At 35.0% G+C, this 72,089-nt stretch overlaps 2 protein-coding genes and 1 long non-coding RNA gene across 8 annotated transcripts; 2 read left to right on the forward strand and 1 right to left on the reverse strand.

Moving 5' to 3' along the window:
• Positions 1–3,746: 3,746 nt before the first annotated feature.
• On the forward strand, positions 3,747–20,077 carry LOC147400285 (BTB/POZ and MATH domain-containing protein 4-like). 4 transcript variants are annotated; one of them, XM_086445921.1, is made up of 5 exons: positions 3,747–4,453; positions 7,439–7,784; positions 7,893–8,172; positions 19,378–19,426; positions 19,564–19,756. In XM_086445921.1, exons 1-4 carry the CDS (start codon positions 4,056–4,058, stop codon positions 19,395–19,397), a joined length of 1,044 nt encoding a protein of 347 aa, XP_086302047.1. In that variant the 5' UTR covers positions 3,747–4,055; the 3' UTR covers positions 19,398–19,426; positions 19,564–19,756. The 4 variants fall into 4 exon arrangements, with proteins under 4 accessions (XP_086302047.1, XP_086302046.1, XP_086302048.1 ...); XM_086445920.1 differs by having other exon boundaries at positions 3,748–4,453; positions 19,508–19,647; XM_086445922.1 differs by lacking the exon at positions 19,378–19,426 and having other exon boundaries at positions 3,748–4,453.
• Positions 20,078–20,827: 750 nt separating this feature from the next.
• Positions 20,828–27,345, reverse strand: LOC147400286 (uncharacterized). 3 transcript variants are annotated; one of them, XM_086445924.1, is made up of 6 exons: positions 27,157–27,345; positions 26,502–26,727; positions 26,329–26,399; positions 24,836–25,231; positions 24,434–24,748; positions 20,828–21,118 (listed from the first exon to the last, which is right to left on the reverse strand). In XM_086445924.1, the coding sequence occupies exons 1-5, from the start codon at positions 27,196–27,198 to the stop codon at positions 24,437–24,439; spliced, it is 1,047 nt and encodes a 348-aa protein (XP_086302050.1). In that variant the 5' UTR covers positions 27,199–27,345; the 3' UTR covers positions 20,828–21,118; positions 24,434–24,436. The 3 variants fall into 3 exon arrangements, with proteins under 3 accessions (XP_086302050.1, XP_086302049.1, XP_086302051.1); XM_086445923.1 differs by lacking the exon at positions 20,828–21,118 and adding an exon at positions 21,295–21,790 and having other exon boundaries at positions 27,157–27,343; XM_086445925.1 differs by lacking the exon at positions 20,828–21,118 and adding an exon at positions 21,295–21,790 and having other exon boundaries at positions 26,329–26,396; positions 27,157–27,342.
• LOC147400287 (uncharacterized) lies at positions 26,121–52,964 on the forward strand. Its single transcript, XR_015179287.1, has 2 exons — positions 26,121–26,283; positions 52,633–52,964. It is a non-coding gene; the product is annotated as an uncharacterized LOC147400287 (long non-coding RNA).
• Positions 52,965–72,089: the final 19,125 nt, after the last annotated feature.

Consider the following 72,089-nt stretch of genomic DNA (forward strand, 5'->3'; position numbering starts at 1 on the left):
GTCATTTTTCAATGTTCCAAGATGTTTTCAAATCGATTTTTCGTAAGAAATTCAATGAGAATATTAGTTTGTGTCATTTATGAAATTTTTTGTTCGAAATGGTCATGAACTTTATGAGGGGTATTTTCATAATTTTGTCGAATTTGATGAAAATTGACGAAATGGTTTATTTGATTTCGATTTGTTGTTTTATGTGTTTGAAATGATTTTTCTAAGTGTAATTTAGGCTTTAGGGATGTTTTGAGGTTAGGGGTATTTTGGTAATTTGGACATTTTTTAGTGATTTTTATTGTAAAATTTCTTTTTGTCTGCAAGATGATGATTTTTATGTTTTTGGAGTTATATTTTCCTAGCGTAATGTGATTTCTACAGTTTTGTTAGTTCGAGATACCTTGTCCAAATTTCTGAAATACATCTGGTAACCAAATAGAGCATTGAAATAACCATCCATCATTGGGAACCGTCGAAATCGGGTTGACGAGTTGATTAATCAAGCGAGTGCAAAAATGGGGTGTCTACATTAACGAACTGACCATTCAAATTTATTTAAGGCCTTGAAATTGTGAAGCGCTATTGGATTATCAAGTTTATGCAGCCCACAATAATCCGGAAACTCTCAAGATTAATGGTATCATCCGTTAACTTAAAATTATCGCATTCACTCGGCATTATATTTTGTTCTTCTAAACAACAAGTGATTATACAATCAGAGTTATCATTACCACACCATTTTAGGTCTATACATCTTTCAAATGAATGGGAAAAGTACCACGCATGCTATGTTCTACTTGGAACCCAGCTCTGCTTGGGATAATTTGTTTGGGCATAATGTAAAGGTATAAAATAAGATTGCAGGAAAAATACTCAACAAATCGAGCTTATTGAGAAAATTTGATCCACATTATAAGAGGATCCCAATAGATTAAGTTTTTACCCTAGGTGACAAAGCTGCCTTGAGTGGTGATGGGTCTAGATTGACCAAGTTTCTATCTTGAGTGGATAAGGGCCATGAGTGGTCAAGATATCTTGAGTGAAAGGGTATCCCTGAGTGACTTAAGGGTCTTAAATGATTAATGTCCCAAGTGACAGCTCTATTATGAGAAGATGAGGGCTATGAATAACCAATGTCCTGAGTGACTAAAGAGGCCCTAAGTGACCACAGGGTCCCAAGAGACCATCACCTTGTCAAAGGAAGATAATGGGATAATATTTTCATAAAATAAAGTGGAGACACAAGAGTAGTGTAGTATTCTCATAGGTGAATCTCGATCTCACAATTTTCACCTACGAGAAGAGGCTAATTGTGTGGGTAAAAAGTGGGACAAGACACGTGGCTTAAATAAAGCAAATATTGATCCTATGACATGTTTAATGCATATTTTAAGGTATCGATTGATATATTTTGAATTATATTTTATTTGGTTAAGAATACAATCTTATCCATAAATAGAAAGTCTCCTAATTGACTAGAGAATATCTATTTCGAGATAATGATATATTTAGTAGCAAATCATGAATTGTTTTTCTTTCCTTTTAGGATTTGGCTTTTGTATCTATATAAGGAGAACTACTAGGTAAGATCAGAGGGAGGAAAAAGAAAAATGAGGCTAGGTTTTATAAATCTTGTAATGACTTTTAACAATATTATAATGACTCTTTGGAGCCCGGGACATAGTTTAGATTTGAGACAAACTCCCGTGAATAAATCTGCTGTTTTGTCTTTTTTTTTTTCCTTTACTTTGATTATTTTTCTGTGTATTTTTTATCATTCGTGTGCATCAACAATAATAAACATTGATCGCTAGGAGAAAATCTTGAGAAATCGACGACATCCAAGATTTTACCTCCATAGTTATGTATTAAATTAAATTTCAATTTTGAATCATATAGATAATTTCGTCATAACAACTTGGAAACTTTCTAAAATATTAAAAAAATGGGGCTAGGTTTTATAAATCTTGTAATGACTTTTAACAATATTATAATGGCTCTTTGGAGCCCGCGAGCATAGTTTAGATTTGAGACAAACTCCCGTGAATAAATTTGTTATTTTGTCTTTTTTTTTCCCCTTTACTTTGATTATTTTTCTGTGTATTTTTTATCATTCGTGTGCATCAACAATAATAAACATCGATCGCTAGGAGAAAATCTCGAGAAATCGACAACATCCAAGATTTTACCTCCATAGTTATGTATTAAATTAAATTTCGGTTTTGAATTATATAAATAATTTCGTCATAACAACTTGGAAACTTTCTAAAATATTTAAAAAATAACTTTTCTAGTTTATCTATAATATAAAAACAACTTTCTAAACTTAATATAACTCAATTTAGATACTTTTATGCACTTTTTATTATAACTTAAAGAATAAAAATGAATTTAGATAAAAATAAAAATTAAACATGGAATAATACTCTTAGAGTAACAATAAAATAAAAATCCTATTAGAATTAGAAAATTGAATCTGAATAAAACTAGAAAATAAAATCCAACTAAAACTAAAAAAAAATAAAAATAAATCCTATTAGTGTTAGGAAACTACTTAAGACTTTCTAACTAGAATTATAGAAGCCCTACATTAGATCAACAAAAAGAAACTGGTTCTTTTCTGTTCAGAAGGAAAGACTAGTTTATTTTTCATAAGAAGGAGAATGATTGGTTTAAGTAGTATCTTGATAAAAATATGCTTATCTTGGTAATTGATTAAGATTACAACACCTTACCAATGAATTCTTTCATTGGAAATTCTATTTCAACAAAAATTTATTTGCAAACATCAATTTCGAGATTTTTTTATTTTTTATTTTTCAATCGTAGGGCTGATAAGTAATTAATGTAACCCTCTCAACAACATTTGAACCATTTGTTTTATTAAAAAAAGGATTTTTAGGATGAAAATAAATTTGTCGTGTTGCATTCCTTTTTTGTTACAAGGGTATAAATATTTAATATAATTTTTAAATTTTATCTGAATAAGTCCTTGTCAAATTGGGACATGCTCAAGTCAAATCCTATCCAATAGTATATTAGATCAAACTTTATTGAAATCTAAGTCATTGATCCAGACTCGAAGTTATTAGATCAGAATGGATCGGATTTCGGGTCTGATCCAATCCATCAACAAACCTACTTTTGACTTTGATTTTTTTTTATAGCTTAATATAAATACCTAAAAAATCATTGATTTTTCTTTTTAAGTATATAGTTTTGCTTCTTAATATCAGTCATCTTCAACCTCTGACGATAAGCGTATTGAAGTCATTTTTCATTAAGGGCTTGTCATTACTTTGAAAATATAGAGAAATACCTTACTCACCAAACTTGGAGAGATATAAATGCATGATATCACTTTTAAAAAATGAAAAATTATTTAGCTATGTGGTTCTAAATGCACCCGGATCTTTTAGGTCATATGATTAATGATTTCAATTATTGATCTCGATAATTCATGATCCAATGTTGAGATTGACATTTTATATTCAATGATCCCAATAATTAAAACAACATTGATCTCAATGATTTTAATGGTTGATATCCACAATTTTAATCATCGATCAGAATGAGGGGGTGGAACAAATTGATAACACGTGTCGTGAAGGAGAGGGTTTCTCCAAATTTTGAAGCGGTGGAGTGCTTCGTTGCGTATAGTTTTTACTGCAGACCAAAGTCAACTTGTTTGACCACCATACTCAGCAGCCTCTATAAACCAAACAAGGCCATCACTTATTGGTTAAATTTTAAAATCCCCATTTTATTTTCCCCTCGCAGATTGAGAGAAACCCTAACTCCCATCCAACAGGTTTTTTTTATTTATTATCTCTTCACCCATTTATTACAAACGCAGAAAACTACTCAATTCAATTCGAATTCCTCCTAAACTCGTCAGCAATTTTCGTTTCTGAATCATTTCAGATAATCTTCTGCCCTGAAATTACCATTAACGACCTCGATTCATCTTAACTGTTGCAGATTCTCCAGAAGGGACGATCCGTTTAGGGTTGGATCTGAGATGCTCGAAGATCTTCCAAGAAATTGAAGAATTCTCAAGCTGAATGATGCCAGAAAGCGCGATAACCGAAAAAAGCACCTTGATTTCTCCATCAAGTTCTCGATCTGTGACTGAAACCGTAAATGGTTCGCACAAGTTCGTAATTCAAGGTTACTCTTTGGCTAAAGGGATGGGGATTGGGAAACACATTGCTAGCGAGAATTTCACCGTTGGAGGGTATCAATGGGCGATCTATTTCTATCCAGATGGGAAGAATCCTGAAGATAATTCGACTTATGTTTCTGTGTTTATTGCTTTAGCCAGTGAGGGTACTGATGTTCGAGCGCTCTTTGAGCTGACGCTTGTCGATCAGAGCGGGAAGGGTAAGCATAAGGTTCATAGCCATTTCGATCGATCATTGGAGAGCGGACCTTATACCTTGAAGTATCGTGGGAGTATGTGGTAAGCGTCATCATTTCTCCTTTAATGTTAAAGATTGAATCTTTAAGATTTCAAAAATTGGGTATTTACAATTCTCCACCCTAAATTAGAGGCCGGACTTAAGTTTTCATCTGTACACAATCATCTTTGTCTTCCATAGAGGAAGGTCAGAGAATGTTTCCCTGTTCTAGTTATCTAAGAGCTCAACACAATAGAAATGTTTCCAAAATTTCACAGTAGTGCTTTCAAAGTCCTTACTCAACTTACACAAAATAAGAGCAAACCTAAAATTACTTCATAGGATGAATTCTCCACTACCTGGAAGATCCTTTTGTTTCTCATTTCAAAACCACCAATAAATTGCAAATGGGAGAATGGATGAAAGATACCTCTTTGGGCTCTTCCTGCTAGAATACACATTAAAGCTCCAATCCATGAACAAGGAAAGGACATAATTTGGAAGGACATACTCTACTTGGAAAAGGCAAAGAAAGTGAGTGCACAATTTCGTACTAATGGCACAATGAAGCAAAATGTAATTCCCCGACTCACCATTTGTCCTGCACAGATGACAAAAGTTTGGCATAGGCACACCCCTTTTGATTAAGTTATCCAGGGTTAAAATTTTACCAAGCAAAGCCAGCCAAATGAAAAAAACAACTTTGGATGGAATGAGATTAGACCAAATGGTTGCCTTTGTGAGAACAAAATCGAATGGAGGCAAAAGGGCTTTATAAAAGGAATTCACGGAGAACATTCTTTCCTTATTTGCACTCTACTCTCTTATATCTTCCTCGGTTCTCACAAAAGGGTTGGAATTGATTTCTTCAAGAAGGGGCGCCACCTCGTTTACTTCGCAATCGTTGAAGTTCCTCCTAAACCCCAAATATTAAATATGAGCACTCCCGTTGCTTGTCAGACAGTCTTCTACAGTTATGTCCTTGTTCAAGGACAAAGCATAAAGGGAAGGGAATTGAGTTGATAAAGATGAGTCTCCACACCACCAGTCCACCCAAAAGCGAACCTTGTCATCTTTCCCTACCTTGAAATTGATCAACCTGTTAAACTAATGAGACCCTTTCAAATTCCTCTCCAAACACTACATCCGTAAGAATCCCTACTTTTCCACCCAAATCTTTTCTCCCTGTACTTCACTTCTATTATACCTCCCCTTTCTTTCCCGAAACGCCATAAACACTTTCCTAACAAGGCCTTGTTTGTTCTTTTTAATGCCCTAATTCCTTTTTGGTACACTAACGATCTTTCACTTGACCAAATGATACTTTTGTTTTGCCATCCTTATCATGCCACAAAAAAGTCCCTTATTAGTCTCTCAATGTATCCTTTACACTCTTGGTTATGGAGAATAATGAAAGGACATAAATTGAGATGCTTTCAAGAGTGCTCTTAATCAAGGTTAACTTCCCCCCTTTGGAAAGATAACGAGATTTCCAAGCACTCAATCTTCTCCCTGTTTTTTTTATCACCTGATCCCAAATTCTTTTGCTTCTATAGAGAGCCCCAAGGAGAAGGCCTAAATACGAAGACAAAAGAGTTTCCAATTGAAAATCTAGCATAACTGCCATAGCAGGGAGATCGTGAACCTCATTGATGTAGGACATCTACAATTCTAGTTAGACCCTTAACTAGTTTCCTAATCCTAGTAGGATTTTTTTCTATTTTCTAGTTCTAGTAGGATTTCTATTTCATAATTACTTTATTCATTGTTAATTTCTAATTTGTTTTAAAGTTTCGTTTTTTTTTTTGTGTGTCTAAATTCGTTTTTATTCTTTAGGCTATAATTAGAAGTGTTAGAAGTGTCCAAATTGAGTTATAATAGGATTACAAAGTTTCTATTATGCTATAGATAGATTAAAAAGTTACTTTTAGTATTTTAGAAGGATTTTAAGTTGTTATGATGAAGTTAGCTGTATGAGGGGCATCAAAAAGGAAATTCTAAACATACCAATTCAATTATCTTTTCCTCTTAGTTACTTTCTATCTTTTTTGCTTTATTTTCTTTCAAACTATTGCTTGTTTGTCAATTGAATCTATTGATTCACATGTTTCCGCTACATCAATATCAAATCCAAATAATTTGTTTTTCTGGAGATTGATGTGTAATTCGGAGATGTTCTCAAAATAACAAAGTAAAGCCCTCAAAAACTCCATCCGATCCTTTGAGTTATCTAAAAACACAATCGTATCATTTGTGAATTGTAGATGGGTAATCAAAGGATTGTTCTCACTTGCCTTGAACCCTGACAAAGCTCCAATGTTGTGATCGCCCTAGATAATAGTCTACGCAGAGCCTAGGCACATTTATTTTGTTAGCCAGTCCCATATAATTGAGAACTTAGGTAAAAGGCTTTAATGATGATTTTGTCAATTTTTCTAAGGCGCATTTATTTTGGAAAGTTTGATTGCTATCGTATTGCATTTTTCTATTGCACATGGCCAGTGATTTTGTTCATTTATGGAACATGTAGGTCTACGAGATGAATGTTTTTGCATAATATTTGTAGGATATACTAATGTACCAAGACTTCAATGGGACATAAGGCAATTCCTTAAACCAGGTTTTCCAAAAGTTTCCCCTGACAAGCAATGATGTTTTGTCTTTTAGTGCAAAAAAGTAAGTGTTTATTGAACTCTTGAGATGGATGCCACTCAATTCCAAATTCATTTTGTAATGATGCCACTCAAAATGAACCACTTGCGTTGATCTGGAGTCTGGAAATCAATGAAATTGGGAGATGGCCCTTTTCTATGGATTTGATGTCTTGTTAAAAGTGAACTGCAGATTTCTTGTTACTTTTATGTCAACTCATTTGACCAATCTTTTCCTCTTCAAGATAATGGTTTTGGAATTGTAGAAGCCACAACATTTTTTTTTAAATTCTTATCTTATGAAAGCCACAACCTTGTGATGCATAAGTAACTATGTTTCTTACTGAACTTGCACCCTTTTTTGAGGTCGATATGTTCATCCGTCTTTTTATTCAGGGGTTACAAGCGATTTTTCAGACGAGCTATGCTTGAAACATCAGATTTCCTCAAGGATGATTGCTTGAAAATTAATTGCACTGTTGGGGTTGTGGTTTCGACAATAGATTGCTCCAGATTACACTCAATACAGGTCCCTGACTCTGATATTGGAAACCATTTTGGTATGCTACTGGAGAATCAGGAAGGTTCAGATACTGTTTTTGATGTGGCTGGGGAAAAATTTCATGCTCATAAGTTGGTGTTGGCTGCTCGATCCCCTATATTCCGAGCTGAATATTTTGATGGGTTAGAGGAAGATAAGCATGAGATTGTTGTTACGGATCTGGAACCCAAGGTTTTTAAGGTGAAAATTTCATTAACATTTTGTTTGATTCTTGTTATTCATTATAGCATAACCCCATCCATGTTTATTCCTTTATACCTGAAATTCCTCGTCCTATGATGTGGGCAGGCCATGCTGCACTTCATATATAGAGATACTCTGGTGGAAGATGAGGAGTTGGTAGCATCAAGTTCACCTTGTGTATCCTCTGAGTCTGACTCATTAGCTGTGAAGCTGTTAGCTGCGGCAGACAAGTATGGTTTGGGAAGACTTAGACTGATGTGTGAGTCTTATCTCTGCAAGGATATATCTGTTAATTCTGTTGCCAAAACACTTGCCTTGGCTGACCGTTATCATGCCATGGAGCTAAAAGCTGTTTGCCTAAAATTTGCTGCTGAAAACCTGGCAGGTATGCCTTTTGGCTTCAATAGATCTTTTTTTTTTCCCTTATCAATGCCGGCTGATTCTTCTATAGGTGTCATGAAGCTAATATTCTGTGTATCTCCATACTGAAAATTTTCTTGTCTACATTTATATGTTATGCTGGGTTTTGTCGTTTTGTGTTGTTTTTTGTCTCCATTTATATGTTATGTTGGGTTTCGTCGTTTTGTGTTGTCCAGTTGTATGGTTTTAAGCACTGTTATTTTATGTTATTGACATTATGCCTTCACTTTATTAGGATTAGTGCATTGAAAAAATTAAAAAGGGAAAGTTCAAGTCACTATTTTGTTGTTCGAAAGGCCCTCATCCTTAAAGTATTTTATTCATATCTATGATTTAAACGTATAAGAGTTTGTTTTTATTCCTTGCTATTCTTTGCATGATGATCTAAGTAATATATATATATATATATATATACATTTAAGTAATTCTAATCATCTATATACACATTCGTGGCTTGTATGGAAATCAATCTTCTTGGCTGCTTAAATTTGGCACAGGACCACTTGCTTGTCATTTGTCACTCATCGCCTAGTGTCATGTAGGCATGTCAAGTCGCATGTGGGGTAGTTCACTTTTCACCCAAAGGTACAACTACCAGCAAGGAGATACACGCCTTATCTTGAAGGCTTGGCTGCCTAGAATCCCACTCAGAAATGGGGACAAGATTTTGGTTTTCTAATGGGAAGTTCAATGTGACAAAGGCTTGGAGGCTATGAGGAAGATCAGCAAGATCCCATCCCAATTGCCACCAGACAATGCCTACATCACGGTGTGCCAACTGTGGAGTGCCTTGTCAAATCACCCAAGGTCTTACGGACTCTTTTCTCGTCAGAGCTTAAGTCTATAAGATCCGTATGGGTATCTAATTTTCTGGTCGATCTCATGAGAAGACTCTCAAATGATATGGTCACAACAAGGACAATGGTAGCAGTTGGGGGATATCCTTAACAGCTACTTCTCACCATTGTATATAAATACCTGCACCCTTAGACGAAAAGGGCCAACTTCTCCTTCAAGGAAAACTTGAAGTTGTTATTACCCTTCTCTTTCCTATTCTTTTCATTCCCTCAGTTTGGTCTTACCTTTCTTTGACACTGTTGCAACCAAACACATTCATAAACTGGGTTTAGGCAGAAGCTGACGTTGCCTTGTTGGCTATTGAGTAGTTTTGCTTGAATTGGGAAGTTCCTACACAGTTTTGGATTTGAGGGAGCTATCCACATGATTTGAATAGCTTTGAATATGACCCACACCATATGCTCCTTGAGGAGAATAATCCATGTGGCTTGAACAATCGGACTTAAAAGATTATCTGGTGCATGGAATATTATGTCTCACATACATTATCTAGTGCATTCTGTTGCATGGACTATAATGCATCACGTGCAAGAAAGGAATGCTCTTGAGCTATTTTATCAAGGTTTGAGTGTGACCACCACCAAATGAGGATACGGAATGATAACAAATTTGTCACACCCAAACTTCTAACATGATTCCCCATGAATTTGTATTAGTTTTCAAGGCATGAGATAAACATCCCGAAATATAAAGTCTGATAAAATTCAACCACATGTGGTTATCATTTTCTTCTATAGAGCCAAAACAAATTTTTTTTTTTTTAAAAGCTAGGGACACTTGTTACTTCATGGATGATCCCTTCAAAATTGTATGCAGAAATAGATTATCAAAGGGAAAGTGCATTTTGTTGGAAAAAATTGTTTTGTACGTGGAATTGTGGAGCACATGAATGTCTACCCCACCTCTTGGTGAGCCTACAAGCCTAATTAGTATGATTAGCTATTTTTAGCAATTAAACTTAAGAAATTTTCATTGGATAGTTCCTAACAACTGGATTTGAATCGTTTTTTGGGTACTTGAAACCAATGATTATAAATCACCAACAAGCTAACTTCTGATTTGTAGGCCCACCAAAAGGTGGGCATTCTTTAGGAGCAAATTGCTCTACATACTAATTTTACTAAGTTTGAGGGGGTAGGGAAATTGATATTCTTTTTCTTCTTTCCCATACTTGAACTCCATCAGACTGACAGACCTAAAGTTGCATCAAAATGCCTCATGGCTTTAATACCATTGGAGTATAGAACATTCTTCTTGTTAGCAACCTAGAATCTTTTCCATACTCTTGTTGAATATGATGCGTTTCAGTCCCAAGTTCATCATGCATTATGTAATTAATGCAAGATGTCATAATTCATGCAATATCACGCGAATATAATTGTTCAAGCCATAATTTCTCCAATAGACAATTTGTGGGGGTTGTGCTCATGGAAAAGAAAAGTTGATAATTTAAAGCATTAGGCTAGCATGAAGGAAATTTCCATCCTTAACTTCAAGTGTTACCCAGGTGGTTAATCGGACTCACTTATAAATGATAACAACCTCTCGAATGCTTTTGTTCAATCTTGGTGTTAGATGGTTGACATGGTGTACTAGAAGTTTTTCTATGTACAAGTAAATGACACTTTCTGAGTTTAGGGGGAGGGAACTCTAGTAAAATAATGGAGAACCTCAACAACTTTGTCTAATGTTTTCAGAATGCTGCAATTTGTCAAAATGTGCATCAGTAATATGGCACTCACGTATTGCGTAATGCATGAAAATTTCTGGACCAAATTTCTCTAATCTCCAGATGATGTCAACTGTATAGCAATCGTCATCTTGCTACTTGACAAAAAAACTAATAGAATCGGGCTTTAGAAGATGTCAAAGCGTCATGGCACCGAAAAGCCCATCCTTAGCATGCTTCAATTGCATTGAACCATCAAAGTGGTGCCATGGTGATCACACAAAGACCGGGTGCCAAGACACAAGGCATGAAGAATATGAATTTGATGTCTTCGAGTAACCTTTTAGTATTGATGATGTCAAGGAAACCTGAAGGTGTGGATCTTGACAGAGTTGTCCCCCTCTCAATAGGACAAAGAGAGCCCTGGACTAAAAAAAAAAAAAAAAAAAAAAAAAGGAAAATTCAAGATTTTTTTGTTATCACTCTAGTTGACACCCACCAAGGAAAACAAAGCATTGTGGTGCGTAATTTGCCAAGAAATGCAGCACCGATGAATTCCAATTTTCTAAAACTCTAGAGCTAATCATTTGGATAAATCTGCTATATTGAAATATAGACAATATAGCAGTCATATGGTCATTCTAGTGACTTTTGGCTTATTCCTTTTACATGTTCTTTGGTGACATGACGTACTGCTGAGTTATCCTATCATGATCTTCCCCCAAGGCCTCCAAATTCTTTAGACAATCAGAGTTGAGGGCATTGCAGGGGATGAATTAGCTTCTTTTGGATCTTGGTTTTGTTGAGCTACAATATTTGAATTTTTAGGATTTTTGGGGGTAAACTGGTACAAGTTATTGTAGTTGGGGGAGAATGGGCTTGGTCCAAATTGTGGTTGTTTAGGCAAAGACTTTCTTTGTGGTTGAGGTGGAAAATAGGTAACAAGGTGTTCTAAATAGTTTTGAGAGGTAGGAAATGCCAGTAATGCGGACGTTCATTAAGAAGAAGTGGAGTGGTTATCTAAATACTGGGGGAACTTATGCTTAGAGCCTGCTAAAGAGTTTTGGAGGAAATATTCCTTGTTTGAAAGAATTATAATAGTTCAAATACAAAAAAAAAAAAAAAAATTCCAAGGGAAGATTCTTTAGAGAAATGATTTTTTGTTTTTTAGGAAAATGACTGTAAAAATCGTTTTTTTGAAAATATGGACCAAAAGGTTTCTTGAAAAAAAAAAATGGATCTTTTAAGGTTTACTATTAGAATATTTTCTTTATAGGGATCTTTTGAAGCATTATTTCACTAAATGCCTAAAATACTTTTTAAAGAATCATTCAAAACTTTAAAATAATGTTATCTTTCCATGACATGTAGCCCCTTTGACGATGATGATGGTGATTGTGACAATGATGATGGTCATGATGATTACATTGATGATTTGACAATGATAATGATGATAACCAATATCATCAAAACTTTGCTTGATGGAAACATTTTTCCAAAGATTTGAATGTCGTTTTAAAGGTTATTTTAGGTATTTAATGAAATAATCTTTCAAAAGATCCTTGTAAGGATAATATATTCTAAAAAGTGACTAACAAAATATCCATATTTTTTGTCAAGAGATCTTTTGGTCTATATTTTCAAAAATATGACAATTGGGGTCGTTTCCCATTGTTTTTCTTAGTGGGCTGTAATAGTGAAGGATCTATTTAGAGCAATGTCACATATTATTTGAAGTTGTATTCGTATAACCTCAAAGATTGGATGGGATAGGATAAAATGGTGGGTGAGACTCATGGCAGAGTGTAGATTGATCTTGATAGATTCCATTTTAGGATATGGGGACTTGACTTGATAGCATTTTTCCCATTGGAGAATAAGGATCGATATGGGTGTAACTCAAGGGAGTCCCTTATAGTTGTGGTCTCCTCTTATGGTTCACCAAGATTGTTTAACCCCTTGGAGACATGCAGATGGTAGATGAAACCATTTTTCTCAGAAAAAAAAATCAACGCTTCGTAATTACATGTTAAAGTGAGTGATTGTGATTTCAAGGTGGAGTTGCATGTAGATCAATGATTGTATGATGTATTCCAGGTTTGGGTCCAAAGCTTTATGATTGGAGTAAGATAGGTGGAGTAAAACCTACGAGATGGTGACAAGTGGCATATTACATAATAAGATGCTAGATATCAAGGGGTTGGTATAAATCAGTAAAAATTGGGGGATAATGATCTAAGAAATGCAGGTGTCTGGAGGAAAGGAAGGTGAGGAAGAGGTTAGAATTCCGATTATGTTCAAGAAAGAAAGGTAGGAATATAAATCCTTAGGTGGGTGCACATGTAGGGTCAAAACAGTGGATGCACAAATTCTAGGTGGTTCCGTATCTTACTATAGAACTCATCAAGTCAAAGAGCTTTGAGAAATTTTTTTGTTCTAAAATGGATTGAGCAACGTGGATGTTGCTACATTTAGTCCTATTGTAGCTGGGAGATAAGTAGATAATAACTTGGATCCTCTAGTCTGAACTAGTTCTTGTGAGTCTAGTAATGTTGAAGAAGGTAAGTTTGTCTCTTGGGCACTAAGCAACCCAAAATCTGAAGCCAAAGAGGGAGGGAAGAGATGAGTGGAATCCAGGGAAAGGCATAGTAGTGGAACCATGAAACAATTGAGGTCTTACACATGTATCAATCCTCCTATAGCAATGGTAGCGAAGTAGTAGGGTCCTGATGTGATCTGTGGATATTTCTGATAATGATCATTTTCAGTTCCCTTTGGTCAAATTTGGAGTCTAGGCACGGTATTGTGAGCCTGAAAAGAGGAGTAAAAAACTGATTGTTGTGCCCTAGCCAAAAGGATCATGATGAAAATTTTGAAGGGTGGTTCCTGAAAGTAGAGAAAATTGGGAAAATTAAAATGTTCGTGGCATTTATGGTGTCTATCAACCATATACATATGGTGAGTCTCATCCAAAAACTAAGGTGGGTAAATGTTCCATTCAACAATCTAGTGGGAAAGGTACATTCCTTTCCTTTGGTCTCAACTTTCTACGATTGATTCAGCTACTCTTCTTGTTACTGATCGATATCATAATAACATAATAATTGCAACTCTGATTTCTTATTTCCTAGTAGTACATTTTGTATGCTCTCAAAAGTTTTTTATAACCTGCTTGTTTCCTGTAAATCTAAGTATGGTCTGGCGGGGTATTCCCCCCTAGCTTGTGCTCTAGTGTCTGGATTATTGTTTTTTTTAGTGTCTTTTCATCCCAAGACAAGAATTAAGAAGTTTTCGAGGGAGAATTAAGGGCCTGCAATGGGTTTTATCATAATATGATGATCAATTAAGTCTCAAGAACGAAGAAGACACTCAAGAATGGAAGTTGGGTCTAGGAAAGCATGGTTCAAAATCTCAGTTTGTACCGTAATGTTTTGAACGAAACATTTCGGTTTTTCCATATCCCGAGACGAAACATGCTTGAAACTGAAATATTCAAAGTTTCACATGTTTTTCTGAGAAAATCAAAGAAGGAAGGGGTATTCAAAGTTCAATTCTTTTTCTGGGAAAATCATAGAAGGAAATGGGGAGAGAAGAAAAAGGAGGAGAGAGAGAAACCTGGGCGAGGTCGTCTGAGTTGCATCGTCGAATCAGGTAAGTAAAACTTCCTCCTCTTCTTCTTCAGTTTTTTTTTTCATCCTTCGAATAAAGACGAGGGCTACATGTCTGTGTTTTTCACTATGAAAGCCCTAGACTTTAGTCTTCTCTTGAAGACTTAGGTTCTTTTAGATAAAAATCTCGTATTTTCTTAAATGTTTAAGAAACCCTATGTTTTCAAACTTATTATATGCCCCTTGACCAGAGTCTTCTCTAAAAGAATTTGTTTAAAAGGTTTACTTAACATTTCGAATGTTTCAGGAATGTTTCGGTATCGTTTTGATTTTCCTAAAAACAGAAACATCAAGTCAAAATGAGATTTTAAACCATGTCGGAAAGTATTTCGAGCAAAGAAAACATAATTTTAGACAGGACCATATGGGGCAATTGTTGAGAGCAAGGAGTTGACTGAAACAAGTCTCATCCAAGGACAAACAACCATGATATTATTGTTTATAGCCATAAAAATTTGTGGTTCAGAGAAGTCCATGTAAATATGAGTGACAATACTTGACATAGAGTGCACTTAAAGTTGGGTTGGTGAAAACTAAACTAAAGAGTGGATTGGAGTTAGGCCTGTCTTTTCTCAGACAAGTGTTAGGTTTCTCTCTGCCAGATCCATAGTGGTAATAGGGGAAGTATTTGGATAAGAGGTTACTATGGAGTATTATATCTGTGTAGGTAGAGGGAAGTGGCTAGTATACAATCATATAAAAACTGAGGATAAGAAGGAAAATACAACTCAAAAATATAAGTATTTGGAAGAAGAGATGGTTCAAATTCATTGCAGATTGCTAATTTGTGGAGTCAGGAAATCCAAGACAAGCTTGGAGAAAGGGGAGGAAGGCCAGATTAGTTAGGGAAGTTTAAAGTTGAAGGAACTCTTCAGCAATAATTTTGGGGTAAAAATTGAAAGTAGAAGTAGAGGGAGAAGAGCCATTGTGACCCATTGATTTTCATATAATGTCATGGAACATTAGAGTGATAGGAAATGAGGATAAGAGAGTTGCGGTGAAAGCAATTACAAGGATTCAAAGACTAAGCGTTGTGGTTTTGCTAGAAATCAATCTTGATGTTATAGATGACAGGAACATTTTATTTATTTATTTATGGGGATCAAGGGAGGGGAGCTGTGTGATCTTCCTGGCTTCAAGATCTCTGGAGGCGTTTTTTGATTTATGGGATAGCTGTGTTAGAGTGGAAGATGCGCTAATGGGAAGAACATTTCCTGTCAGTTAGGCAAATTGCTATTTATAGACTAGCTTTGGATCACATGCCAATTTGTGTATAAGTTTTAACTCAATCTTTGTTCCCAATTCCTTTCTCTTCGAGAATGTGTGGCTAAAGTATTTGAACTTATGGAGAAATTGGGGGTTGGTATTCTTCATTTCATGTAAGAACAAATATGACATTCCTGAGAAAGCTTAAACCCTCAAAGTGAATCTTAAGTATGTAATAGATAGGAGTTTGTTAGGGTGGAGTTGAAAAGGAAAAGGACACTTGGTGTAGTAGAAGAATTGGACAGGAAGGAGGGGGCTAGAGGCATAACATTAAGTTTTGACATCTTTTCAAAATATTCTAGAGTAATTCCATTTCCACGCTCTTAAATCTTTTCGAAAATTTCTTTTTGTATATATTTCGATGTAGATAACTATTCATTTCACAAAATATTACATTGAACATGAATTTTGACTGAAACAATTTGCAAGACTTTGGTGGATATATAGTAAAAGTTGACAAAATTATCCTTTCTGAAAAATTATTTACAAAATGTTGATGACATTTATGAAAATAGAGAATTCTAAATTGCTTTTAGAAAGGACTGGTGGATTACGCATAATATTCATTCGTTAGTAGAAACGAATTATGGTTAGGTATTTATTAATCATCTTATTTTGATGCATTCTAAGCAAATTAGCATGTTCATATTTGCACTCATACTATCATCCACATTCTAATTAGTGAGCTAGTGTTGGTAATTTATTCTGTATATTTTGAAATAAAAATAAATATAATGATGCGTAAGTGAGAACTTAATAGTTTGTTAGTTAAAGCAAGTGTTTACATATGAACGTGTATGCTGTTAATATGACATTATTATTCACATGTAGAAGATAATTGTTTTCGGCTTTGGAATCTCAGAACCAATGCCAATGTGTAGCGGAAGTGATCTTCATTTCCACACTCCATATTGTTGTTTATTGTAGTTTGATGACCTTTTGTGTTTTCAATTTTTCATGTTTGATTTATCTTTTTCTACTGTTGCAATGAAAGTTTTGTCAATGTTATCATTGTCTCTACATTGGTCATTTTCATTAAAATTATATTAATTTCCACATTGATTGAAATATTTTTAAGAAATATTTCAATCTCCACTTGGATCGAAATAGACATTGAAATACCTTGGCTATAGGTCAATATATAAAGGGGTAAAAATGAAATTTAATATCATTTTCATGTTACGGCAGTATTAATGCTAAGGCAGATTTAACATAATTTTCATGTTAAGGTATAATTAAAGCTGAGGTAGAACCAATATCTTTGCTAAAGGTCTTAATCTATAAAGGGGGTAAAAAATAAAAGAAGCTAAGTCACAATTAATATGCAGGAGAAATTTGGTGGAAACAGAAAGCAAATGTGATATTGCTGCAAGAAGAGGTTAATAATACTAGACAATTCCATCAGACTGCTAAGGAAAGTGTAGTTAGTTGCAATTGTAAGTGAATCAGGGCAAGAATATTTTAGGCCTCCCCTTTAGAACCAGCCACAAGCAAAATAATTGACTAGAAAGGTCGGTAGGGGAAAAGGAAGCGTGGGAGGTCATAACTCATAAAAAAGTATAGATCTACAATGCTCCAGACCATGGATGGGTTTTTTTGCTGGCCTTATTTAATCATTGGTGATTTGAGGATGATTTCGTGAAGATGATGGAAGAGTTTAGGGTTTTTTTTTTCCAGGATTATTGTCAAATCCTAAATGGTATCCTGGTAGCAAATGAGTGTATTAATTCTAGGGGTAAATCCGGGAAGAAATAGAACCAAGTAATTAGTGGATTGTGTCTCACACATATACCTTTGATAAAATAATTCATAAAAAAAAACAGAGAGCTGGACATAGTCTGCAAGATCAATATTGAAAAAATTATGATTCAAGGAATCATATTTGGTAAATAGATGAATATTTTTTTTTCCATTAATTGAATTCAAGGAATCTATCTAATCTTTACAAAATGAGATTCTCACTATTTTGGCCAGGTATTTGAGTCTTGAAGAGATGAGGATGTTGAGATGGATGTCAAAAAGACTAAAAGATGAATTAGAAATGAATGCATTTGCAAATATAGCGGTAATCCCATTAGGTGATAAACCAAGGGAAAGTCTATTGAGATAGTTTGGTCATGTGCAAGGAAGGTTGATTGCAAAATGTGCAGGTTGAAGGTTCTGAAAGAGCAAGAGGAAGACCAGAAAGAAATGAATTTAGGTAGTGAGAGTGAATATAAACACACTGTAATTAACAGAAGCATGACATTAGACTGAATTGAATGGAGGAACAAATCCATTTAGTTGACCCCAAATTTGTAGGGTAATGCTTTGAACAACATCTCTCTCTCTCTGACACACACAAACAGTCAACTGTCGCTAGTGGCCCCACTGATGGGGACACCCCCATCATTTTCTTATCTCCCCTCATCGTTCTGCATCACCCATCCAGCCACTCTAGGTGTCTGAAGCAGTCTCCTAGTGTTGGACTATTATAGGCCTGTCTATCTACTCTTTAACCTGCTATTGCTTGGCTGCGGCTTGAGAATTGGTCCCAATTCTTGTTTTTTGTTGCAGCTTCATCAAAGACTAGTGAAGGTTTTGGAAAGAGTAATAATCAGATTTGAGAATAAAAAAGGGTCTCTACAAGAATTAATCTTCTCTGTTTTTAGGCTTCTCTTCTTGTGGGGAAAATTATACCGAGGAGTTTATGGGTATTTTCTTTGAGGATTTTATCGCAAGCTGGGAGCTTGTTTGTAACTTAGATCATCCGTAGGTGTTTTGTCTGTTTTTTTCTCCCATTTTTTCCCTCTTGTATCATTTCAGGTTGGTCATCTCGACCTCCCTTTCTTTTTTAATGAATTGATTTTATCTATAAGAAAAAGGTGTTTCTTTTGGCATTATTTCTTGGGCTGCTGGGAATGCTGAAGTTCTATGCTTGGCCAGAAATACTGCCGATCATATCTATTGAGCTGAAGGCTGTGTATTAGATGCCCTGTTCTGTTGAGAACATGATCGCTCCTTTGACATGAAAGCCACTAGTCATTGAAAGAGAATATTTGTTTGGGGTACTATTGAATGCCACTTGTTTGATACTCAATCTAATATATATATGTTTATTTTACTATTTTTTTTTTGGAAGGGGAGCATGCTTTACTGAAATGACTAGCATCCTAGTGAGATATATAATGTGGATCATTAGTCACATTGATTCATTCGAGATCCATGCCATCTCGATTGAGATCATTGAAATCTTGTCCGGTTTTTCTAAAAGTTGGTTGGGACAATCGGAATTAGGGTTTGGAGGGTTTTATCCACCTTGGGTATAAAACCAGACGCTGCTCTGAAAACTCCTTGAACTAGGGTTTTGATAATCCCCAATTTCTTTGGTTGGACCTAGGGTTCTTTATCATTATGTCTGAAATTTCTCATTTTTTCCCCCACTTTTTTTTTTAACTTGATAGAAAAATGGAGAAAAGGGAATTAAAAGTCGGTCTTTGTGAGAGAACTCTCCCGGAGTGTTGAATGGTGGTGGAATTATTATTTATTTATTGTTATTCGTAATGTCTTATCTTTCACCATGCTTATGGTTTATAGGAACACATTGAATGGAAAATTCTACATTTAAATGTTAAAAGTTAATGAATTGTCTAAAGCTTGGCCATAAAATTAAATTTGAGAGAATAACAACTACTGCATATTATGTTTATTAAGTTTTTCCATTCTTCAGGAACTCCTCAAAGTAATTGAAATTTCAGGAATCCAGATCGGTGCCTAAGGTTTCGATTGATTCCCTTAGCTATTTTTTCATGTGCTTAATTTCTCTTTTCTTCATGTTTGAATTGTCACTTTCAATGCAGCTGTAATGCGATCGAATGGGTTCGAATATCTTAAAGAAAATTGCCCATCATTGCAGTCTGAACTCCTGAAGACGGTTGCAGGGTGTGAGGAGGAATGTAGCAGTGGAGGTGGAAAGAGCCGAAGTGTGTGGGCTAAGCTCTCAGATGACGGTGATTCTAATGGCAGGAGAGTTAGGCAACGGACCTAAGACAGTCATGAAAATTTGTTGTACAATGCTCTGATGATGATTAAAAAAAGAAAAAAACAAATGAGGATAAACATTGCCTCTGCATCGTGATCCTTTGTGCGATTTAGTGGATAATGTTGTTGTAGTGCAATGGCAATGAACTTGTGCTCAATTTTAGGGGTCTGTGAATGCGTAATGTGTACAATTTTAACCAGTTTCATTAAAACAAGGTATAAAGTGAAACAAAATCTAGGGACTTTCACTTAGTTGAATTACTGAATTATTCATATTTGTAAGCTATATATCTTGAGGGGAAAGAGACTTGAATGAGTGTAAAAAACTTGATACAGGAAAAGAAGCTGGTTCTATCTAGTTTGAATACAAGACAATATTTTGTCCTTAATTGGTTTTCCTTCTATATATTTCTAGAGAGATTTTATTGCCACCCCAATTCATATATGTAAATCACCAAAGAAATAGCACAAACTTGGGGTGGTGTTAGCAAAAGTTGATGTGGCAATAACAGCTCTCTATTTCTATGGTTTAGAGTTCGTTTGGTGGAATTACTAAATGGTAAATGATGAAGAGAACGACATATTTTCATAATTTCAAAGGTTTAGTTGTAACCGTCAAGTCGTTCAAATGATTTGTCATGTTAAATGACGAATTACATTTGATCCAAGTTGTTGTTTTTCTATTATTATTATTAATATTATTATATGCTTTGTTTGCTTAAAGAAACGAGAGCTCATTGTCTGGGATGGGAATAGCAGTTAAGATCGTTATTTTTGACAAGTGGCAAGCTCCTTCCTAAATACTCAGAAACACAAATAATTATAAAGGCAAAAAAATAGACATTCTGATCAAATCCTATTTAAAAATAATAATATTTAATTTGAATATCTATTTCTCCATTATTATTATATATGTATTTTAAATATTTCAAGAAAATTTATCTAAATGAAAAGTTCATTACTTTATTTGTATTCAATGAAAGGAGGAATGGTATAAGTCCATTATTTTATTGTATTTTATAATTAGTCTGTGTTTGCATTAATTGTTCTTGAGTTATTTGATTAAGATTCATTAATTCATTTTTTATTTTTTCAAAACTGTTAAGATGACCAATTATCATATTTTTCTTAGTATTTGTATTATTTCTCGAGAATGTAATAATTATGAGCGTGTCTTAACTTCATCATAATAGAGATTGTGATGATCACTTAACAATTGACTATGATGATCTAATATAAGATCATAAATCACAACTAGCATGCTGATTTGATACTCTCATAGTATGATCAAATATTGCATCGGGTTCGGGTTGGCGACCAATGTAAAAAAAATTTGCAATCTCCAAACGTGAATCCTGCTCCTGCATTTTAGTCTCTAATATTAAGGCGTTTCTCAGAGGTGACACACTCACGTCGGTCAGTCAGTCAGTCTGGACAAGTAAAGAGTAAAGAAGTTAATCTACAATTATTGCAAGATTCATCTCAACACTTCGAATAGAATTTAGAGTCAAGAAAGAAAATTAACCACACAATACTTAATTTAAACATGAAAAATAAAAATAGATGAAGAGAGAGAGAGAGAGAGAGAAACAAATAAAATGGCAAATGACACTCAAAAGTACAAATGCTTAATTTAAAAGAATGGTGGATATTTAGTCAAATTAGATAAACTTGCATTCCATGACACACCTTCAAAGAACAGATCCAACAATGATAACTTTAGCAAAAACAGTATTTCATTAGCCATGGATGTGCAGCAGCTTTTTACAGAATCGTTTCAAGTTTATCTACAAAATTTTTTTCCCGAAAGAGAACTAGAAAATAACTCACAACAAACTCAAGATATATTCTTTGAAACAAACCAATTACAAACAGAATGAGAGAGAATCTACTAAGCTACTAGATTCTTCGGTTTTTCTGTTACATTGATGAAGTAACAAAAGGGATTAAGCTGGGAAGATTTTCCAAAGCCAGGGTGAACAGTCCATCAATCAGAAACATTGAAATGAATGCAAGAAATGTCCTCCCAACATATAGAAAATTGAAGGACGGTTTTGAATGGCTTGTAAATCTTTCAGCATGACATACGCCATTTATGGTCTCTGTAAGGATGACAGAAAATAAAACATCACATCTAATTAACAATATTTAGTCACAATCTATCCTAGTAGAGCAAATTATATCGACAACTGTAAGTTTTGATTCATAAACGCTAACCCAAGAAACTACATTGAATTTTGTATGAGAAACTTGAGAACCCAAATTATGTATATGTAGAAGATTATCCCATGGAACTAAATCAATCAACTTAAAGGAATATCTTCTCCTTCTCTAGCTAAAAAGCATATACACTCTTACAATAGGGCCATGAAAAATCAAGAGGTGACCTGGTTCATTGGATGATCTTCTTACATTAAGAGTTTACACTTACCATAAATAACTGGTTTCAAGCCATTCTAGTGTTTTATTTCCAATAAGGTTACAACTTAGGCTTGACATCAGAATTCCATGTTATAGTTACTAAACAAAGGAAACTGACTGAGGAATCAGCTACAAGGAAAAGTTTGTAAGATAGCAATAAGATCTCCGGCTATGCTTTATAAAGCTGAATGTTGGGCAATCAATACACCTATATGCCTTGAATGAGCATAACAGAGACAAGGATGCCGAGATGGAAGGGTAAAAAATTAGGAATATGAAAGAAGGCCTTCATTAAAAATCAAGGCTCACTTCCAACACGTGATAAACTAAGTAAATGTGTAAAAGAGGCTGATTACAGACTCAGTTAGAAGTAATGTGCAAGTTGAAGGTTATAAACAAAGAACATGAATTATTAGACAACATGTTAACACATTACAACTATTAATAAAGGACATGGCTTTAGACGAAATTGAATTGAGGATCAAGATTCATTCCGCCAACTCTAAATTTTTGGGATAAGGCTTTGATGATGACTTGCTGAATAAATATTTCTCCTACTTCAATTCAATTAAGTCTTGGACAAGCATTTCGGGAGAGATTGTATATAATTAGGACTCTTTAGATTTTATTGTTCACAATTCTTTTCCTTTAGTTTCTCAACACCTTAAAGATGTTAAAGGCCCCTCACAAATCTTTCTTTCCCTCATTATAAAGTCTAAGAGCAATCCAAGGGGCGTATGCATTCCAACCATGCTATAAAAAATGGCTATCTGTTAATAATTTATTACATTTTTTAATTCAACCCAAAATTCAAATAAACCCAAATAAATCTCTAGATTGGGAATCTCTCTCCAAAAATCAAAAATCAAAATCCCTTTCCCCAAAAATTCAAAATTGAAAAAAAAAATTAAATCCTACTCCCAACTAGCAAAATTCAAATATCAGAATCCCACTTTTCAAAATTTAGAATCCATCTATAAATATGACTATTTCCTCTCTCATTTTCACCTAGTCCTACAACATCTTCTCTCTATATTCAACTCCATTTTCTCTTTAAATAGCATTTTGATGTCTCGTTATTTTTACATTGTAAGAGATGCTCAATTTTTTTTAGGATGACTCTAATGACGATTGTGAGGTGTTAGCAAGGGTGGTCATAAAAGATGAACAATTGACTAACAGGAGATGAACAACGTGTCGTCGTGATTTCGTTCCTGGCCACATTATCATTCCTCGTACTACAGTTCAAGGCCATGAAAGACACTATCACGATTATTTCGTTGAAGATCCTGATCATTTATTTCAGAGGAGGTCTCGAATGAGTTATCCTTTTCCATATTCAAACTGCAGTGGAAACTAATGATCTATACTTCACCAAAGAAATGATGCCCTTGAAGTTCTTGATTTATCTTCCCTTCAGAAGATAACAATCACATTCAAGATGCTTGCTTATGGAGCAATGACATTCTGTGGACTGAGTATATCGGATCAGAGAAAACACATCGTCATAGAAAGTCTAAGAAGATTTGTGAAAGTTGTTAATACAACATTTGACGACGAGTACATGAGGTCACTAAACACCAATAACATCCGTTCGATTGCTAGTAGTTGATGAACAACATGATTTTCTTGGAATATTAGGCAGTATTAGATTGTATGTATTGAAAGTTGAAGAATTGTCCAACAACGTAAAAAGAGATGTATACTGGTCACATCCATGAATCAACAGTAACTCTGGAAGCTGTGATTTCACAAGGTCTTTTGATATGACATGCTTTCTTTGGGCTACTAAGATCGCTTAATAACATCAATGTGTATCCCAATCCCATATATTTGTTGAACTTGCTAAACAACATGCCCATCCCGTCAACTATACGATTAATGGATATGACTACACGATGAGATATTATCTAACTAATGGTATCTATCTAACATGGTCAAAGTTTGTAAAAAACAATTCCATGTTCACAAGACTTGAATAAATAACATTTTGATACAGTGTAAGAGTCAACAAGGACGGACTTAAATTCATAACTTAGTTGGTCTGACACATTGGAAAACAACTTTGAGGTCGTGGGTTCAAGTCCAACTTACCCATCAAAAAAACAAGAATTTACAAGAAAAGATGTAGAACGGGCATTTGGGGTACTCCAAGCACGTTTCACGATCGTGCATGAATCAATACGTTTTTAAAATCAAAGAATGCTTGCAGATATTATTAAAGCGTGCATAATAATGCATAACAAGATCACTAAGGATGAAGAAGATATAAGTGACATTGAGTTCAATGCAAATCCGTCTGTATCAGTGTTGAATGCACGTACCCGTCAATCGGTAGATTTCACTGAAGTCGTTTCTTGAACGTTTTCCTTGCCTTCTTTATTTTTAAATGCATTCTTTGAGACCTTTCTGCGCAATGGCCAGTCTACATTGGTTGAGGGTTCACTCTCATCCTCTAAATTAATTGAATCTGCAGTTGCAGGAGAAGATGAAGCAGGACTCGCGTTACAACGATTTTTTGACTTCTTGAAGTAGATGGTATCAGTCCATTTTTGCTCATCCCTCAATATCTTCCAACAATGCTCATACAGAAATGGTTTTCCCATAATCGACGTGTACACTTTCCTAGTTTCAGTAAACTGAAAAAGCATATCAAAACATAAAAATTCAAAACTCAAAAAACAAATCAACTATAAATATACAATTTTCAATAACACAATCATTACCATGTCTTGCTCAGTTTGTCCACTTTGTTGCCTTCCTTCAATTTGTTTGTAACACGCATCAAACTTACCACACTTAATATTAATTTCTGACCAACGGTTCATAAGAGAGCTTTGACTACGCTCGGTTCCTCCATTTTCCTTAACGTATGAATGAATACGGCCCCAAAAGGAGCCGTGGTGTTGTTCATGTCCTGTGGTCACATCTTTGCTTGTGTTGATCCATCCAGATACGAGGAGAAGGTCCTCATCTTGGGAGAAGTTTTTAGTTCTTTGTGGTCTTTTCGTTGTAGGTTCAACTTCACCAGGCTCTTGCAATGGTAGGGCGCGATTAGAATAATTTTTAGGCGATTCTTCTGAGAGGAGACTAATGAAAGGATCACCAAATTGAAAATCCACCTACACAGCAAAAAGAAAATAAAATTATGCCTTAAATTTCATTGCAAATATTGTTGACTTTCATATAATATTAAAAAGTATTGAAGATGATGATAATGATAATAATAAAAATAATAATAATAATTTGCCCACATATCACCCTCAAACCTCAAAACAAGATAAGATTTTAGGAGAAGTTGAAGACAAGGATTGATGACGAGATCCAATAGAGTAAAAAACATTTACCCTTCAGGTTGAAGGGGTTGAAGACAATGGTTCTCCGGTAAAAAATAAAAAATAATTCTGCAAGGGTTTTTGTCCATACTCTAGAGGTTGAAGACGAGGGGACAATTTTTAGATAATTTTTTGTTAGGGTATCAAAGAAACAAACATCAAGGGTATATGCCATCAATTTGAAAACAAAGAATCTCAAATATTCACCCAAAACCCAAAACAAAAGTCTGCATAACGTTCAAGAGAAAGGGAAAAAAAGTTGAGTATTCTGCTTTTCTCATCTCCAACTTGAATCCACTGATTCTCTTAAATAATAAAAATACTCTCTTGTTCTAAGTATGAATCCTGAGTAATTTGGGATTCGAAACCAAAGTTTAGTATTCTCTCCAACAGTCATGAAACTACCCCAATTGGGGGATGAAGCTATCCCAATGGTCATGAGGTCTCTTTGGAGTAAAAAAAATGGAGATTCCTAAACCTACTCTCCAAAATGGCTTTTGAAAACAACACTATCCAAAATGGAGATGGATATCCGAAATGGTTTGATTGGGACATCCATGTGGGCCCACACCTATTACACATCTAATCAGGACTCCTCAATTGGGAGTTAAAAGTCCTACAAACTCAAGGTGTTGCTGTCGCACTAGAAGTGTGTAACAGCCAACGCAACCTCCTTTCTACTATCTTCTCTCTAGGTATAAGACTAGGGGTCATAGGCCTGGATATCACTGTGATCGTTCTAGCAAAAATGGTGATGACGTGTTTTGGGTCTTTCCGATCTCTGATGCCTGGCGACAATGTGATATGACTCTGTTTCAATTATTCTCTGCACATAACAGGTATGCATTCTAAACCCAACAAAAAAATGAGGAAAGTAAACTTACCATGATAGGAGGGACCTGCTTATATGTTGGTTGCATCTCTTTCTCTTTCTCTTTTTCTTTTTCAAGACCTGCTTTGGGGAAGAAAGAAACCAATGTCAATGTCCTTTCAACTAATAGCGATGACCCCAATTACAAAAATGATCAAAAATGGAATAAATCCCATTACAATATACCTTCTTCTGCATCTGTCTGCAACTTCCAACCATCACCATAGTTGATGAGAACAGAATTAGGTCCAAAACTGATGGGTTCTTCTCCCTCTTTAACAGCTTCTATATAAGTAGCAGGAGGGAGCTTAAAACCCCGCTTTCGGTTAATCAAAGATAAGGCAAATCCTGCTTCTGTACCAGTAGCAAATCTCCTTACTTTACCAGAACTTTTGCAAAGGACCTCTAAGAACTATTTCAATAGATGAAATTGAGTTAAATTCAAAAAAAAAAAAAAAAAAAAAAATTATTACAGAGACCCATAAATTTGAGAAGTTTTCAGGCATCACAAACCCATTAAAAAAAAAATATGAAACTCAACCGAAGAAAAAACCCTAAAAGGAGTACCCCATTCATACCAACTATCAGAAACTGTAAAAATAAAAATAAAAATTACCCAAAGAAGAAACAGTATGTAAAACCCTATGCATAAAATATCTAGCTAAGTTATAAGAAAGAAAAAAAAAATTACAATACAGACCCATTAAAGATATTGAGTCGACTGGGATCAACCAAACAAGAAGAAATACTTTCGAACAAGAAATATTACTAATAAAAAAATGCAAAAAATAATAAATCGACGGCAATGAGAGAGAGAGAGAGAGAGAGTTTAATAGATTACAGGAGGAGATGGTTTTGGTCTCCCAAGCCCCTCTTCGGCCATGGATGAGAATCCAAAGCTGACACAGAGACGGTTGTTTGGAATTTGGAAGAAATTAAAAATGAAATATCGGGAGTTTGGGACACTTTTCAATTTACAAACTTTCTAACGTTGTGTTTGGAAAAACTGTATCTAAAGTTGCTATGGTGAACTAAGCTGTCAAAATTGAGAAAAAGTCGTGGTTACTGAATTGAGTATACTGTTTAATAATATATTATCTAATTATATTGTTAAGATGTGAAATTATTTGATAATCTGTTATCTAGAATTTGCTGGATGAAATTAAAAATTATATTAAAAAAATTATTTATTTGATATAAATAATAATATATTAATAATAAATATAAACACAAGATTTAATATTAAAAAAATATAAAATAAAATTTAATTATATTTTTTTTCGTACTAACATACTTAATGTTTATCAAATAAACAATAAATAATCAAATAAAATTTTACATCATCATATATATATGGCATTATAAATTTGTTGAGCAATTTCATCTCGTATAATATTCATATCAACAATCAATTCATCATCAATTAATATTCATTAATCCAATAAAATTCTCTCTATTAGAAGATTCTTTGAATAATTTATCAATTAAAAATATCTATATTGGTATACACCGATCAATATCATGGAAAATATTCAATAGGTTGATATATGAGATAATATAAGTATCTTTGTTTATATTTTATGTCATTTTTTATTTTTTCAAATCTGCCTCTATATTGTCAGTCATCACACAAAACATTCTATGGACTTCAACATCACTCATTTTTGTACTTCGCATTTACACTTATGGTAGAAGAGGGTTCAAACTCATTTGATATCTTATGACATCTTTTAGGTATTTCTTCAATAAAATTTTCAATTGTATCAATTAAAGTATTTGATGTTGACTCTTCATTCACATCATCAATATCTGCATCCAAATCATTGAGAGAAACATGACTATCTTGTATGATTAAATAAGTTTTTTTTGCAGTCATACAATATTTTTTCGTTGCAACGATCCTACCAAATATTTGGTCTAACTCATCTTCGTACTCTAATGTCTTATATCAAAATTAATTGGAATGTTTATTTAACTGATAAAAGATATAAAACATAAATAGAAGAAAAAAATTATTAAAACATCTGACTTATATTTTTCATCAGTTGTTTCAAAGGATCTCGTATGTACATCCCATCCTAATCAAGATTTCATCTTAAGATTTTTCTATGCTTTCCATTTATCGTTCACATAATCCCAACGATGCTTGTATTTGGTGTAAGATTTTTTTTTTTTTTTCAAATATAATTGTAAAATAATTATGCCATTTTGAGGTTAGACTTCCTCCTCCTTTACCATATTTTTTAACTACTTCAACCTAATATTTCATCCAAATTTTATGTATCGCTGAATCCCAATATGACTTTATTAATTGTTGATTAGACATTATCTAGATAAAAACTACAAAAACTAAAAAAATATAAATCTAGTAAAAGAAAGAGTAAACTTCTATTCGCACGTTCAAACAAAAATCCTAAAAAGGCTATTGGTGAAGTTATAATTTTATTAGAAAGTTGCTAATGGCACCCAAATTTTACTTATTAAATCCTAATTTAAAATATAGAAAACAAGTGAATGGTTGGGAAGAAGTAAAAGTTGTGGTGCCAATAGTTGCTATTATTGAAGAAGAAGAAGATTAAAACACTTCATTTAAACATTATAAAAGTTTGATTTAAGCTATTTGTTAGTACCATGTTTTGTCAATTCCAAGGGTAGTCGTGTGATGTCATAATGTAACTACTAGAAACATTATTGTGTATGCATTACTTAACGACAAATCCATAATATATCAAAACTAATCAAGGTCAAGGGACATCTTCACCCATGGAGCATCAGAACAGGTATATCTCAAGGGGATCAGAAGTTGTCGGCAGGAGTAAAGGACCCATCGCCAACCACCGACTGAACATTTTGGGATATCTTCAATCGGTGGCAGAAGCTCTAACCTGTCGGTTCCACCGATATAATATTCATCGGTCCCACCGATGAACATCTTGACGGTCCCACCGTTATCCATCGACCAATTAACATGGGATACCTTCTATCGGTGGCAGAAGAACAATCCTGTCGGTCCCACTGATAGACTAGGCATCGGTTCCACCGAAGAACATTCTGTCGGTCCCACCGCCATCCACCGTCAGAACTAATTAATGAATTATCGTTCGGTGGCAGAAGCATACTTATGGCGGTTCCACCATAAGAATACTCATCGGTCCCACCAATGACCCTTGGAGGTTCCACCAATAGAGCTGTCGAAAATCCTCAACGGTAAGATTTTCGACCGTTATGTTAGGTCGGTGCCACCGTTGGGATTCAGGTGCCACCGACAGAAAGCCGTTAAGAGCTATTCCCATAAAAGAAAAGCTCTAGGCTTCTCTTTGGATTGATCAACATCTTCGAAATTCAGCCCAAGCTAATAAGCATACTTCAAAAGGCTTAACGAAGTAAGAAGAGTCGTGAAGGGTAGTCGAAATCATGCATATCAAACTACCTCATCTGAGTTGATCAAGCTCTACTTACTCCATCCTTCAAGAGTTACATTCTAACATGGAGCTAGGCAAGGAGCCATTGTTGAAGGGAGTAATGAAGAACTGAAGAATAACAAACTCACTTCAATCGTCATAACTGTGAGTTTGATTGTTTGTACTTTAAATTTAAAAATACTCTTGTAATAGTTTACTTGATTTCTTCTTCAAAATCAAGTACTTGATTGAGTTGCGGACTCAAGTTGAGTGACAAAGGTTACTGAGTTTTCGAAGTATAAAACTCAAGCATTTTGAATGGATGTGGTCCACTCAATCTTAGGGTTGCGGAATTAACCCGAAAAATTCTATGTGCGGTTTAAGGTGAACCAAAAACCTCAGTTTTAGTGGACACCAAAGAACCATCAATTTGGGTTCTCTTGGGAGTGGATGTAGGCACAGTTGCTGAACCACTATAAATCGTGTGTCTCATATTTTGCCTCAGAATTCCTTATCTTTATGCCAATCTGGATGCACATCATGACTGATCATAACTTGCATAAATATCTTGTTTCATGAATGATTTGGTGAATGCACCCTGATTAACAAACTCATTAAAAATTCATTCACACCCTAATGTTCACATTCAGAAGAATTTTTAAATAGTCCTATTCACCCCCCCTCTAGGTCTCTACATTGTCAAAGCTGGTAATTTCACTATTACCTCGACATTACAAAAAAAATATAGGATAAATTCTGAAATAATTATATATATATATATTAAATATTTTTGAAGTGTTGTTAATGTTGACAAAGTTATTACATAATGTTGATAATTTGATAACATTATGTGATAGTTATATCAACACATGTACCACTTTTGATATTTTTGAAAACTCCGACAATTATTTGAGAATTTATCCAAAATTATAACACATTAAAAAAATTCAATAGTTATTTACAATTAAGACTACAAGGTGGCATGTGCAAAATCACATGTATCAAAAAGTTTATTTATAATTTAAAATGTTGATTAAAAGATTTTTTTAGATTAGTTAATAAAAATGATATTTTGTATTTTGAGACTAAGTAACATGATTCAGGTTATAATTTTCTAGGTTTTTGACTAAATTTAGTTGATTATATTAAGTTTATTTAAAAATAAAAAATGAGAGTATTTATGGTCAATCAAATTTTGGCGTCAAACCACTTCTACCCTACCTTTTCTCATTATAATAGTAAAGATTAGATTAAGTATAAAAACCAAAATTTAACAATTTAAATAAGAAAAAAAGAGAGAATTTCTAATGGCATCCCTACTTTTAATGTTTTTCAACCGTTGGTTAATTTCTTTTTTTAATTGGCGTGTAATAAGTAAAAGTTGGTGCCAACAACTCTCTTTTCTTCTTGCATAAGTTTTCAATATGACTTAAGAGGAGAGACAGGTGCATCATCTTAGGTGGGATACGGATTTCTTCCGTAGGACGAAAAACTAATTAATTACTATTTACAATACCATTCACACTAGGGGCACATCATACTTCAATGCAGTCCTCCATTGGAGCTATTCCCTACTCTTTAGTATATGATATGGAAGCAGTCTTGCTAGCTAAAATGGAAATCCTGTATTTCAAGGTCTTGATGGAAAGTCAATTGCTAGAAACAGACTAGACTCGTCATTTGGTACGAAGAGCTAAACTTGATTGAAGAAAAACAACTTTGAGTGCAAACTTATCAAAGAAGAATCGCTCGCACGTTTGACAAGAAGGTTAAAGTTCGCTACTTACAAGTCAAGGATTTAACCATCAGACTTCAAAGAAAACTAAGTACTTCTCCTTGACCATAGGAGGAAGTCTGAACTTAATTAGAGAAATTCATCTATCAGCAAGAAAACACTACTTTGGAAAATCATCAGATTTCAAAGAAAATCGAGCACCTATCTTTGACCCTAGAGGAAAGTTCAAACCAAATTGGGGAGGTCCATTCATCATCAAGGGAATATTACCAGGAAAAGCTGTCAGATTTCAAGATCATGATTGAATTACCAGAACCAACCAACCTTGATCAAATCAAACGGTACTACATTTAAGGAGGTCATCTTTGGCCGAATCAATCCTTATATTACCCAGTTACCTAGTTCAACATATCCTTTCTCAACCTCTTTGCAGCCTTTTCAAAAAGAAAAATTATGCCTTTTTCTTTCTCAGCCCGATCATCTAACCTAGGGGAGGGAGGATTCGAACTACATTTTGGTCTGATCCCAAAATTTTGGGGTACGTAGGCAACCTGAGAAATTACTTCAGGCTCGACCACATCAACATAAAATAAAAAATAAAAATAGATTTCCCGATAAAGAAAAAATCTAAAAAGAAAAAAATTCAAAAGAAAAAAATTGTCAAAGTGGGAAAGAAAATTCAAGGAAAAAGAAAATAATTTAAAAGGAAATGCCACACAAGGGGCATTTGGGTTTTTGAGCCTCAAAATACCTTTCTTTTTATACCCAGTCCTAAGCTTACCCATAAAAGTCCTCCTAAGTACTGTACGAAAAGTCAAGAAAGATAGCAAAGCATGATCAGACAGCAACTCTAGAAGTTCAGATAGGAAGAAAAAAAAAAAAAAAAGCCTACTAGGTTGAAAACCCAAAATGGCAACTTAGGCAAAAATTAAGGCAAGCTCGCGAAGTTAAAAATCTGAAAGGATGACTTTGGCGACAATTAAAGCAAAGAAAAGAGAAAAAATTGTAAGCTCGCTAGATCGAAAACCTAAAAAGGCAATCTAGGCAAAAGCTAAATCATGCTCGCTAGATTAAAAACTTGAACAAGCAATCTAGGCAAAACTTAGAGCTATCAAAAAATAAAAGAAAATTTCCGTTGAGTTGAGAAGCTAAAAAGGCAGTCCGAGCCGAAATATCAGAAGTCCGAATAATCCAAGTTTCAATACTCAGTTTGAACTAAATACAGACTCAGTGGATACAAGTATCTCGTCTATGATTGATCTGAAGAGTTTCATGTCCCTAAGTGTAGACACCCCATTTTTGCACTCGCCTGATTAATCAACTCGTCAACCCGATCGCAATGATTCCCAATGATGGATGTGTATTCCATTGCTTTATTTTGTTACTAGATGTGTTTCAGAAATCCGGATGAGGTATCTCGAACTGACAAAATCTTAGAAATCACGCTACGCTAGGAAAATACGACTTCAGAAACATAGAAATCATCATCTTGCAAATAAAAAAGAAGCTTCACGATAAAAATCACTAAAAATTGATCAAATTACCAAAATACCCCTAACATCAAAACAACCCTAGAGCCTACATTACGCTTAGGAAAACACATTCAAACACATAAAACAATAAATCGGAACCAAATAAATCATTTCACTAATTTTAACAGAATTCGACAAAATTACGAAAATAACCCTCATAAAGTTCACGACCATTTCATACAAAAAAACTTTATAAATGACAAAAACCAACATTCCAATTGCATTCCTTACGAAAAACTGATTCCAAATATCTTGGAACATGGAAAAACGACTTAAAACGTAAAAATCATCTCCGAGGGCAAAATGGTAATTTCACAATTTTAAAAATTAAAGATTTTGAAATTAATAAATAAATCATTAAATAATGTAAAGTGAAACATTAATAAAATTAATTTTAAAATGTGAACAAAGAAATCGATTAATCAAGCTTTTAGGCAAAATTGTTGAGGGTTCGCAAGATATTTCTTTAAGGACCCCTCCTTTGGGGGTCCAAAGAATTAAAGATATAATAGAGAGGGGTTCTCCAAAAATTTAAAGTGAATCAAGCAAGACTAAAGTCAAGATGTTAAAGTCAATCAAATAAAACTAAAGTCAAAATTAAAGTCAATTAAGTAAGACTAAAGTCAAGTATTAAAGTCAATCTCATAAGACTAAAGTCAAAATCCTAAATCAAAACCCTAATCTAAACTAATCAATTCAATCTCATAAGACTAAAGTCAAAACCCTAAATCAAAACCCTAATCTAAACTAATCAAGTCAATCTCCTAAGACTAAAGTCAAAACCCTAAAGACTAAGTCCATCTCATGAGACCAAAGTCTAAATCCTAATTGAAACCCTAAAAAGAAACCCTAATCAAACCCTAATGCTTCTAAAAACTTTATAAATAGGAGCCTCCACACTCTATTTTCGTATCAAAGAAAAAACCCTAGAAAAAGTAGGTGAAGAAGCCTCCACAACCTCCCCAAAACCCTAATTTTGGAGCCCCAACTCCTTCCCTAACACCCCTACTTCGATTTTAGCCTAAAAAACACCCAAAAACCTCTCAAAAACATCCCAAAAATCCACAACAAATTCGAAGCACCCAGATCCAAAAAGGAGATACCTTACCTCGGAGATCAGAAATCAGATCCGGAGATAGAATGAAGTGAGGAATACGGTACAAGGAGCCGTTTTCACCAGATCTGAGGGAATATCACTTTTGCAGATCAAAGGTAAGCTTTTTTATTATTTTTTTAATCTAGGTTTATCATTAGCGATGTAGATTTATTTGGGATAAGTAGAGACCGGCATTGGCCGGGCGGGGTTGGTGCCTAACACCTTCCAACCCCGTAACATGATCCCCGGATTCAGATTTCTATAGTAGATTAGTTCTTTTTTATCCATTTTAGAGTCAGTTTGGTTCCTAGACCATAATAACTAGGTGGCGACTCCCAAACCTCAAGGGTCAAAAGCGGATCCGCGCACCCCGCGGATCGAGGGCGTTTTTAGTGGCGACTCCGCTGGGGACTATTGAGGATCAAACTTGAAAAACCCCAAGTATGGGAGCATTGCCAAGATGACCTAGTTTTTTTTATTATTTAGTTGGATTTATTTTATTTATTTTATTTATTTTTTCTGTTTATTTATTTTTTATCTTGATTGTAGATGATTTTGAGTATTGCATTTTTTTTTCTCCAATTAAGGATCACTTTTTGATGACCCCTAAATAATGAAAGATTCAAATTGACCTATGAAAATGATGGAATGATGAAGGTTGGACAGAAATATTAAAACATTTTTAGAAAATATTCTAGTGAGAATTAAGTCTGGGAGCCTATTAATAAAACATAGATCTCGTCGAGTAGATTAATTTAGAATCTGAGTTCACTCAATTTCGTTATCGGAAGCCTTAGATATCATCGATGCAAGTTCAATCTGTAAATCTGGAATTATTTCCGAATGAAAGTTGGGACAGCAACGTTAAAAATTTTTTACAGAACATTCTAGTGAGAATTAAGTCTGGGAACCTATTAATAAAACGTAGATCTCATCGAGTAGATTAATTTAGAACTTGAGTTCACTCAATTTCGTTATCAGAAGCCTTAGATATCATCGATACAAGTTCAATCTGTAAATCTGGAATTGTTTCTGAATGAAGGTTGGGACAGCAACGTTAAAACGTTTTTACAGAACATTCTGGTGAGAACTAAGTCTGGACACCTATTAATAAAATGTAGATCTCATCGAGTAGACTAATTTAGAACTTGAGTTCACTCGATTTCGTTATCGAGAGCCTTAGATATCATTGATGCAAGTTCAGATTGTATTTTCCTAATTCACAGAAAATCTGAATTTATCTAATGTTGGCACAATTAATGTTCTTGAGAGTGAGCTCATCTCAACCATTGTCATTCTATCATCAATGTAACACCTATTGGAATCTCGATTTATTTTGGATCACCAAAAGCGATCATTGATTGGACCTTAAAAATTATAAAAATTATGCCTATTGCAATGTTTGTTTGATCAATTATTATATGCCATGCTCATTAATTGATTTGCCATGATCTTGACAGATATATTTGTGATGGGTTTGATTTCATCTTAATTTCGATGTGATGGATTTTGGATTATTTTCTTAATCAATATTCATTTGATATCCATATGTGATGACATAATCTGGCCCATGGGCCCACGTGTTTGAAAAAGGTCCCGGGCACACCCCACCCTATTTTGCACACACCACAAGCACGTTTACTGTTTTACCCACTTACACGTCCCATATAGCCAACGTGGCACTAGTGCGTGGCCCGGTCTCTTCGGAGATGCGACGTCATTCATGAAAACCACAACTTCAGTCACGTACCTTAGGGTATATCAAACTGGGGGCATCAATACCGTCTGATCAGGTGATTCTGAGAGGTATATTGTTGCACCCAGGTTGGAGCGACCTGAGCCTTTGACCTATTGTGAGCCACACAGTCACATGTCCCGATTGCCAACGTAGTACTAGTACGTGGTCGGTCCCCTCGTGGGATGCCAAACCATTTATGAAAGCTACAACCCTTGACTCGTACCCGTAGGTATAAAAGATAATCTAAGTGTATCAATTGCACTTCTTGGTCAAAATCGGTGCCTAAGCAGATCTTGCCTCGCTGTACCCTACTGTACGAGGGGGATAGACTACGTCTATTCTAGACGGGAGGTATTTAAGTGGGCCTTTGCTCAGCATTGTGCGCCACCTCTCAACTGGAGATCAAACTGGCTGTTTTTGGCTTCAGAGAAGTGAATTGAGGTTTTAGATTATCACCTATAAGGTATATCAAACCAAGTCACCACGTATCGAAAGGTATATAGGTGTGCTTGGGCAAGGGTGGCTAGATAAAAATGCATTGCACGTAGTAAGCTTAGAGTCTAGAAACCTTCCCAGTAGGTCACAACTCGAACTTATCGTGGGTGTTCCCGGGTTGTTTATTGAATGGAGTCCGTTGATTGATGAATGTATGTGAGTGATGTGAATGGTAAGATCAGAGTGTATGATTGTCCTCAAGGATCAAAAATATTGTTTTTGAAAATCAAAATGGGTGCACCGACCCAATAAAGAATCTATTCTTTTATAATAATGACCCAGTCCATCCCGATCCAACAGTCCTGATGGACCGGGCCATTTAAATCGAAATAGAAATCAAATTTTTAAAGAAGAAAAATAGTTTACAAAGGCAAATTATTTCCCAGAAAAAAATGTTTTCCAAAAGAAGTGTTTTCCAGAAAAAGTGTTATTCTCTAGAAAAAATATTTTCTAAGAAAAAACGTTTTCCAAAAAATATTTTTCATAAGAACAAGATTTTCCAAGAGAAAATGATTTCCAAATAAAAAACTATTTTTCAGAAGAAAATATTTTCCAAAAGAAAAGAAAATGATTTACAGAAGATCTATGTTTGCATGAAATTTTTTTGAAATATGTTTTTTACCAAAAATCTATTTTTTGCATGGACCTTATAAAATTATCAAAATATGTTTTTCTAAAAAGAAAATGATTGCCAAAAATAATCAGTATTGTGAAAATTGTTATTCAATAAAAACATTATTTTCAAGAGTGCAATAAAATTATTTTTCTTTTGAATAATCATTGAATGGATGAATTGTTTAACGGATTGGTGTACAAAATTCTATAAAATCTCAGGGTTCATTTAAAATGTTATCAAGGGGGTGACACTGAAATTGGTTAAATTCACCTTCAAAGAGGTTTTAAGGGTTATCATTGTATCTAAGCTCAGTCGTCTATCGTCTAGCTGGGGTTGTAAATCCGGTCAGTTAGAGTAAACGTCAATATCAAGTCAACAGTTAGAAATGACCTCAAAATTTCTCAACATCGTTAAGTTATTCTTTGAAAATTATAGTGCTTCAATCCTACCGATTGTAAGTAATATCTCTGTCCTCAGTCCTAATCAAACTCGTGTGGGTACTTGTCTTGAGTTTTCATGAGTCATTTGGGTTAGCTCGAGTCTTTTTTTCCAGCAAGGTCATGTCTTCCTTAGATTGAGTCTACTCTTTCCTATTGAGTCAGGTTAGTTCATCGAGTCTATAGGTGTCTGTTGCCCCATCTGAAATTGATCGGATAAAGGAAATTTTTGAATACCTCGAGCGCATTAACGAATTAACTAATAATTTAATAGATTTCGTTTCTGAACAAGAAGATAAGAGTCGGGCTCAACCTTTAATCGAGAAAGGAAGGTCTTTGACCTTAAAATAAAAAATAATTCCTAAAGAGATTCAAATAGAAACCATCTTATCCCTAAAGGAACACGAGGGGATAATGAATTTACTCAGAAATTTCAAAAGACTTGTTCGTGTGATCATATGAGGGTATGTTAGGTACAAGCTTGGGTGTTGTTCAACACGGAATAGATAGTCGTCTATATCGATGGAATCAAAGAAGATGTTATAAAATGTATCAGCACTATCCTTACTACATCTTGAGTTTCAAATCACATATTATCAGTCGATATAGGGGTACCTTTTGAACTGATCTCTGATAATGGGTCGTACTTCAAAGCATAAATCATTACTCTATGTTTAAAGTTGAAGATCCGGAAGCACAAATCATCCCCCTACCATCCTCAGATCAATGGAACGGTTGAAGCAGTTATTAAGAGTCTCAAGACTATCATCAGGAAAATATGTCAATCACATCGAGATTGGTTAGAAAAATTATCATTCACGCTATGGACATATCGAACTTCAATTCGATCCTTTACTGGAGCTACTTCCTACTCCTTAGTGTATGGCATGGAAGTAGTCTTGCCAGTTGGAATGGAAATTTCGTCTCTCAGGGTCTTGTTGAAAAATCATTTGTTAGAAACAGATTGGGTTCGACAGCAGTATGAAGAATTAAACTTGATCGAAGAAAACGAGTTAAAGCCCTGTATCATGTGCAAGCTTATCTAAGAAGAGTCACCCGTGCATTTGACAAAAAGGTCAAAGCTCATCATTTACAAGTCAAGGATTTAACTATCAGATTTCAAAGAAAATTGAACACTCCTCCTCGACTATAGGAGAAAATCTGAACCCAATTGGAGAAATTCATTTATTAAGGAAATACTGTCAGGAAAAGCTGTCAGACTTCAAGATCATGATGGAATCGAGTTATCAGAACCAACTAACCTTGACCAAATCAAACGGTACAACATTTAAGGAGGCCATTTTTGGCCGAATCAATTTTCCTATTACCTAGTTCTTTATTCTCCTTTCCTCAACCCCTTTTGTAGCCTGTTCAAAAAGAGAAACATTGTGCCTTTTATTTCTTAGCCCGATCACCTAACCTAGGGGAGGGAATATCCGAACTACGTTTTGGTCTGATCCCAAAAATTTGGGGTACGTAGGTAACCTGAGAAGTTACTTCAGGCCCGACCACATCAAAATAAAAAAATAGATTCCTCGACAAAGAAAGAATCTAAAAGAAAAAATTCAAAAGAAAAAGAAATATCTGCAAAATGGGGAAGAAAATTCAAAGCAAAATAAAAGAAATGCCACACAAGGGGCATTCGGGTTTTTGAGCCTCAAAATCCCTTTCTTTTTATACCCAGTCCTAAGCTTACCCATGAAAGTCCTCTTAAGTACCGTGCGAGAAGTCAAGGAAGATAGCAAAGCATGATCAGACATCAACTCCAGAAGTTCAGAAGGGAAGAAGAAAAAAAAAGTTTGCTAAGTTGAAAACTCAAAAAGGGCGACTTAGGCAAAAATTAAGGCAAGCTCGCAAGGTTGAAAATCTGAAAGGACGACCTTGGCAACAATCAGAGTAAAGAAAAGAGAAAAAATTGTAAGCTCGTTAGATCGAAAACCTAAAAAGGCGATATAGGCAAAAGCTAGGGCATGCTCGCTAGATTGAAAACCTGAAAAGGCAATCTAGGCAAAATTTAGAGTAATGAAAAAATAAAAGAAAATCTTCGTTGAGTTGAGAAGCTGAAAAGACAGTCGGAGCCAAAACATCAGAAGTTCGAATGATCAAGTTTCAATACCCAGTTTGAACCAAATATAGACTCATTGGATACAAGTATCTCGTTTATGATTGATCTGAAGAGTTTCATATCCCTAAGTGAACCGACGGGAAGAAAGAACAAATTCTATGATGAATTTCAGAAAGAAATATTTTTCTAAAGAGTACAGTTTCCCCTCTTACACTAGGGGCATTTATTTTCAAATTATATTCGATTATCCCCAGTGCAATGTTCCTTGTCAAACTAGGGGCATTTTTGTTTTGATGCCTGGTCAATTTCAACCCCAAAGGATAAGGTTAACTTTGAATTAAAGGTTACCCTCTTGATAGCAATTTTGAAAACTCCTCAGATTCAAAGAGAGTTAAAATGTTTACCGGACCTTCATAAAATCCAACTTTTTATTAAAAAAAAAATTCAAATGCGAGGTTAATCTCCTGTTCGTTCCCAAAAAGAATTAGTTCATTACTCTTTCACTCCAAGTAGGTAGAGTAGAACTTCCAAAAAAAAAAATATAGTTCATTACTCTTTCACCTTGGGCAGGTAGAGTAGGATTCCCAAAAAAATTAGTTTATTATTTTTCACTCCGAGTAGGTAGAGTAGAACTTCCCAAAAAAATTTCATTACTCTTTCACCCTGGGCAGGTAGAGTAGGACTCTTAAAACAATTAGTTCATTACTCTTTCACTCCGAGTAGGTAGAGTAGAACTTCCCAAAAAAATTAATTTATTACTCTTTCACCCTGGGCAGGTAGAGTAGGACTCTCAAAAAGCTTAGTTCATTACTCTTTCACTCCGAGTAGGTAGAGTAGAACTTTCCAAAAAAAAAAAAAATTAGTTCATTACTCCTTTACCCTGGGCAGGTAGAGTAGGACTCCTAAAAAATTAGTTCATTACTCTTTCACTCCGAGTAGGTAGAGTAGAACTTTTCAAAAAAATTAGTTCATTACTCTTTCACCCCGGGCAGGTAGAATAGGACTCTCAAAAAGCTTAGTTCATTACTCTTTCACTCAGAGTAGGTAGAGTAGAACTTTCCCAAAAAATAAAAAATTAGTTCATTACTCTTTCACCCTGGGCAGGTAGAGTAAGACTCTAAAAAAGCTTAGTTCATTACTCTTTCACTCAGAGTAGGTAGAGTAGAACTTTCGCAAAAAACAAAAAATTAGTTCATTACTCTTTCACCCTGGGCAGATAGAGTAGGACTCCCAAAAAAATTAGTTAATTACTCTTTCACTCCGAGTAGGTAGAGTAGAACTTCCCAAAAAAATTAATTCATTACTCTTTCACCCTGGGCAGGTAGAGTAGGACTTTCAAAAAATTCGTTTATTACTCGTTCACCTAGGGTAGGTAGAGGAAGACATTCAAATTTTGCTAAGATTATGCTCACTTTGCTTAGATTATGCTCAGTTTATGCTTATATTATGCTTAGTTTTTTTTTTTCTCAATCTTTGCTCAGTTTCACATAATACACACACTTACACTTGCACTTTTTAGTCAGGGAGAATTCTTTAAAATTCAAGGATCTGACACTGTCAGTGAGAGCTCACGCTCAAGGATCTGACAACTTTTTAGTTCAGGGAGAGTTTTACGCTCAAGGATCTGAATATCCGACGAATTACTAAATCAGGCTGCAAAATGAACTGTCACTAGCTTTGGCATTCGGATATCGCACTATCTACCAAAATAGATTTGCTATCTAGTTTGCTTCAACCCTCTGCTAAAGAGGGGTATCTGTAGACACCTCATTTTTGCACTCGCCTGATTAATCAACTCGTCAATCCGATTGTAACGGTTCCCAATGATGGATGTTTATTCCATTGCTTTATTTTGTTACTAGAAAATTTTCAGAAATCCAGATGAGGTATTCAAACTGACAAAATTGTAGAAACCACGCTACGCTAGGAAAATATAAGCCCAGAAGCTTAGAAATCATCATTTTTCAAATAAAAAGAAGCTTTACGATAAAAATCACTAAAAATGATCAAATTACCAAAATACCCTAACATCAAAACAACCCTATAGTCTACGTTACGATTAGGAAAACCCTTTCGAACACATAAAATAACAAATCGAAATCAAATAAATCATTTCACCAATTTTAACAGAATTCGACAAAATTACGAAAATGCCCCTCATAAAGTTCATGACCATTTCACACAAAAAATTTCATAAATGACACAAACTAATATTTCCATTGAATTTCTTACGAAAAATCGATCCTAAAACATTAAAAACGTGAAAAGTCATCTCCGGGGGTAAAACGGTAATTTCATAATTTTCATAATTAAAAATTTCGAAATTAATAAATAAAACATTAAATAATTAAAGTGAAACATTAATGAAATTAATTTAAAAATTTGAACTAAAAAAATCGATCAATCGGGCTCTAATGAAAAATTGTTGAGGGTTCGCAAGATATTTCTTTAAGGACCCATCCATTTGGGGCTCTAAAGAATTAAAGATATAATAGAGGGGGGTTCTCCAAAAATTTAAAGTCAATCAAGCAAGACTAAAGTCAAGGTATTAAAGTCAATCAAGTAAGACTAAAGTCAAAATTAAAGTCAATTAAGCAAGACTAAAGTCAAGATATTAAAAGTCAATCAATTAAGACTAAAGTCAAAATATTAAAAGTCAATCAAATAAGACCAAAAGTCAAAACCTTAATAGAGTTCTAATTAAATAATAACTCTACCTAAAACAATTCTAATTAAAACACAACTCTACCTAAAACAATTCTAACTAAAATACAACTCTAACTAAAAGAACTCTAATTAAACACTAATTCTATCTAAATCAACCCTTAAAAAAATCTATAAATAGAGGTCCTCACACCCTATTTTCGTATAAAATCAAAGAAAAAACCCTAGAAAAAGTAGGTGAAGAAGCCTCAACAACCTCTCCAAAATCCTAATTTTGAAGCCCCAACTTCTTACCTAACACCCATGCTTTGATTTTAGCCTAAAAAATACCTAAAAGCCTTTCAAAAACACCCCAGAATCTATAACAAATTCGAAGAATCCAGATCCAAGAAGAAGACACCTTGCCTCGGAGATCAGAAATCAGATCCGGAGACAGAACGAAGCAAGGAGTACGGTACAAGGAACAGTTTCATCAGATCTGAGGGAATAGAACCTTTGCGTATCAAAGGTAACATTTCTGTTATATTTTTATCTAGGTTTTGTCATTAGCAATGTAGTCTTATTTGTGATAAGTAGAGACCGGCATTGGCCGGGCGGGGTTGGTGCCTAACACCTTCCAACCCCGTAATGTGATCCCCGGATTCAGTTTTTCTGTAGTAGATTAGTTTTTTATCCATTTTAGTGTTAGTTTGGTTCCTAGACCATAATAACTAGGTGGCGACTCCCAAACCTCAAGGGTCAAAAGCGGATCCGCGCACCCCGCGGATCGAGGGCGCTTTCACCCTAACCCATTAACCACTACCCACATCAACCAATCACCCTCCCAACATCAAAAGATGACACATGTCATCACCACTCTTCACCTCCCTCATCTAATCACCTACCTCCATCATCATTCTCTAAAAAATCAACCAAACACATCACCTTTCATCATATATGCCACATGGTATCATCCCTTTAACCCACCCAAAAACCAACCAACCAATCTCTTATACTACCCATCCCTTCAAATTTAACACCTTACCTCTTCCATCAACCCAACACTAAATCAAACACCTAACACCTTACATCCCCATTCTCTCCATCAACCATCACTCATCTCATCTCACCAAACACTCTACCCAAATGGATTTGAGTAGGATCCAACCTATTTGGATCTAAACCTCACCCATTTCCATTAATTACACAATTACCCTCACTTCCACTTTAAATTTCATACATTTTCCCTCTAAAACAAATGCCATTATCCATCTTTTCAAATTTTCACCCCATTATACCCCTAAACCTCCTCCAAACATCTATAAATATCCCTCCTCTCATCCCAAAAATGGTTACCAAGTCTCCTAAAGAAAAAAATCTACTCTCTCTACTTATCCCCACTACTTTCTCATATCATCTTCTAAAGAAGAAAGTTTCACTCTCATAGTTCATTAAGGACTCAAGATAATTTAAGAAGAAGAAAATAAGATCAAATATCCAAGGTGGGTACAACAAATATCTTCCCCCCCTCTCTCCCTACCCTCTCCTCTTTCCTCCTCTATCATCCCCCTCCTCTTCATCTTATTTTAAATGGTTTAGGATGAATGGACCCCAAGGCTAAAGATCTATAAGGGTCATTTTCATCAATGAAATGACCCTATGATCAAGCCGAAAATAAATCCCTATGTAGGGTACAAATGCACACACGTGTCACTTTATTTTCATCTTTTTTTAAAAAATCAAAATGACCGAATTGCGTAGAGGTTACCGCCACTTGGCGGGGGGAAAAGGGTGCTTAACCCCTTCCCTTTTCTCCAACCGAGCCGCTTACCCGGATCTCTAGGTTTGATCAACTCCTTATCCATCGTGAGTCACTAAAATGCCAAAAATGATATTTTTGGAAAATGTACATCGGGTGACCATTCACACCCACTTATAACATGAAGGTGGCGACTCCAATTGTAGTATATGTGGTCGTCGTAATGACAAAATCCACGTATCTACATATAGTTTTAAAGTTTTATTTATTTAATTTCATTATTAGTTTCAAGATTGTAAGGGTACTAGTTTTAGATCAAAATCAATAAAATAAGATAATTTTTCTTTCTCTCGTCTCTCTTGTTTTGATATTTACTTTTCTATGAAGCCAAATAATTATTTTAATTAAAACTTGCATATAAAACCAGGTTGATTTATGTTCTTATGTGTTTCATTATTTATTACTATTTATTAGAAACTATTTAAAATTATTGTAAGTTCTGATGGTTTAATCATAAATGAAGTCAAGTTAACTCATGCTTACTTTTCGGTAGTTTGAATTAGAATTTTAATATTAATTTATTTAAAAGAAAATACCCAATATTTGATTATTATTTGTGCCAAATCAGATTTACTTTCCGATCAACGGGCATTAGCTTTGTTTGAGTAGATTAAGATAACAGTGATTAAATACTTGTTTTATTTAAGATTAATGTTATAGTGGCTTTGATGAATCTAGCCTTTCTTTTATAGTTTATATAATCCATTTGAGTTTAGTTTAAAATTATTCGTAAAATATTTTTGTTAATTTGTGAATAAAATACTTCTGATCTAATGTCAGAAGGAGCATTCTGACATTGACTAAAATAGTTCTGATCTAATGTTAGAAGGTGTCTTCTGACATTGACTAAATTACTTCTGATCTAATGTCAAAAGGCGTCTTTTGACATTAAATAAAATACTTCTAATCTAATGTCAAAAATAACATTTTGACATTAACTAAATTACTTCTGATCTAATATCAAAAGGAGCATTCTCACATTGACTAAAATAGTTCTGATATAATGTCAAAAGACTCCTTTTGACATTGACTAAAATACTTTTGATCTAATGTCAAAAGGAGCATTTTGACATTGAATAAAATAGTTCTGATCTAATGTTAGAAAGAGCCTTCTAACATTGATTAAAATAGTTTTGATCTAATGTCAGAAGGTATCTTCTACTATTGACTAAAATACTTCTGATCTAATGTCAAAAGACTCCTTCTGACATTAACTAAAATACTTTTGATCTAATGTCAGAAGGAGCCTTCTAACATTGACTAAAATAGTTATGATCTAATATCAAAAGACTCCTTCTGATATTGTTTCAGTATTCGCTAAATCTATTCAAATTTCTTGATTTTTAACTCATTCTTACCTTACATAGTAGATAAAACAATTATACGACAATTTACATTGTAATCAAGGGGAAGAAAAATTATAAACCATGAATTTATTAAATGACTCTTGAAACACATAAAGATGATCTAAGAAATCCTCTATTGCCTCACCAACCTTTTCAAATGCTACAAAAATTAGATGAAAAATAATAAAGAAGTGACACATTCAATATTGTGGTGGAATTAACAAAACTTAGTTTTTCAATAAAATCTTTATAATCTAAACATACTTAGTTTAATTCTTAAGTCTTTAGTAACAAAATTAATATTCAAAGTCAGAAAAACGATCATCATCTTCATCCGACCTAGCGTAAATAGATGCATAGTTGGGATCGTTTTTGACTTCATGTGATGAAACCCTTACAACTCGTCTACACATTCTTGATACCTCAGCTTGCAACCTCAAAACTGTCACTTGGATAAAAAATATAGGTCATAACGCGGCATCAAAATCGCATATCTTTTTGGGATAGGTACATGCATGAGTTTGAATGCTCTCATCAACTTTTTTGAATCCTTTACAAGTAGAATCCATTTGTGTTCCAGCATGTGCTTTCTATATGCATCTCCCGTCCGAAATCCACGACGTAGATTCTCATATATTCATTGCAGCTTTTAAGTAGGAATAAAATTTGGACTCATACCCTGAATTAGAATATATATTAAAGGTGAAGTCGTATTACCATTAATGTAGGGGTGTCAACGGATAGGTATCTGATCGGATAGTGGTATATCCGAATCCGAATCCGAAATTTTTTAGTGATATCTGAATCGATCGGATATCACTAAATAATATCTGAATTTGTATCCGAATAAATTATCAGATATCCGATTCAAAAACTATCTGAAACTTATTTACTATTCGAAAAGTATTCGAAACTTTTTTACTATCTGAAAATTATCAACAGAAAGTAAACTCAAGAGAGAGTACTGAAATTTATCGCAAAAACTCCTATCAACAAGTAGACAAGAATCAATCTCAATTCACTAACACGAGGGTTCTGAACATTAGCAGCCATCCAAGTAATCTGTAATATATTCCCAGACACAAATATAAGGTGAGCTATACATGCAAAAAAGAAGTAAAGGAAGCCCATGTTCTGATTTAGATACAGTTTGTAAGGCTTCAGACTCATATATCCTATTTCTTTATATTCTTGTTTAATCAACTGGTGTCCTTGGAGAAATAACCTTGGTGAGCCTTTCGGGACCAACAGTATCTTTGTGTACATTAACAAGGGCTTGAAATTCTTGACTAGTAGCTAATAACTAATGATAAGTTGCAGAACTTAGGATTTCCCCGCTCGACATTAACAGTCAACAAAATAAAACTTATTTCAATATGTTGGTTTAGATTTTAGAATAAGAGATTGCTTCATGATATTGATGGGAAAATGTTAAGAGTAAACACCTACTCTTTAAGGTCTTTGTCTGACATTAAACTGTCAACAAATTAAAACTTATTCTAATATGCTGGTTTAGAATAATAGATTGCTTCATAATATTAGTGGGAAAATGTTTAATCAACTCCAACTCTTTAAGGTCATTGAATGAGAATCATGTTTGGTTAGTGTGAAGTGGTAGGGAATTCTATAAATACCCCAGCCCCTCTTTTGTATCATTGGGCTCGATCAATGTAGTGTCCAAATAGAGGTGTTACACGAGAAGGTTGTGATGAGCTTGCCTAATTCCGAATGTATTATGGATAATTAAAGTCAACCACTTTGGGTCATACTTCCTATCTTGAGCTAAATCATCTTCAAAGAAGATCCATAAAAAAAAATTGCAAGATTTGAATTGTGAACTTACCACAATAGAATCAAATGCAGGAAGGAAATCGACTTGGTGGGTCACAAGTAAGATAGTCTGCCCTGCCAGAGCTCCAATTACATATTCCTGCCAAAACCCAAGTTAGCTTGCACTGGAAGACAATAGGCATAAAAGCAATAATTTTCATAAGGAAGAGAATAGATAGAATACGTTAAAAGGGCTCGTAGCAGGATGAGCATCAATTGCGCTAAAGGGATCATCTAAGAGATATATATCTGAGTCCTGATAAAGTGAACGTGAAAGTTAAACACGCTGCTTCTGACCACCACTAAGATTAACTCTTCTTTCTCCGATTTCAGTGAGGTCACCAACGGGTGTCATCTTAAGGTCTTTTATCAATGAGCACCTTTCTAGTGTTTCTTGGTACCTTTGCTTATCAAAGGGAGACCCAAATAAAATATTTTCTAGTATTGTTCCTGTCTGAATCCATGCCATTTGAGAAACATAGGCAATCTCTCCATAAACATTAGTCTGTAAAATCATGAAATGGGGAGATGTTACTCATATATGACAACTCAAGCTCTTCACAAAGAGGGGAACTACGTAAAATATGTAAATTATTTGAAATAATCACCAAGATGCATTATAAACTTAGTAATAGAAAGCAGTAGTAATCATACATGAATGCAATAGAAAGCATTATAAACTTATTTTTGTTGCTCTGACCTTTATTACTTATCATCCCCACAAGTTACTATGCATAGTTGTTTGTTAGGATGAGAAAATGCTAAATCATACACACGACCAACATGAGCATCAATCTGAGAAGAAAGGGGGCAAGTCAAACCATAGTTACAATTTTTGCCTCGTTGGAAAAGGCACTAAAAACTAACTCAAAACAGACCTCTAATTGTTGGTGCAGATCATTAGATCCTTGATATGAATATAAGTGAATCAAATGTTTTGTAAATGCAACCCCTGCAGTAAGAAAAACAATTGTAAAGAAGTACATAAAGGCATACATTAACCTAGTCCCCATTTAACCGCATGTCCCCATTAAATTTCCATATGGACTCCATGTAACATGACTAATAGATATCGACGAATCTTTGAAAAATTAAGCCTACATGAAATGCTCAGTTTAAGACTTCAGCATGAGTTTATTATTCAAAAATCAATAGACTTGAATATCAGGTCTAGTTTAGGAGCTTAGTTTCTCGACTTCTAGATCATAATTCTAAAAATTGGCAAAACTATGACTGTTTCTTCAAAAATTAGAGACTTCTTTCAAAAATGGAATTATAAATGCCGACTTCAAGAACAGTTCCTCAGCCTTATAAATGGTTATATCCTCAACTCGGATTTATTTGAAAAATAGTTTCTACACAATAAAATAACATGCAATGGGGCTACAGGGAGATGAGACAAATGCTAACCTATTTCTATAGAGTTGGGATCGAGGCCCATGAAAAAAATAGAAAAAACAAAATCCAACTATCAAGATAAAATATATCTCTCAAGGATAAAATCATTAAAATTCTAATTGACATAACTGAATGAATAAAAAAAAAATATCCCAATAAGAAATCAATTCCCCCACCTATAGTCACAAAATTCTCCAAATTAAGGGTTAGCCGATTAATTCGAAGAATTGACAAATTAATCGACAATCCCTCAATTAATCATAGAATATGGTACTATTTGTACCCCTCGCCTCCAAAATTTTAGTTTTTTCAACATTCAAACTGTAATACCCCAAGTTTCTACTTCATATCTCGAGGAAATCAAGTATTGAAATCTCGAGAAACTTTTTTGATAAAGAACTTAGGATAAAATACTCATATTATGTTTGGTTCATTATTAACGAAATCTAACTTCTCCATTGACCTTAAAATGGTTGAAAAACTTATTCTAGCCTGTAACTACACTTGAATTCGAGTTCAGACGAAAAAGTTATGAAAATCCTCGAATTTCGTGTTAGATGTGGGACCTAAAAATAGTGAATTCTTGATAGAGCGAGAATTTGTAAAATCTGAATACACCATTAGGTCTATGGCAAAAAATTAGAGGGAATGGAGTATTCATTCATCGAGTTCCGAGTCTGAAAAGTCAAGTTATCGTCAAAAATAAAAATAAAGGAAAAGTACCAACTTTGCCCTCAAAGTTTTAAAAGAAGAAAAAATCTGATTTCTTACTCATCACTTTTCTTTCTCTCTAATAACCCTCAAGCCCTAGCTCTTGGAGAACTAAGGGTTTCTACATTTTTCCCCTTAGATTCTTCGAAGTCGAGTTACCGTTGAACTTCGATAACAAAGAAGGAGTTGAAGTCGACGTCGAGCTCTACAAGCTCATGGTCTTTGAACCAAAATTCTCTTCTGTTCTCTCTGTCTCTCACCAAAAATTAGCAAGTGGGTCTTGACTCATCCCATTCGAGGGTTCATTTACTTGGGAAAGGATTATTTTTCATCATAAGAGAGAGAGGGGGTATTGTCTCTAAGAATAGTGCAGCCACCCGAGCATTTAGCATCCAAGACCACGAATCTCGACCTTCGTGCCACTTTACCTCTGATCAACCGTCAAAAGCTATATAGGTAGGATACCTTCCCTTTTACCCTCAATTTTTATGATATTTTCCATAGAACATAGATTTAACCATTGATACTATTCTCCTCTAAGGATGTATCGAAGAATCGATAAAATTCACATTTTTCGATTGAGTTAAGCATGATTTTAGATTTCTATCGATTTGATTCCATCTTAGGAATAGGAATTTGACATGTTTTTATCAAGTTTTAACATTCGTTTCATGCGTGGGTTGAAGCATTCGAAGAACGAAAGAAAAATCTGAAGAAATAGATCGAAAGATCGAAAATTCGTGAACTTGTTCAGTGCTGTCGGCAGGAACTTTCCATTTACTTTAAGTTCTTTAATGAAATTAAATTTTATCTCCCATTTTGGAACAATGAGAATGGTTTCAAGATCCAAATCTCAAGGGATCAAAATTTGAATTTTGGTTTCAAGAACAAAACGTAAATTTCGACAAGTTTTCAAAAGTTAACATCTTTCACATTACTTTAAATTAAGCAATAAAAGTTATATGGTGTCGAATCTCGTGTTCAAGGCTTTCATTTTTTAAAATCCATTTTTAATTTCGACAATTTTGAAAAATCACTTTTTCTGACACTTGGCCAAAATTTGACAACTTCTCAGCTTTTACGCCTTATGATTTTATCGCGTTTTTCGAGCCTTTTGACTCAATCAAAATCCTCTAATAGAATTGCTTGATGCCCTATGGGTCTCAAATAACTTTTAAAAAAATATATACTTTGATAGATAGGTAGGAAGTTAGATAATTGATTAATCGATTGGTTGATGAATGGATAGAGAAAACGTAGGTTCTAGACTGAATGATGGGATAGTGCCTCCAGTCTTATACGATGGCAATGCCACATAAGACATGATAGATGGATAGATGGTGTAGACATCCCATTTTTGCATCCGCCTGATTAATCAACTCGTCAACCCGATCGCAATGATTCCCAATGATGGATGTGTATTCAATTGCTTTATTACCAGATGTATTTCAGAAATCCGGATGAGGTATCTCGAATTGACAAAACCTTAGAAACCACGCTACGCTAGGAAAATACGACCTCAGAAACATAGAAATCATCATCTTGCAGACCAAAAAGAAGTTTCACGATAAAAATCACTAAAAATTGACTAAATTACCAAAATACCCCTAACCTCAAAACAACCCTAGAGCCTACGTTACACTTAGGAAAACTCATTAAAACATATAAAATAATAAATCGAAACCAAATAAATCATTTCACCAATTTTCACAGAATTCGTCAAAATTACGAAAATGCCCCTCATAAAGTTCACAACCATTTCACACAAAAAACTTCATAAATGACACAAACTAATATTTTTATTGAATTCCTTACGAAAAATCGATTCTAAAACATCCTAGAACATTAAAAACCGACTTGAAACGTGAAAAGTCCTCTCCGGGGGCAAAACGGTAATTTCACAATTTTCATAATAAAAAATTTCAAATTAATAAATAAAACATTAAATAATTAAAGTGAAACATTAATGAAATTATTTAAAAATTTGAACCAAAGAAATCGATCAATCGGATTTTCAAGTAAAATTGTTGAGGGTTCGTGAGATATTTCTTTAAGGACCCCTCCATTTGGGGGTCCAAAGAATTAAAGATATTTTAGAGGGGGGTTCTCCAAAAATTTAAAGTAAATCAAGCAAGACTAAGGTCAAGGTATTAAAGTCAATCAAGTGAGAACTAAAGTCAAATTCGGAGACAGAACGAAGCAAGGGAGTACGGTACAAGGAACTATTTTTATCAGATCTGAGGGAGCAAAATCCTTGTTATCGGAAAGGTATAAAATTTTTTATTTTTATTTTTATCTAGGTTTTTAGCAATGTGATTTATTTGGGAAGTTAGTAGAGACCGGCTTTGACCGGGCGGGGTTGGTGCCTAACACCTTCCAACCCCGTAACGTGATCCCCAGACTCTTTTTCTCTTTCGTAGATTAGTTTGCCTTTTTTAGAGTCAGTTTGGTTTCTAGACCTTAACAACTAGGTGGCGACTCCCAAACCTCAAGGGTCAAAAGCGGATCCGCGTACCCCACGGATCGAGGGCGTTCAGATGGATGGATAGATATATTGATGAAAGAATATGTGGATACTACTAGAGGACACTATCGAGCTTGTTTGTATTTTTACAAAAAGAAACTAGTATATATAGTATACAAACAAACTATTTTGTTATCAGAAAAAAATTGTAGAAAACCTAAAAAGAGTGATACGTTGCTGTATATCCGGAAGCGATGGGTCAATTTAAGATTATCACTAGTGTCATATGCTCTTTAGTAGTATAGGATACTTTGGAGCATATTACACCTTCTAAGATATGGGAATTTCTCCTACCTCTTTCTTTGAAAAATGTTGTGTGTAAAAGCGGTCTCTGTATAGTGTAGAGGTAGGCATGGTTCACATGCATTGCTTCTTGATAAGCTTCGACGCGAGGGGTCTGCTGGTTTAGTTAGTGATCACTGTTAGTCTGTAGTTATGAAACGGTCGACTTAACCGTTAGTTGAACTCGGTATTGGGTTCATGGTCAACGACTAGTCTGAGCCGGATAAATGATCATCCAACCGTGGTATGCTAGATCAGCCACAAAATCAGATTATAACGATGAGATTTCACGTTGAATTTAAAGTTTGAAATATTGGGTTGCCATAGTCAAGGCGATTATATTGGCGTAATCCTCTGCTCTCTTAACAATTACACCGTCGTGTTCATATTATGTATCTTTTCTTTATTTTTAATGTTGATAGACGATTTTCTTTTGAAAGTTGTATATGTTATTTTGATGATAGATTGAAATTATTGTAATTTTTTGCTAATTATTTTTAGACAATTTCTCGTATATTACATTATGAAAAGGCAGCATGATTCAACTATTTAGATGATTACTCGTGCATGTATGACTCGTCATTAGAACGGCGTTCATCCTACTGAGTAATATCCCCTTGTTACTCACTCTATCATTCACATTTTTCAGATTGCCCAGTTTCTGAGGAGCTTGCTTACAGGGAGCCATTCGAGGAGGTTCCCTTGGAAGGTTATGTCGATGATCTACAACCTCCATCAATTTGAAGATCACTTTAGGAGTTTAGATGCTATCTATTCTTTTTTATGCCAAATTTTGTGGGAAGTGATGTATTTCTTTTTTTGGAGTTGTATTTGGGATATGGATATGATGTTGAGGTTTGCCATAGATTGTGACTGTGACTATTTAGCTTTCGCTACTCTGATTTGAGGTAATTCAGTATAACTTTCTGTTGTATATATTTTCTTCATATCTTAGTATTATTATTCTTGTTTGGTTATCAAGTTGTGTGTATGTTTACCTCACACCTTGAGATTCTAAAATTCAAGAATCTGACACTGTCAGTGAGAGCTCTCGCTCAAGGACCTGACAATCTTTTAATTCGGAGAGAGCTTTACCCTCAAGGATCCGAACACCCCGACGAATTGCTAAATCAGGTTGCAAAATGAACTGTCACTAGCTTTGGCATTCAGATATCGCACTATCTACCAAAATAGATTTGCTATCTAGTTTGCTTCAACCCTCTGTCAAAGAGGGGCATCTGTAGACACCCCATTTTCGCACTCGCCTGATTAATCAACTCGTCAATCCGATTGCAATGATTCCCAATGATGGATGTGTATTCCATTGCTTTACTTTGTTACCAGATGTGTTTCAGAAATCCGGATGAGGTATCTCGAATTGACAAAACCTTAGAAACCACGCTACGCTAGGAAAATACGACCCCAGAAACATAGAAATCATCATCTTGCAGACCAAAAAGAAACTTCACGATAAAAATCACTAAAAAATTACCAAATTACCAAAATACCCCTAACCTCAAAACAACCCTAGAGCCTACGTTACGCTTAGGAAAACTCTCTCGAACACATAAAATAAAAAATCGGAACCAAATAAATCATTTCACCAATTTTAAAAGAATTCGACAAAATTACGAAAATGCCCCTCATAAAGTTCACAACCATTTCACACAAAAAACTTCATAAATGACACAAAATAATATTTCCATTGAATTCTTATGAAAAATCGATTCTAAAACATCCTAGAACATTAAAAACCGACTTAAAACGTGAAAAGTCCTCTCCGGGGGCAAAACGGTAATTTCACAATTTTCATAATTAAAAAATTCGAAATTAATAAATAAAACATTAAAGTGAAACATTAATGAAATTAATTTAAAAATTTGAACATAAAAAATCGATCAATCGGACTTTCGGGTAAAATTGTTGAGGGTTCGTGGGATATTTCTTTAAGGACCCCTCCATTTGGGGGTCCAAAGAATTAAAGAAATAATGGAAGGGGGTTCTCCAAAATTTAAAGTCAATCAAGCAAGACTGTAGTCAAAGTATTAAAGTCAATCAAGTGAGACTAAAGTCAAAATTAAAGTCAATTAAGCAAGACTGAAGTCAAAATATTAAAAGTCAATCAATTAAGACTAAAGTCAAAACATTAAAAGTCAATCAAATAAGACCAAAAGTCATAATAGAATTCTAATTAAATAATAACTCTATCTAATAGAGTTCTAACTTAAAAACAATTCTACCTAAAACAATTCTAATTAAAACACAATTCTACCTGAAACAATTTTAACTAAAACACAACTCTAATTAAAAGATTTCTAATTAAACACTAACTCTATCCAAATCAACCTTAAAAAAATTCTATAAATAGAGGTGCTCACACCCTATTTTCGGATCAAATCATAAACCCTAAGATAAGTAGGTCTAGAAGCCCCTATAGCCCCCCATAAACCTTAGTTTTGGAGTCCCAACTCCTTACCTAACATCCTCCCTTCAATTTTAGTCTAGAAAACACCTAAAAGCCCTCCAAAAACACCCTCAAATCCGCAACAAACTTGAAGAGTTCAGATTCAGAAACAAGGAGATACCTTGATCTAGGAGATCCGAAGTCAAATCCGGAGACAGAACGAAGCAAGGGAGCACGGTACAAGGAGCTCTTTTTGTCAGATCTGAGGGAACAAAGTCCTTGCTATCGGAAAGGTAAATTTTTATTTTTATCTAGGTTTTAGCAATGTAATTTACTTGGGAAGTTAGTAGAGACCGGCTTTGGCCGGGCGGGGTTGGTGCCTAACACCTTCCAACCCCGTAACTTGATCCCCGAATTCAGATTTTTTATGGTAGATTAGTTCTTTTTATCCATGTTAGAGTCAGTTTGGTTCCTAGACCATAACAACTAGGTGGCGACTCCCAAACCTCAAGGGTCAAAAGCGGATCCGCGCACCCCGCGGATCGAGGGCGCTTTCAATGGCGACTCCACTGGGGACATTGAGGATCAAACTTGAAAAACCCCAAGTATGGGAGTATCGCTAAAATAACCTAGATTTTTTAATTTTCCTCTATTTATTTGTTTATTATGTTTTTTGTTACTTTTTACCTTATTTTATTTTTCGATTATCGAGCATGTGTTTTAATTTTAAATATTTGATTTCGATATACTATTCTTGTGAGTCAATCAAGGGTTATCGAACGTGACCCTAAATAATGAAGGACTTCAGAATGATTGGTTTTATTGGAGATGGTATGATAATTGGTGGATCATGATGCTTGATTCTTTTACGTGTGTAGGTTTTCTTTTTATTTATTTTTTATTTTTAGGGTGTAGGCAATTGATCAATTGATAGCATTTTCATTTTCTTAGTTTTTGTTAAAAAAAATTTTTTTCTAAGGAAAAAGAGTATGTATTTAACTTGTTTTTCAAGTAAAATAAACTCATTTTTCCTAAAGGTAGTGCTGTCCATTGACAGCAAGAAAGAAAAAAGTTTCAAAAAAAAAAAAAAAAGTTTTTTTAAAGTTCTGTTAACCACACAAGTTGCTGGAATTTTGGGTGCCCCTAGTGTTTAGTTTTTTCTATTTATTTTCACACCCACTAACAGCATTGATGTGTTGGTGTGCGATGAGTGAAAACTAATTTTTCCTATTTCCACATCGTCTTCTCCAAAGAGAAAACGCTGGTTTCACGTTGTTTCAATAGATATTAATTCGGTCTCTCTTTATGTGATCGATTGGAAATCAATCCAAACCGATTTAAAATTCCATAATGATCGTTTTTCTCTTGATTTCCAAAAAGAAAACGCTGGTTTCACCGTTGTTTCAACAGAGATTAATTCGATCTCTCTTTATCTTATCGATTGGAAATCAGTCCAAACCGATTTAAAACTCCATAATCATCGTTTTTCTCTTGATTTAAAGATGAGAATCGTCCTATCCACTAGAGAAATAAGACTCCATTCGATTTGTTCCGGTCTCTTAGTGAGAACCCGATGTATGGGTTTCGAATCTGAACCATGAACATCGCTGCACTTCGACCAAAAGTGGGAAATATCGTGGTCATTAATAAGAGTGAACTTAGCCAGCGATTCTGTTTCGATTCTACTCGTTTTGCTTACCCAAAAGACACTGTAAATGGAGCATGATTTGAGTCCTTGCTGCGATTGGTGCGGGTCTCATAACAAGCCTGATTAAATACCTATGTTCTACCTTCTTCATCGTGGGATTTAAAGTGTTCGTCCCCTTATTAACTATATTTGTAACTTGGCCAATACTTGGGCTGCCAGCCCTGGTTGCAGTGACTCCATCCCTTTTTGGCTGTATTACTCAATTTGTTTTTGAACGTGGGGATACACTGGCAATGAGCACTTGGGTCTTCATTACTTTGAGTCCATGATTCACGACTTTGGGTCGGACCCGACCCAAAGTCTTTAATTGTGTGGTCGATTTGCTTTATAGGGGAGGTGAGTTGGAGAAGGCGTGGAAGTGAGTAACGGAGATACCCTTTGGAGTTAGTGATATTAGCAGTATTTATATGTGAGGGGTTTGCCTAGTGGTTGTACAGAACAGGGAAATGTCGAGATAGGTAAGCTGTCCCCTCAAGGGGCCCTTTGAATTGGTTTCCTAAAGTGCAAAGATTTACATTTTGTTATCAAAATTGCATGTTAGGATGGGTATGTAGGGAGTAGAAGGAATGCTTGGCCACGGTTTTAATGTTGTTTTACTGTTTTGGTGGATTGTGTTAGTTGGATTTGTATGGTAATTTGAAAAAAAAAAAAGATTTTAAAGATTGTTTTATCAAACAAACTTTGGAAGAGACCCACATTTTTGACTTGCATCTTGTTTTTTTTAAAGTGGGGCTATGTTTCTCGAAAGGTCAAGTCTTTACGTTATTCCTTATTCAATGTGGGTCTCACTCCAAATTTGGATAAATGATAAAATCACTTTCCTCAATTACCAAGAAAAGTTGTGTGACTTCATATGTGGATGGCCCTCAAGCTAAGCCAACCTCATAACCTAGTAAGTTTTCCTATACTAAGGGAAGGTGAGTTCACCGTGTGCCACTCAAAATTACCATCTAATGTCATAGGCTTGTGGAAGCCGAAATTTAAAGAACTTTTCAAAAGAAAATTTTCAATTTTTATTTTGAATTTTAATTACAGATTTGGGATTTTGTAATCGCTCATTTTCAAAAACCGTGGATCAAAGAAAACAAATTTAATGTGAATTTTATTTTAGGACCCAAATTTTTCCATCAATATCTATAAGGTTGTGACATTGGATTGGACATGACGAACCACGTGGCTTAATTACCCTTAGTGATTTTGGAATCCTAATAGGTTAGTAACCCAAAATTTCATCGAGAAATTTGTTGAGTCCCAAATTCAAAAATGCAAAAAATTCTTAAAATTCCAAGGAAAACAATAAATTTTTTTTTTGCACGTGTTTCAATATTAGATCTGATCGATTATTCTATGTTATGTTCGTTAATTGATTATCTGAAATGCCATGATCTTAATGGATATATACATGCTTTGATTTCGAATTGGATATTTTAGATATTTCTATATTTTGATCAATATTTATTCAAATCCATATGTTGATGGTTTGATTGGTTTGATCTGGCCCATAGGCCCACGTGTTTGAAAAAGTCCCGGGCACACCCCGCCCTGCTTTGCACACACCACATGCACGTTTACTGTTTTGCGCACTTACACGTCCCATATAGCCAACGTGGTACTAGTGCGTGGCCCGATCTCTTCAGAGATGCGAAGTCATTCATGAAAACCACAACTCCAGTCACGTACCTTAAGGTATATCAAACTGGGAACGTCAATACCATCCGATCAGGTGATTCTGAGAGGTATATTGATGCACCCAGGCTGGAGCGACCTGAGCCTTTGTCCTATTGTGTGCCACACAGTCACATGTCCCGATTGCCAACGTAGTACTAGTACGTGGTCGGTCCCCTCGTGGGATGCCAAACCATTTATGAAAGCTACAACTCTTGACTCGTACCCGTAGGTATAAAAGGTAATCTAAGTATATCAATTGCACTTCTTAGTCAAAACCGGTGCCTAAGCAAGATCTTGCCCCGCTGTACCCTACTGTACGAGGGGGATAGACTACGTCTATTCTAGACAAGAGGTATTTAAGTGGGCCCTTGCTCAGCATTGTGCGCCACCTCTCAACTGGAGATCAAACTGGCTGTTTTTGGCTTCAGAGAAGTGAATTGAGGTTTTAGATTATCACCTATACGGTATATCAAACCAAGTCACCACGTATCGAAAAGTATATAGGTGTGCTTGGGCAAGGGTGGCCAGATAAAAATGCATTGCATGTAGTAAGCCTAGAGTCTAGAAACCTTTCCCATAGGTCACGACTCGAACTTATCGTGGGTGTTCCCGGGTTTGTTTATTGAATGAATGCCTATTGTTGGATGAATGTATGTGAGTGATGTGAATGATGAGATCAAAGTGCATGATTGTCCTCAAGGATCAAAGAAATTTTATTTTTGAAAATTAAAATGGGTGCACCGACCCAGTAAAGAATCCATTCTCTTACAATAATGACCCAGTCCATCTCGATTCAACAATCATGATGGACCGGGCCAGTTAAATCAAAATGGAAATCAAATTTTCAAAGAAGAAAAAAGAAAATATTTTTCAAAAAAAAAATTATTTTCCAAAAGAAGTGTTCTTTAGAAGAAACATTTTCCAGAAAATATTTTCCATAAGAATAAAATTTTCCAAAAGAAAATAAATTGATCTCTTACATGGACCATTGGAAGAATACTAAAATACCCTTTTGTGTCAAACCAGGATGTTAGCCGCCGGCGATAACCCAATCGATCAGTTAGTCAAAACAACCGTCATAGGAATGCACCCTGTAGAGAAGATCAATTTTGGGAGATTCATGTTGAGGAGTGCTCTTTACTTCCATGAGTTTGAGATCGACTGGAACCTCTTACATGTTATGGCTAAGCGATGGAACCCCTATCTTCACATATTCCATATGGGGTAGATGCATTTATGCCCTACTCACGAGGATTATTGCGGCATCATGAGAATATCCACTTCAGGACCCCTAGTCAGGCCCTCATTGAAGACCGGATATTCTGGCGAACTCGCCACAAGGCTAAATATTTCCAAGGAAGAAGCCAAGGTCTTAGTCAATGATGGGAGATTGAACTTAGTACCTTTACTGGGCCCGTATCGCTCCCGCAGTCACCCTATCAATGTAAAACCCGAAACTTGGCGGGCCACTAGAGACTATCGGTTGTGCTTAGGAATCCTAGCTCAATACATACTGACCTCCAATAGTGATGGCCAAACTATCCCTGAGTCCTTCATAGATATAGCGTCTCAGCTCTCAAGGAAAGTCAACCCAGTACCTCTCATCCTAGCTGAAACCTTCTCAGGATTAGATGCCATAAAAAATGGTGAGCGAGAAAGCTTCAAGGGAAGCCCCTACCTACTCTATATGTGGCTTTGTGATCGTCTCAAAATCGTAGAACCTCGAATATGGCCCAGAACATTTTTCCAAGAGAAACCTGTTAGTGCGTCACAATTCAGTCAAAACTTGGAGTAAATGGTTAGACTCTCGCCTCGCCTGTCATATCGATTTTAGGTGCCCTTGGTGGATGACTGATCCCCCTGTTCTAGGAACCAAAGGATCCTACTATGTCTGTCTGATTGGTTTAGAAGAAACATCTTTTTACCATCCTAATCTAATCCCAGAACAGTACGATGTACCTATAGAGTTATCCTTACCTCAGCATAAAGCCTTCTTTTCCCCCGAGCCTTTGACTGAAAAGTTAGTACACCTCATTGAGAAAGCTTGGAACAAGCGCACCTTAGGGTATCCAGACGGACCAGCAGAATTCAGAGAGCAAGTTGTTAGAGCCAAGAGGGTCAAGCCTGACAGCAATCCTGATGACCATCAAGACAAAGCCAAGCGTCCATGTAAAAATAGTTCAAAACAAATTTGTTGAAAGATGTTTAAATAAGAACATATTGTTTATCGTTTTCAATAAAACTATCTTTCTTTTCGAATGGATATTTATTTTCTTTTCAAATACTCATTGTGTGAATGGATTAATTAACGGATTGGTGCACAAAATTCTATAAAATCTCAGGGTTCATTTAAAATTTTATCAAGGGGTGACACTGAAATTGGTTAAATTCACATTCAAAGAGGTTTTAAGGGTTGTCACTATATCTAAGCTCAATCGTCTATCGTCTAGCTAGGGTTGTAAATCCGGTCAGTTAGAGTAAACGTCAATATCAAGTCAACAGTCAGAAATGACCTCAAAATTTCTCAACATCGTCCAGTTGTTCTTTGAAGATCATAGTGCTTCAATCCTACTGGTTATAAGCAATATCTCAGTCCTCAGTCCTAATCAAACTCATGTGTGTACTTGTCTTGAGTTTTCATGAGTCATTTGGGTTAGCTCGAGTCATTTTTTCTAGCAAGGTCATGTCTTCCTTAGATTGAGTCTACTCTTTCCTATTGAGTCAAGTTAGTTCATCGAGTCTATAGAGGTGTCTGTTGCCCCATCTGAAATTAATCGGATAAAAGAAATTTTTGAATATCTCGAGCGTATTAACGAATTAACTAATAATCTAGCTTCAAAGACAAGAAGATAAGAGTCGGGCTCAAGAAAGCAAAGGTCATTGACCTCGGAACAGAAATAAATTCCTAAAGAGATTCAAATAGAAACCATCTTATCTCTAGAGGAACACAAGGGGATAATGAATTTTTTCAGAAATTTCAAAAGACTTGTTCGTGTGATCATATGAGGGTATGTTAGGTACAAGCTTGAGTGTTGTTCAGCATGGACTAGATACTCGTCTATATCAATGGAATCAAAGAAGATGTTATAAAATGTACCAGTACTATCCTCACTACATCTTGAGTTGCAAATCACATATTATCAGTCGATATAGGGGTACCTTTTGAACTGATCTCTGATAATGGGTCGTACTTCAAAGCATAAATCATTACTCTATGTTTAAAGTTGAAGATCCGGAAGCACAAATCATCCCCCTACCATCCTCAGATCAATGGAACGGTTGAAGCAGTAAAAATCTCAAGACAATCATCGTGAAAATGTATCAATCACATATCACACCAGGATTGGCCAGAAAAGTTACCATTCCATTATGGATATATTACACTTCAATACAGTCTTCTACTAGAGTTACTCTAGTATGATATGGAAGCAATCTTACCGGTTAAAAGGGAAAATCCTGTATCTCAAGGTCTTGATAGAAGTTAATTGTTAGAAACAGATTGGGTCTGTCAATGGAGAGGAGTCACTTGCATGTTTGACAAGAAAGTCAAAGTTCATCACTTATAAGTCAAAGATCTAAGTATCAGACTACCCAAAATTTTTTTTGAGTATTCTTCTCGATCATAGAAAGTTTGAACTCAATTGGAGAGATTCAATCATCAAGGAAATATTATCTGGAAAAACTGTTAGACTTCAAGATCATGATGGAATCGAATTACCAGAATCAACCAACCTTGACCAAATCAAACGGTACTACATTTAAGGAGGTCATCTTTGGCCGAATCAATTATCTTATTACCCAGTTCAATATATCCTTTCTCAACCCTTTCGCAGCCTTTTCAAAAAGAAAAAAATTATGCCTTCTTCTTTCTTAGCCCGATCACCTAACCTAAGGGAGGGAAAAATATTCGAACTACGTTTTGGTCTGATCCCAAAATTCTGGGGTACGTAGGCAACCTGAGAAGTTACTTCAGGCCCGACCACATCAAAAAAATAAAATAGATTCCCCGACAAAGAAAAAATCTAAAAAAAAAAAAAAATTCAAAAGAAAAAAATTGTCAAAGTGGGGAAGAAAATTCAAGGAAAAAGAAAATAATTTAAAAGGAAATGTCACACAAGGGGCATTTGGGTTTTTGAGCCTCAAAATCCCTTTCTTTTTATACCCAGTCCTAAGCTTACTCATGAAAGTCCTCTTAAGTACCGTGCGAGAAGTCAAGGAAGATAGCAAAGCATGATCAGACATCAACTCCAGAAGTTCAGAAGGGAAGAAGGAAAAAAAAAAGTCTGCTAAGTTGAAAACCCAAAAAGGGCGGCTTAGGCAAAAATTAAGGCAAGCTCGCAAGGTTGAAAATCTGAAAGGACGACCTTGACAACAATCAGAGCAAAGAAAAGAGAAAAAATTGTAAGCTCGTTAGATCGAAAACCTAAAAAGGCGATCTAAGCAAAAGCTAGGGCATGCTCGCTAGATTGAAAACCTGAAAAGGCAATCTAGGCAAAATTTAGAGCAATGAAAAAATAAAAGAAAATCTCCGTTGAGTTGAGAAGCTGAAAAGACAGTCTGAGCCAAAAACATCAGAAGTTCGAATGATCAAGTTTCAATACCCAGTTGAACCAAATATAGACTCATTGGATACAAGTATCTCGTCTATGATTGATCTGAAGAGTTTCATATCCGTAAGTGAACTGACGGGGAGAAAGAACAAATTCTATGATGAATTTCAGAAAGAAATATTTTGTTCCAATTTCTTGAGCCTGACTCAAAATCTTAATATAAAAAGTTAACCTTTATTGCGCTTGCGGTAATCAAGGATTTCAAACTTTCATAACAAGGGCACTTCTTTTTTCTAAAGAGTACAGTTTCCCCCCTTACACTAGGGGCATTTATTTTTAAATTATATTCAATTATCCCTAATTGCAATGTTCCTTGTCAAACTAGGGGCATTTTTGTTCTGATGCCTGGTCAATTTCAACCCCAAAAGATAAGGTTAACTTTGCATTAAAGGTTACCCTCTTGATAGCAATTTTTGAAAACTCCTCAGATTCAAAGAGAGTTAAAATATTTACCAGACCTTCATAAAATCCAACTTTTTATTAAAAAAAAAGTCAAATGCGAGGTTAATCCCCCGTTTGTTCCCTCAAAGCTTAGTTCATTATTCTTGCACCCTGGGCAGGTAGAATAGAACTTCCTAAAAAAGAAAAAAAATTAGTTCATTACTCTTTCACTCCGAGTAGGTAGAGTAGAACTTCCCATAAAAAATTAGTTCATTACTCTTTCACTTCGAGTAGGTAGAGTAGAACTTCCAAAAAAAAAATTAGTTCATTACTCTTTCACCCTGGGCAGGTAGAGTAGGACTCCCAAAATAATTAGTTCATTACTCTTTCACTCCGAGTAGGTAGAGTAGAACTTCCCAAAATAATTAATTCATTACTCTTTCACCCTGGGCAGGTAGAGTAGGATTCCCAAAACAATTAGTTCTTTACTCTTTCACTCCGAGTAGGTAGAGTAGAACTTCCCAAAATAATTAGTTCATTACTCTTTCACCCTGGGCAGGTAGAGTAGGACTCTCAAAAAGCTTGGTTCATTACTCTTTCACTCCGAGTAGGTAGAGTAGAAACTTTCCAAAAAAAAAAATTAGTTCAACTCTATCACCCTAGGCAGGTAGAGTAGGACTCCTAAAAAATTAGTTTATTACTCTTTCACTCCGAGTAGGTAGAGTAGAACTTCCCAAAAAAATTAGTTCATTACTCTTTCACCCTGGGCAGGTAGAGTAGGACTTCTAAAAAGCTTAGATCATTACTCTTTCACTCCAGGTAGGTAGAGTAGAACTTCCCAAAAAAAATTTTAGTTCATTACTCTTTCACTCCGAGTAGGTAGAGTAGAGTAGAACTTTCCAAAAAAAAAATTAGTTCATTACTCTTTCACCCTGGACAGGTAGAGTAGGACTCCTAAAAAATTAGTTCATTACTCTTTCACCCTGGGCAGGTAGAGTAGGACTTCTAAAAAGCTTAGTTCATTACTCTTTCACTCCGAGTAGGTAGAGTAGAACTTCCAAAAAAAAAAAAACAAAAAAAAAAAAAACAAAAATAGTTCATTACTCTTTTACTCCAGGTAGGTAGAGTAGAACTTCCCAAAAAAAATTTAGTGCATTACTCTTTCACTCTGAGTAGGTAGAATAAGATTCTCAAAAAAATATAAATTTATTACTCTTTCACCTAGAGTAGGTAGAGTAGGACATTTAACTTTCTCCCAACTTTTGCTTAGATTTGTCTCAAATATCATTCAAATTTTCTCGAGTTTTGTTTTACTCAGATTTTACTCAATTTCACACAGTGCACACACTTGAACTTTTTAGTCAGGGAGAATTCTCTAAAATTCAAGAATCTGACACTGTCAGTGAGAGCTCTCGCTCAAGGACCTGACAATCTTTTAATTCGGGGAGAGCTTTACCCTCAAGGATCCGAACACCCCGACGAATTGCTAAATCAGGTTGCAAAATAAACTGTCACTAGCTTTGGCATTCAGATATCGCACTATCTACCAAAATAGATTTGCTATCTAGTTTGCTTCAACCCTCTGCCAAAGAGGGGCATCTGTAGACACCCCATTTTTGCACTCGCCTGATTAATCAACTCGTCAATCCGATTGCAATGATTCCCAATGATGGATGTGTATTCCATTGCTTTACTTTGTTACCAGATGTGTTTCAGAAATCCGGATGAGGTATCTCGAATTGACAAAACCTTAGAAACCACGCTACGCTAGGAAAATACGACCCCAGAAACATAGAAATCATCATCTTGTAGACCAAAAAGAAACTTCACGATAAAAATCACTAAAAAATTATCAAATTACCAAAATAACCCAAACCTCAAAACAACCCTAGAGCCTACGTTACGCTTAGGAAAACTCTCTCGAACACATAAAATAAAAAATCGGAACCAAATAAATCATTTCACCAATTTTAAAAGAATTCGACAAAATTACGAAAATGCCCCTCATAAAGTTCACAACCATTTCACACAAAAAACTTCATAAATGACACAAAATAATATTTCCATTGAATTTCTTATGAAAAATCGATTCTAAAACATCCTAGAACATTAAAAACCGACTTAAAATGTGAAAAGTCCTCTCCGGGGGCAAAACGGTAATTTCACAATTTTCATAATTAAAAAATTCGAAATTAATAAATAAAACATTAAAGTGAAACATTAATGAAATTAATTTAAAAATTTGAACATAAAAAATCGATCAATCGGACTTTCGGGTAAAATTGTTGAGGGTTCGTGGGATATTTCTTTAAGGACCCCTCCATTTGGGGGTCCAAAGAATTAAAGAAATAATGGAAGGGGGTTCTCTCAAAAATTTAAAGTCAATCAAGCAAGACTGTAGTCAAAGTATTAAAGTCAATCAAGTGAGACTAAAGTCAAAATTAAAGTCAATTAAGCAAGACTGAAGTCAAAATATTAAAAGTCAATCAATTAAGACTAAAGTCAAAACATTAAAAGTCAATCAAATAAGACCAAAAGTCATAATAGAATTCTAATTAAATAATAACTCTATCTAATAGAGTTCTAACTTAAAAATAATTCTACCTAAAACAATTCTAATTAAAACACAATTCTACCTGAAACAATTTTAACTAAAACACAACTCTAATTAAAAGATCTCTAATTAAATACTAACTCTATCCAAATCAACCTTAAAAAAATTCTATAAATAGAGGTGCTCACACCCTATTTTCGGATCAAATCATAAACCCTAAGATAAGTAGGTCTAGAAGCCCCCATAGCCCCCCATAAACCTTAGTTTTGGAGTCCCAACTCCTTACCTAACATCCTCCCTTCAATTTTAGTCTAGAAAACACCTAAAAGCCCTCCAAAAACTCCCCCAAATCCGCAACAAACTTGAAGAGTTCAGATTCAGAAACAAGGAGATACCTTGATCTAGGAGATCCGAAGTCAAATCCGGAGACAGAACGAAGCAAGGGAGCACGGTACAAGGAGCTCTTTTTGTCAGATCTGAGGGAACAAAGTCCTTGCTATCGGAAAGGTAAATTTTTATTTTTATCTAGGTTTTAGCAATGTAATTTACTTGGGAAGTTAGTAGAGACCGGCTTTGGCCGGGCGGGGTTGGTGCCTAACACCTTCCAACCCCGTAACTTGATCCCCGAATTCAGATTTTTTATGGTAGATTAGTTCTTTTTATCCATGTTAGAGTCAGTTTGGTTCCTAGACCATAACAACTAGGTGGCGACTCCCAAACCTCAAGGGTCAAAAGCGGATCCGCGCACCCCGCGGATCGAAGGCGCTTTCACCTTGTATAATGAACAAACATTAAGAAAAAAAATTAACTAACATTAAGAAAATCTTACGAGCTCGAACTGCGCAGAAGAGGTTAAGGTTTAGAATCGAAAGTGAGTCGACGTCGATGTCGAAGGTGAGGCCGTGACAACGAGGGGTTGAAGTCGTGAAGACGTGGTGAGGTTGTGAGGCGATGGGGGCTGAGCCGATAAGGTTGTGACCATGAGGGGTTGAGGTCTATAACAATATAATGAACAAAAATAAAAACAAATAACTTTTAAGGTAATGCTATCTATATAACCACCTCAAGAATAGTCTGCAACCTAAAGTAGGACATATCTTCCTACAAAGAGTGATGTGTAAAACAATCATCAATCTTACTAATTTAATGTATCCAAATTAAGTTAAAAATAGATAAATGGGATATATTAGTACTTGATTGAAATTATATTCCAACTCGCGGCTTACATAATCAATATATTTCAAAATAAATATTTCACAATCCCATGTATTGATTTGTTTGGGAATGTTCTTGCGATCATAACAAGGCCAATGTGGGATGTCAATCTTCGCTGACCCATCAGTTTGAGTACTATAGGAAAAAATTCTTTCTATGCATTTGAAAGCGCCCTCGATCCGCAGGGTGCGCGGATCCGCTTTTGACCCTTAAGGTTTGGGAGTCGCCACCTAGTTGTTACGGTTTAGGAACCGATCAATGACTCTAAACGGATAAAGAACTAATCTAGAACAGAAAGAAAACTGAATTCGGGGATCATGTTACGGGGTTGGAAGGTGTTAGGTACCAACCCCGCCCGGCCAAAGCCGGTCTCTACTAACTTCCCAAATAAATTACATTGCTAAAAAAAACCTAGATAATAAAAAGTAAGAAATTATACCTTTCCGATAGCAAAGACCTTGTTCCCTCAGATCTGACAAAAATTACTCCTTGTACCATACTCCTTGCTTCGTTCTATCTCCGGATTTGATTTCTGATCTCCGAGGCAAGGTATCTCATTTTTTTGATTTGGACTCTTCGAGTTTGTTATGGATTTTGGGGTGTTCTTAGAGGGCTTTTAGGTGTTTTTTAAGCTAAAATCGAAGGAGGGATGTTAGGTAAGGACTTGGGACTCCAAAACTAGGGTTTATGGGAGGCTAGGGGGGCTTTTAGACCTACTTCTCTTAGGATTTATGATTTGATACGAAAATAGGGTGTGAGGACCTCTATTTATAAATTTTTTTAGGGGTTGATTTAGATAGAATTAGTATTTGATTGTAATTCTTTTAGTTAGAGTTGTATTTTAATTAGACTTGTTTTAGGTAGAGTTGTGTTTTAATTAGAATTGTTTTAGGTGGAGTTGTGTTTTAGTTAGAACTCTATTAGATAGAGTTATTATTTAATTAGAACTCTATTATGATTTTGACTTTAGTCTCACTTGATTGACTTTAATACCTTGACCTTAGTCTTGTTTGATTGACTTTAAATTTTGGAGAACCCCCCTCTATTATATCTTTAATTCTTTGGACCCCCAAATGGAGGGGTCCTTAAAGAAATATCTCACGAACCCTAAATAATTTTTCATGAGAGTCCGATTGATCGATTTTTTTAGTTCAAAATTTTAAATTAATTTCATTAATGTTTCACTTTAATTATTTAATGTTTTATTTATTAATTTTAAAATTTTTAATTATAAAAATTGTGAAATTACCGTTTTGCCCCCGGAGAGGACTTTTCACGTTTTAAGTCGGTTTTTTATATTCTAGGATGTTTTAGAATCGATTTTTCGTAAGGAATTCAATGGAAATATTATTTTGTGTTATTTATGAAATTTTGTGTGTGAAATGGTCTTGAACTTTATGAGGGGCATTTTCGTAATTTTGTCAAATTTTGTGAAAATTGGCGAAATGATTTATTTGATTTTGATTTGTTATTTTATGTGTTTGAGAGAGTTTTTCTAATTGTAACGTAGGCTCTAGGGTTTTTTTGATTTTAGGGGTATTTTGGTAATTTGGTCAATTTTTAGTGATTTTTATCGTGAAATTTCTTTTTGTCTGAAAAATGATGATTTCTATGTTTTTAGAGTCGTATTTTCCTAGCGTAGCGTAGTTTCTAAGGCTTTATCAGTTCGAGATACCTCATCTGGATTTCTAAAACATTTTTGGTAATAAAATAAAGCAATGGAAATAACATCCATCATTGGGAATCGTTGCGATCGGGTTGACGAGTTGATTAATCAGGCGGATGCAAAAATGGGGTGCCTACAGATGCCCTTTTTTGGCAGAGGGTTGAAGCAAACTAGATAGCAAATCTATTTTGGTAGATAGTGCGATATCCGAATGCCAAAGCTAGTGACAGTTCATTTTACAACCTGATTTAGCAATTCGTCGAGGTGTTCGGATCCTTAAGGGTAAAACTCTCCCTGAACTAAAAAATTGTCAGGTCCTTGAGCGCAAAGTCTCACTGACGGTGTCAGATCCTTGAATTTTAGAAAATTCTCCTTGACTGATGTAACAACTGTGCAAGTGTGTGATTTTAAATTTGTGGTAAATTTCAAAGAGTTTAAGTTGGAATTGAGTAAAATCTGAGCATAATTTGAGCATAATCTGAGCACAGACTGAGCATAAACTGAGCATAAACTGAGCATAACTAAGCATAATTTGAGCATAATCTGAGCATAATCCAAGATAACCGTTGGCGGCAACTGAGCAAAATCCAAGATAACCCTTGGCGGCATCTAAGCAAAATCCAAGATAACCCTTGGCGGAAACTGAGCAAAATCTAAGATAACCCTTGGCGGCATCTGAGCAAAATCCAAGATAACCCTTGGCGGAAACTGAGCAAAATACAAAATAACCCTTGGCGGCAACTGAACAAAATCCAAGATAACCCTTGGCGGCATCTGAGCAAAATCCAAGATAACCTTTGGCGGCAACTGAGCAAATTCCAAGTTAACCCTTGGTGGCAACTGAACAAAATCCAAGATAACCCTAGGCGGCATCTGAGCAAAATCCAAGATAACCCTTGGCGGCAACTGAGCAAAATTCAAGATAACCATTGGCGGCATCTAAGCAAAATCCAAGATAACCCTTGGCGGCAACTGAGCAAAATCCAAGATAACCCTTGGCGGCAACTGAGCAAAATCCAAGATAACCCTTGGTGGTATCTGAGAAAAACTGGCAAAGGAATGAAGGAATTTGGGAAATAATAAATGAATTTGGAGAAGGCTGATCGGAGAACGAATAAATCTGGAAGATAATGAATCTGGAAGAGAAATGATCGATTCCAAGAATGATTGGATCTGGAAAAGAATCTGGGAAACGAAAGAATGTCTTATCTCGTATGTGAGATTCAAAATACTTTTGTTTGAACCTCAAGGATTTATCTAAAAGTTTTATGAATTTAAAACCTGAGTTTTTATTTCTTTTGAACCTAAAGAGTTTTTCGAAAAACTGTTATCAAGAGGGTATCCTTAAGTTTGGGGTTCTCATTATCTTTTAGGATTAACATTGCTCAAAAATAAAATGCCCCTAGTTTGACAATGAACATGGCCTTGAAAATAATTAAACACATCATGCAAAAAAAATGCCCCTTGTATAAGGGGGAAAAGTTACATTAAAGAAGAAAGAAATTTGAAATATTTGATTACCACAAACGCAATAGAGACTCAACTTTTAATTTTGATTAATTTTATTGAAGGTTTTGAGTCAGGCTTAAGAGAACAAAATTATTTCCTTCTGAGACTCATCATAGAATTCACCCTTATCTCCCTTGGTTCACTTGGGGAAGTAAGAATTTTCAGATCGATCGTAGACAAGATACTTGTGGCTTCTGAGTCTATTCCTGGTTTAAGCTAAGTATTGAACTTGATTATTCGGACTTCTGATGTTTCAGCTCGGACCGCTCTCAGCTTGGGATTTTCTTCTATTTTTCTTTGTTGCTCTAACTTTTGCCTAAATCACCTTTTCAGGTTTTCAATCTATTGAGCTTGCTTTAGCTTTTGCCTAGATTGTCTTTTCAGGTTTTCGATATAACGAGCTTTTTTTTTCCTTGGCTCTGATTGTTGCCAAAGTTGTCCTTTCAGATTTTCAACCTTGCGAGCTTGCCTTAATTTTTTTCTAAGTCGCCCTTTTTGGATTTTCAACTTAGCAGGCTTCATCATTTTTTTTATCTTTTTCTTCTCCTCTGAACTTCTAGAGTTACTGTCTGATCATGCTTTGCTATCTTCCTTGACTTTTCACACGGTACTTAGGAGGACTTTTATAGGTAAGCTTAGGACTGAATATAAAAAGAAAGGGATTTTGAGGCTCAAAAACCCGAATGCCCTTGATGTGGCATTTCTTTTATTTTGCCTTAAATTTTTTTTCCCCATTTTGAAGATATTTTTCTTTTCTTTTGAATTTTTTACTTGATTTTTTATTGTGTGGGGAAATATATATTTTTTTTATTTTGATGTGGTCGGGCCTGAAGTAACTTCTCAGGTTGCCTACGTACCCCAGAATTTTGGGATCATACCAAAACGTAGTTCAAATCTTCCCTCCCCTAGGTTAGGTGATCGGACTGAGAAGGAAGAAGGCATAATTTTTTTCTTTTTGAAAAGACTGCAAAAGGGTTGAGAAAGGATATATTGAACTGGTAATAGGAGAATTGATTCGGCCAAAGATGGCCTCCTTAAATGCAGTACCGTTTGATCTGGTCAAGGTTGGTTGACTCTGGTAGTTTAATTCCATCATGACCTTGAAGTCTAACGGCTTTTACAGACAGTATTTCCTTAATAAATTAATCTCTCCAATTGGGTTCAAACTTCTTCCCATAATCAATGAAGAGTGCTTAATTTTCTCTGAAGTCTGATGGTTAAATCCTTAACTTGTAACTGGCGAACTTTAACCTTTTTGTCAAACATGCGAGCGATTCTTCTTTGATAAGTTTGCACGTGGTGCAAAACTCTAAATTATTTCTCTTCAACCAAGTTTAGCTCTTCTTACCCAATAACGAGCCTAGTCTATTTTGACAATTGACTTTCCTTGAAGGCCTTGAGATACGGGATTTACATTTCAACTGGTAAGATTGCTTCCATATCATACACTAGAAAATCGGGAATAGCTCCAGTGGAAGACTGTATTGAAGTATGATGTGCCCCTAGTGTGAATGGTAACTTCTCTAACTAATCCTGGTGTGATTGACACATTTCCTTGATGATTGTTTTGAGATATTTTATTGGTTGCTTCAACCTTTCCATTAATCTGAGGACTGTAGAGAGACAATGTGATGTCGAATCTCGAACTTTGAACACAAAGTGATAACCTAAGCTTTGATGTACGACCCATTAACAGAGATCAATACCGCTTCAACTGTTTCATTAATCTGATAATGGTAATCTATTCTAGGAGCTCTACCATGTTGAGAAGTCTAGCACTGATACATTTTGTAAGATCTTCCTTGATCTCATTTTCTCAAGCCAGTATTTATCATGTGACAGACAACACCTAAGCTTGCACTTAACATATCCTCATAGGCCCACACGAACGAGTCTTTTGAAATTTCTGAGAAAATTCATTACCCCCTCGTGTTCCTCTAGGGATAGGATGGTTTCTATTAGAATTTCTTGGGAATTTTTTGTTTCGAGGTCAATGGCCTTTGCTTTCTCAATTAAAGGTTGAGCCTGACTCTTATCTTCTTATTCAGAAAAGAAATCTATCAAATTATTAGTTAATTCGTTAATGCGCTCGAGGTATTCAAAAATTTCCTTTATCCGATCAATTTCAGATGGAGCAACAGACACCTCTATAGACTCGACGAACTAACTTGACTCAATAGAAAAGAGTAGACTCAATCTAAGGAAGACATGACCTTACTGGAAAAAAGGACTCGAGCTAACCCAAATGACTCATGAAAACTCAAGACAAGTACCCACATGAGTTTGATTAGGATTGAGGACTGAGATATTGCTTACAACTAGTAGGATTGAAGCACTATAATCTTCAAAAAACAACTGGACGATGTTGAGAAATTTTGAGGTCATTTCTAA

This window comes from Akebia trifoliata, chromosome 6, assembly GCF_017979445.1.
Source record: "Akebia trifoliata isolate Shusen 1 chromosome 6, ASM1797944v1, whole genome shotgun sequence".
Classification (NCBI taxonomy): domain Eukaryota; kingdom Viridiplantae; phylum Streptophyta; class Magnoliopsida; order Ranunculales; family Lardizabalaceae; genus Akebia; species Akebia trifoliata.

Excerpts from the sequence above, each read along its gene's own strand:
- LOC147400285 (XM_086445919.1), top strand. The coding sequence starts at position 4,056 with ATGATGCCAGAAAGCGCGATAACCGAAAAAAGCACCTTGATTTCTCCA. Across the intron at positions 4,454-7,438 it reads AAGTATCGTGGGAGTATGTG|GGGTTACAAGCGATTTTTCA; the intron begins GTAAGCGTCATC and ends CTTTTTATTCAG. Across the intron at positions 7,785-7,892 it reads TGGAACCCAAGGTTTTTAAG|GCCATGCTGCACTTCATATA; the intron begins GTGAAAATTTCA and ends TGATGTGGGCAG.
- LOC147400286 (XM_086445924.1), bottom strand. The coding sequence starts at position 27,198 with ATGGCCGAAGAGGGGCTTGGGAGACCAAAACCATCTCCTCCT. Across the intron at positions 25,232-26,328 it reads AGCAGGTCCCTCCTATCATG|GTGGATTTTCAATTTGGTGA; the intron begins GTAAGTTTACTT and ends TTTGCTGTGTAG. Across the intron at positions 24,749-24,835 it reads GACAAACTGAGCAAGACATG|TTTACTGAAACTAGGAAAGT; the intron begins GTAATGATTGTG and ends ATGCTTTTTCAG.